Consider the following 72,089-nt stretch of genomic DNA (forward strand, 5'->3'; position numbering starts at 1 on the left):
GCTAAGGTTTGAGAGGAGATGGTGTTGTTGAAGATTGCCCTCTCCAAGATGAGAGGGTTGTTGGTGATGATGATGGCTTTGATTTCCCCCTCCGGGAGGGAAGTTCTCTCGGCGGAATCGCTCCGCCGGAGGGCAAAAGTGCTCCTGCCCAGGTTCCTGTTGGAAATATGCCCTAGAGGCAATAATAAAAGGATTATTATTATATTTCTTTATTCATGATAGTTGTCTTTTATTCATGCTATAATTGTATTATCCGGAAATCGTAATACACGTGTGAATACTTAGACCACAACATGTCCCTAGTGAGCCTCTAGTTGACTAGCTCGTTGATCAACAGATAGTCATGGTTTCCTAACTATGGACATTGGATGTCGTTGATAACGGGATCACATCATTAGGAGAATGATGTGATGGACAAGACCCAATCCTAAGCATAGCACAAAGATCGTGTAGTTCGTTTGCTAGAGCTTTTCCAATGTCAAGTATCTTTTCCTTAGACCATGGGATCGTGTAACTCCCGGATACCGTAGGAGTGCTTTGGGTGTACCAAACGTCACAACGTAACTGGGTGACTATAAAGGTGCACTACAGGTATCTCCAAAAGTGTGTGTTGGGTTGACACGGATCGAGACTGGGATTTGTCACTCCGTATTACGGAGAGGTATCACTGGGCCCACTCGGTAGTGCATCATCATAATGAGCTCAAAGTGACCAAGTGTCTGGTCACGGGATCATGCATTACGGTACGAGTAAATTGACTTGCCAGCAACGAGATTGAACGAGGTATTGGGATACCGATGATCGAATCTCGGGTAAGTAACATACCGTCTGACAAAGGGAATAGTATACGGGGTTGCTTGAATCCTCCACATCATGGTTCATCCGATGAGATCATCGAGGAGTACGTGGGAGCCAACATGGGTATCCAGATCCTGCTGTTGGTTATTGACCGGAGAGCCGTCTCGGTCATGTCTGCATGTCTCCCGAATCCGTAGGGTCTACACACTTAAGGTTCGGTGACGCTAGGGTTGTATGAATATGAGTACGCAGCAAACTGAATGTTGTTCGGAGTGCCGGATGAGATCTCGGACGTCACGAGGAGTTCCGGAATGGTCCGTATGTAAAGAATTATATATAGGAAGTGCTGTTTCGGCCATCGAGAAAGTTTCGGGGTCACCCGGTATTGTACCAGGACCACCGGAAGGGTCCCGGGGGTCCACCGGGGTGGGCCACCTATCCCGGAGTGCCCCGTGGGCTGAGGTGGGAGGGGAACCAGCCCCTAGTGGGCTGGTGCACCCGCCCCCCTTGGGTCCCATTTGCGCCTAGGGTTGGAAACCCTAGGGTGGGGGCGCACCACTTGCCTTGGGGGGCACTCCACCCCCCTAGCCGCCGCCCCCCTTGGGAGATTCCCATCTCCAGGGCCGGCGCCCCCTAGGGGGCCTATATAAAGGAGGGGGGAAGGGAGGGCAGCCGCACCCTGAGTCTTGGCGCCTCCCTCCCCCTGCTACACCTCTTCCTCCTCCCGCAGTTGCTTGGCGAAGCCCTCCCGGAGTCCTGCTGCATCCACCACCATGCCGTCGTGCTGCTGGATCTTCATCAACCTCTCCTTCCCCCTTGCTGGATCAAGATGGAGGAGACGTCACGCTGACCGTACGTGTGTTGAACGCGGAGGTGCCGTCCGTTTGGCGCTAGGATCTCCGGTGATAGGATCACAACGAGAACGACTCCCTCAACCCCGTTCTCTTGAACGCTTCCGCACGCGATCTACAAGTGGTATGTAGATGCATCTCTCTCTCTCGTTGCTGGATGAACTCATAGATTGATCTTGGTGAACGTAGGAATTTTTTTTTATTTTATGCAACGTTCCCAAACAATGGCATCATGAGCTAGGTCTATGCGTAGTTCTCTATTGCACGAGTAGAACACAAATCTGTTGTGAGCGTAGATCTTGTCAACTTGCTTGCAACTACTAGTCTTTTCTTGCTTCAGCGGTATTTTGGGATGAAGCGGCCCGGACCGACCTTACACGTACGCTTACGTGAGACAGGTTCCACTGACTGACATGCACTAGTTGCATAAGGTGGCTAGCGGGTGTCTGTCTCTCCTACTTTAGTTGGAGCGGATTCGATGAAAAGGGTCCTTATGAAGGGTAAATAGAAGTTGACAAAATCATGTTGTGGTTATTCGTAGGTAAGAAAACGTTCTTGCTAGAACCCAATTGCAGCCACGTAAAAGATGCACTAACAATTAGAGGACGTCTAACTTGTTTTAGCAGCAATTGTCATGTGATGTGATATGGCCAGAAGTTGTGATGAATGATGAATGATATATTGTGATGTATGAGATCATGTTCTTATAATAGGAATCACGACTTGCATGTCGATGAGTATGACAACCGACAGGAGCCATATGAGTTGTCTTAATTATTGTATGACCTGCGTGTCAATGATTTAACGCCATGTAATTACTTTACTTTATTGCTAAACCGTTAGCCATAGTAGTAGAAGTAATAGTTGGCAAGCAACTTCATGGAGGCACGATGATGGCGATCATGATGATGGAGATCATGGTGTCATGCCGGTGACGAAGATGATCATGGAGCCCCGAAGATGGAGATTGAATGAGCTATATGATATTGGCCATATCATGTCACTACTTTATATAATTGCATGTGATGTTTATTATGTTTTATGCATCTTGTTTACTTAGAACGGCGGTAGTAAATAAGATGATCCATTATAATAATTTCAAGAAAGTGTTCCCCCTAACTGTGCGCCGTTGCTAAAGTTTGTCGTTTCGAAGCACCACGTGATGATCGGGTGTGATAGATCCTTACGTTCACATACAACGGGTGTAAGACAGTTTTACACATGCATAAACACTTAGGGTTAACTTGACGAGCCTAGCATGTACAGACATGGCCTCGGAATACAAGAGACCGAAAGATCGAACATGAGTCGTATGGAAGATACGATCAACATGGAGATGTTCACCGATGATGACTAGTCCGTCTCACGTGATGATTGGACACGGCCTAGTCGACTCGGATCATGTAACACTTAGATGACTAGAGGGATGTCAAATCTGAGTGGGAGTTCATTAAATAATTTGATTAGATGAACTTAATTATCATGAACTTAGTCTAAAACTTTGCAAAATATGTCTTGTAGATCAAATGGCCAACGCTCATGTCAACATGAACTTCAGCGCGTCCTAGAGAAAACCAAGCTGAAAGATGATGGCAACAACTATTCGGACTGGGTCCGGAACCTGAGGATCATCCTCATAGAAGCCAAGAAAGCATATGTCCTAGAAGGACTGCTAGGTGAAGCACCCATCCCAGAGAACCAAGACGTTATGAACGCTTGGCAGTCACGTGCTGATGATTACTCCCTCATTCAGTGCGGCATGCTTTACAGCTTAGAACCGGGGCTCCAAAAGCGTTTTGAGCAACACGGAGCATATGAGATGTTCGAGGAGCTGAAAATGGTTTTTCAAGCTCATGCCCGGGTCGAGAGATATGAAGTCTCCGACAAGTTCTATAGTTGTAAGATGGAGGAAAACAGTTTTGTCAGTGAGCATATACTCAAAATGCCTGGGTTGCACAACCGCCTGTCCCAGCTAGAGATCAACCTCCCGAACGAGGCGGTCATTGACAGAATCCTTCAGTCGCTCCCACCGAGCTACAAGAGCTTTGTGATGAACTACGATATGCAGGGGATGGTGAACACCATTCCTGAAGTATTTTCAATGCTGAAGTCAGCAAAGGTTGAAATCAAGAAAGAACATCAAGTGTTGATGGTGAATAAGACCACTAAGTTCAAGAAGGGCAAGGGTAAGAAGAACTTCAAGAAGGACGGCAAAGATGTTGCCGCGCCCGGTAAGCCAGTTGCCGGGAAGAAGTCAAAGAATGGACCCAAGCGTGAGACTAAGTGCTTTTATTGCAAAGGGAAGGGTCACTGGAAGCGGAACTGCCCCAAATACTTAGCGGACAAGAAGGCCGGCAACACTAAAGGTATATGTGATATACATGTAATTGATGTGTACCTTACCAGTACTCGTAGTAACTCCTGGGTATTTGATACCGGTGCCGTTGCTCACATTTGTAACTCACAGCAGGAGCTGCGGAATAAGCGGAGACTGGCGAAGGACGAGGTGACGATGCACGTCGGGAATGGTTCCAAGGTTGATGTGATCGCCGTCGGCATGCTACCTCTACATTTACCTACGAGATTAGTTTTGAACCTCAATAATTGTTATTTAGTGCCAAGTTTGAGCATGAACATTGTATCTGGATCTCGTGTAATACGAGATGGCTACTCATTTAAATCCGAGAATAATGGTTGTTCTATTTATATGAGAGATATGTTTTACGGTCATGCCCCGATGGTCAATGGTTTATTCTTAATGAATCTCGAACGTAATGTTACACATATTCATAGTGTGAATACCAAAAGATGTAAAGTTGATAACGATAGTCCCACATATTTGTGGCACTGCCGCCTTGCTCACATTGGTGTCAAGCGCATGAAGAAGCTCCATGCTGATGGACTTTTAGAGTCTCTCGATTATGAATCATTTGACACATGCGAACCATGCCTCATGGGAAAAATGACCAAGACTCCGTTCTCCGGAACAATGGAGCGAGCAACCAACTTATTGGAAATCATACATACTGATGTGTGTGGTCCAATGAGCGTTGAGGCTCGCGGAGGATATCGTTATGTTCTCACTCTCACGAATGACTTAAGTAGATATGGGTATGTCTACTTGATGAAACACAAGTCTGAGACCTTTGAAAAGTTCAAGGAATTTCAGAATGAAGTAGAGAATCAACGTGACCGAAAGATAAAATTCTTACGATCGGATCGTGGAGGAGAATATTTAAGTCACGAATTTGGTACGCACTTAAGGAAATGTGGAATCGTTTCACAACTCACGCCGCCTGGAACACCTCAGCATAACGGTGTGTCCGAACGTCGTAATCGCACTCTATTGGATATGGTGCGATCTATGATGTCTCTTACCGATTTACTGCTATCATTTTGGGGATACACTCTAGAGACTAGGGCTGCAAACGAGTCGAGTTTGAGCGAGTTGGCCTAGGCTCAGCTCAACTCATATTAAAATTCGAGCGAGCCCAAAATCTGCGAAGCTCAAGATCGAGTTGCGGAAAGTGGCTCATTCTCAGCTTGTAACGATCTCAAGTCGATCTCGAGCTAGTTTCGAGCTAAATAAGATGATTTTTAAATCATTTTAAGGCAAATCTAAAGCTAGATTAGCCACAATAGAATAGAAAAATCACTATAAATTTGACTTATCCTGTCACAAGTGAAGAGTAGTATTTAATAACAAGAGATCATGTATAGAAAGCGGTGAAGGTGCGCCAGGTCTTAAGCTTTGACCAAAATAACAAGATATTGAACACACAGTTGGCCACGTGATGAGAATAAATTTTCTCCATGCTTAATTTCCATGTTTGCTAGTAGGTAAAGTAAAGAAAAAAAATCATATAGAACATATATGGAAATGAATGATCCTAATTCTTGGAGATTGGTATGAAGGTTATTTTATATACTTATATGATATCGAGCTATCGAGCTAAAATCGAGCGAGCCAATGCTGGCTCAAGATCGGCTCATTTCTCGATCGAGCTACATAAAGTGTTCATACTCAGCTCATTTCTTTCGAGTTGATCTCCAGTCGAGCTAAAATACGAGTCGATCTTGAGCGGCTCACGAGTCTCGAGCTTTTCTTGCAGCCCTACTAGAGACAACTACATTCACTTTAAATAGGGCACCATCTAAATCCGTTGAGACGACCCCGTATGAATTATGGTTTGGGAAGAAACCTAAGCTGTCGTTTCTAAAAGTTTGGGGATGCGATGCTTATGTCAAAAAACTTCAACCTGAAAAGCTCGAACCCAAGTCGGAAAAATGCGTCTTCATAGGATACCCCAAGGAAACCATTGGGTATACCTTCTACCTTAGATCCGAAGGCAAGATCTTTGTTGCCAAGAACGGATCCTTTCTAGAAAAAGAGTTTCTCTTGAAAGGAGTAAGTGGGAGGAAAGTAGAACTCGATGAAGTACTACCTTTTGAATTGGAAAGTAGTGTGGCTCAGGAAAATGTTCCTGTGGTGCCTACACCGACAGGAGAGGAAATTAATGATGATGATCAAGGTACTTCGGATCAAGTTGCTAATGAACTTCGTAGGTCCACAAGGACACGTTCCACACCAGAGTGGTATGGCAACCCTGTCCTAGAAATCATGTTGTTAGACAACGGTGAACCTTCGAACTATGAAGAAGCAATGGCGGGCCCAGATTCCAACAAATGGCTAGAAGCCATGCAATCCGAGATAGAATCCATGTATGAAAACAAAGTATGGACTTTGACTGACTTGCCCGATGATCGGCTAGCGATAGAAAACAAATGGATCTTTAAGAAGAAGACGGACGCGGATGGTAATGTCACCATCTATAAAGCTCGACTTGTCGCTAAGGGTTATCGGCAAGTTCAAGGGGTTGACTACGATGAGACTTTCTCTCCCGTAGCGAAGCTTAAGTCCGTCCGAATCATGTTAGCAATTGCCGCATACTATGATTATGAGATATGGCAGATGGACGTCAAAACGGCATTCCTTAACGGTTATCTTAAGGAAGAGCTGTATATGATGCAGCCGGAAGGTTTTGCCGATCCTAAGAATGCTAACAAAGTATGCAAGCTCTAGCGATCCATTTATGGGCTGGTGCAAGCATCTCGAAGTTGGAACATTCGCTTTGATGAGATGATCAAAGCATGTGGGTTTATGCAGACTTATGGAGAAGCCTGCGTTTACAAGAAAGTGAGTGGGAGCTCTGTAGCGTTTCTCATATTATATCTAGATGACATACTTTTGATGGGAAATGATATAGAATTCTTGGACAGCATTAAGGCCTACTTGAATAAGTGTTTTTCAATGAAGGACCTTGGAGAAGCTGCTTACATATTAGGCATCAAGATCTATAGGGATAGATCGAGACGCCTCATAGGTCTTTCACAAAGCACATACCTTGATAAGATTTTGAAGAAGTTCAAAATGGATCAGTCTAAGAAAGGGTTCTTGCCTGTATTGCAAGGTGTGAGATTGAGCTCGGCTCAATGCCCGACCACGACAAAAGATAAAGAAGAGATGAGTGTCATCCCCTATGCCTCAGCCATAGGATCTATTATGTATGCCATGTTGTGTACCAGACCAGATGTAAACCTTGTCGTAAGTTTGGTAGGTAGGTACCAAAGTAATCCCGGCAAGGAACACTGGACAGCGGTCAAGAGTATCCTAAAGTACCTGAAAAGGACAAAGGACATGTTTCTCGTTTATGGAGGTGATGAAGAGCTCATCGTAAAGGGTTACGTCGATGCTAGCTTCGACACAGATCTGGATGACTCTAAGTCAAAAACCGGATACGTGTATATGTTGAATCGTGGAGCAGTAAGCTGGTGCAGTTGCAAGCAGAGGGTCGTGGCGGGATCTACATGTGAAGCGGAGTACATGGCAGCATCGGAGGCAGCGCATGAAGCAATATGGATGAAGGAGTTCATCACCGACCTAGGAGTCATACCCAATGCGTCGGGGCCAATCACTCTCTTCTGTGACAACACTGAAGCTATTGCCCTTGCCAAGGAGCCCAGGTTTCACAAGAAGACCAGGCACATCAAGCGTCGTTTCAACTCCATCCATGAAAATGTTCAAGATGGAGACATAGATATTTGCAACGTACATACGGATCTAAATGTGGCAGATCCGTTGACTAAACCTCTTCCGCGAGCAAAACATGATCAACACCAGAACTCTATGGGTGTTCGATTCATCACAATGTAACTAGATTACTGACTCTAGTGCAAGTGGGAGACTTTTGGAAATATGCCCTAGAGGCAATAATAAAAGGATTATTATTATATTTCTTTGTTCATGATAGTTGTCTTTTATTCATGCTATAATTGTATTATCCGGAAATCGTAATACACGTGTGAATACTTAGACCACAACATGTCCCTAGTGAGCCTCTAGTTGACTAGCTCGTTGATCAACAGATAGTCATGGTTTCCTGACTATGGACATTGGATGTCGTTGATAACGGGATCACATCATTAGGAGAATGATGTGATGGACAAGACCCGTTCGTGTAGTTCGTTTGCTAGAGATTTTCCAATGTCAAGTATCTTTTCCTTAGACCATGAGATCGTGTAACTCCCGGATACCGTAGGAGTGCTTTGGGTGTACCAAACGTCACAACGTAACTGGGTGACTATAAAGGTGCACTACAGGTATCTCCGAAAGTGTCTGTTGGGTTGACACGGACCGAGACTGGGATTTGTGACTCCGTATTACGGAGAGGTATCACTGGGCCCACTCGGTAGTGCATCATCATAATGAGCTCAAAGTGACCAAGTGTCTGGTCATGGGATCATGCATTACGGTACGAGTAAAGTGACTTGCCGGCAACGAGATTGAATGAGGTATTGGGATACCGACGATCGAATCTCGGGCAAGTAACATACCGTCTGACAAAGGGAATAGTATACGGGGTTGCTTGAATCCTCGACATCGTGGTTCATCTGATGAGATCATCGAGGAGTATGTGGGAGCCAACAAGGGTATCCAGATCCCGTTGTTGGTTATTGACCGAAGAGCCGTCTCGGTCATGTCTGCATGTCTCCCGAACCCGTAGGGTCTACACACTTAAGGTTCGGTGACGCTAGGGTTGTATGAATATGAGTATGCAGCAAACCAAATGTTGTTTGGAGTCCCGGATGAGATCCCGGACGTCATGAGGAGTTCCGGAATGGTCCGGAGGTAAAGAATTATATATAAGAAGTGTTGTTTCGGCCATCCGGAAAGTTTCGGGGTCACCCAGTATTGTACCAGGACCACCGGAAGGGTCCCGGGGGTCCACCGGGTGGGGCCACCTATCCCGGAGGGCCCCGTGGGCTGAGGTGGGAGGGGAACCAGCCCCTAGTGGGCTGGTGCGCCCCCCCTGCGCCTAGAGTTGGAAAACCTAGGGTGGGGGCGCCGCACTTGCCTTGGGGGGCACTCCACCCCCCTAGCCGCCGCCCCCCTTGGGAGATTCCCATCTCCAGGGCCGGCGCCCCCCCAGGGGGCCTATATAAAGGAGGGGGGAGGGAGGGAAGCCTCACCCTGAGTCTTGGCGCCTCCCTCCCCCTGCTACACCTCTTCCTCCTCCCGTAGTTGCTTGGCAAAGCCCTGCCGGAGTCCTGCTGCATCCACCACCACACCGTCGTGCTGCTGGATCTTCATCAACCTCTCCTTCCCCCTTGCTGGATCAAGATGGAGGAGACATCACGCTGACCGTAAGTGTGTTGAACGCGGAGGTATCGTCCGTTCGGCGCTAGGATCTCCGGTGATAGGATCACGACGAGAACGACTCCCTCAACCCCGTTCTCTTGAACGCTTCCGCACGCGATCTACAAGTGGTATGTAGATGCATCTCTCTCTCTCGTTGCTGGATGAACTCATAGATTGATCTTGGTGAACGTAGGAAAAGTTTTATTTTATGCAACGTTCCCCAACAGTTCCGCCTCAAGATGGTGGCGCTTCATCCCGAAAGTCCTCCCCTTGTTTTTTCTAGGTCAAAATGATTTATATACCAGAAGATGGGTACCAGAGGTGGGCTGGGCTGAGCACAACCCACCAGGACGCGTCTGGGGGGCCTGGCGCGCCCTGGTATCTTGTGCTCACCAAGTGGGCCCCCTCCAGTGGTTATTTACTCCAATATTTATTAAATATTCCAAAACAATTCTCCATGAAGTTTCAGTTCATTTGAAGATGTGCATAATAGGTATCTCTGACATAGCTTTTTCAGGTCCAGAATTCTAGCTTTCGGCATTTCCCTCTTTGTGTAAATCTTGCATACTCCCTCATTCCCTTATACAAGGTCACAAACTCAGATTATAGGTACCAAGATAAAATTTAATGACTGCTTTGCAAGTCATCTTTTCTTCTCGTTAACTGGGATCATTAATACGCCATAAGCATGCAACGAATGAATGAAAAGGAAGTAGCTGAGTGTCATTATGACTACATGCATGTAAGTATTAAAAATTTGCTAGTACGAGAAAACATCATTAATTTTTGTCTTGGTTACTGTTGATGGCCTTGTATTAATGCAAAATGTATTTTTGATAGTGGCCTTGTATAAGGGAATGGAGGGATTATTACGAGAGAAAAGACATGAGAAATACTCCCAAAAGCATTATTATGCATAAAACATCATAAATAACAGTAGGAAATCATGATGCAAAATGGACGTATCATGCCCCCGGAGCCCTGGAAGCGGTGTCACGCCCAATATGCGACCCTATCCAAAAGGAACTCGAAGGTCCCACCAAGGATAGAGCCGCATATTGAAACGCTTTTGCAAGGTGGATATCATTACATCAACATTACATAATAGATGGGGATACATACATAAGGCACACAATGCCACACGAATACAACATCAATACATCATACATAAGATCAACATCTGTACTACGGATGAAACAGAAACAGAAACTCAAACGACATCCACCCTGCTAGCCCAGGCTGCCGACCTGGAACCTATCCCCTGATCGAAGAAGAAGCAGAAGGAGAACTCCAAACAAGCAAATATCGCTCTCGCGTCATGAACATCGCAGAACCTGTACCTGCAACTATTGTTGTAGTAATCTGTGAGCCACGAGGACTCAGCAATCCCATTACCATGGGTATCAAGACTAGCAAAGCTTAATGGGAAAGGAAGGGGTAAAGTGGTGAGGTTGCAGCAGCGACTAAGCATATATGGTGGCTAACATACGCAAATAAGAGCGAGAAGAGAGCAAGCGGAACGGTCGTGAAACTAGCAATGATCAAGAAGTGATCCTGAACTCCTACTTACGTCAAACATAACCCAAAACCGTGTTCACTTCCCGGACTCCGCCAAAAAGAGACCATCACGGCTACACACACGGTTGATGCGTTTTAATTCGTATCTGGTGTCAAGTTATCTACAACCGGACATTAACAAATTCCCATCTACCTATAACCGCAGGCATGGATTTCGAAAGATTATACCCTGCAGGGGTGTCCCAACTTAGCCCATGATAAGCTCTCGCGATCAACGAATGATATACCTTCTCCCAGGAAGACCCGATCAGACTTGGAATCTCGGTTTACAAGACATTTCAACAATGGTAAAACAAGACCAGCAAGACCGCCCGATGCACCGACAATCCCAATAGGAGCTGCACATATCTCGTTCTCAGGGCAACAACGGATGAACACTACGTACAACTAAAACCAGACCTCGAGTTTCCCCGAGGTGGCGCTACAAGTGGCTCTGGTTCGGACCAACACTTAGACAAGCACTGGCCCGGTGGGGGCTAAAATAAAGATGACCCTCGAGAGAGCGACTCCCAAGGGAAAAGTAGGTGGTGGTGAGGCAAATGGTAAAACCAATGTTGGGCCTTGCTGGAGGAATTTTGTTCAAAGCGAACTATCAAGGGGGTCCCATAAATCACCCGACCGCGTAAGGAACACAAAATCCGGGAACATAACACCGGTATGACGGAAACTAGGGCAGCAAGAGTGGAACAAAACACCAGGCATAAGGCCGAGCCTTCCATCCTTTACCAAATATATAGATGCATTAATAATAATATAAGAGATATTGTGATATCCCAACAAAATCCTGTCCACCATGGAGCAATCTTCAACTTCACCTGCAACTAGCAACGCTATAAGAGGGGCTGAGCAAAAGCGGTAACATAGCCAAGCAACGGTTTGCTTAGGAAGGGTGTCAAAGGTTAGAGGTTCATGGCAATTTGGGAGGCTTGAAGAGCAACAGATAGGTAACGCAGCATAGCGATAGTAACTAGCATAGCAAAGATAGTAGTGAGATCCAGGGTAGCGGTCATCTTGCCTGAAATCCCGTAAGGAATAAGAACGAGTCCATGAAGAAGACGAACGGATGAAGCCACGAAGCCGAACCAAGCGTAGACGAATGAATCCTCACGAACGCAACGAAACAGGAACTATCGAGAAGAAACACACAACATGGTAAACACACCACATATGACCAAGACATGATGCACAACAAGCATGATGCATGACAAAGCTACATGAAGCTACTCATGGCAAGAGATGATGAAAACAAGAACAACACATCAAAGCAAGTTTAAATGAGGCCGGGAACAACATATAACAATTCCGGTAAGTCCTCATATGCAAATTTCGATGTTGGTCCAGATCTGAATAAACCTTATGTTCAAGTTGTTAAAAAGCAAGTTAAGATGCACCAAGATGATCTACACGAGATTCTAGTCAAGTTACATATAAAGTTCATTTAGTTCGAAGCTACGGTCTAGAAGATATGAGCAAAACAAATTAAACATGGCATTGATGCAAAATGCACCCAAGCATCAAGCAAACACCTCAAAACAAGGATGCAACATGATAATATGAAACTACATGCAATTCTAAGAAAGTTTCATATAGAGCACACTGTTGACGCTGGCACTTGTCACACGAACACGTCGATGTGTACCCGCGGCGCCGAGGGAGATGCTCCGCAACTCACACCGCGGGAGGCCGACTTCCAGCGCGATATGCAAGACAGCAAGCCGGCGCTTTTGGGACCAGACGCCTCGCTCGCCCGGGAGGGACCCCGTCAGGGCTCGCGGCGATGATTGGCTGCTCTAGGTCGGCCTTACCGCCCCTAGAGCCTCGTGGATTCGCAGCCTCCAATCTTGAAGAACGACGAAGAACGAGAAGAAAGATACAAGGGGAGAGATAAAAATAGATGAACACGAAAAAGTATTAGATGTGTTTGTTTGATTGGTGTTGTTTAATCGGCCGTCACCCCTTAGGTATATAAGAGGCGGCTGGACTTCCCGTGCAAGGAAAAGGCTTGGATTCACGTCCAAAACCTAGTCAAATTCGGATTGGTTTGTCCGAACTTTCCAAAACTGTTCGGTTTAAACTGGCTGCACCTTGCGTGTCTTTTTTGTGGTGGTAAACGATCTCGGATGGAAACGAGCCCAAAAGCAATCTTGACCGTTTCGACGAGACGAACAACTTTTATGTTGAACATTTTTTGATCAGAGGTCATCTTGAGGGTCAAATCTGTCGCGCAAAACAGGCTATCCCTCGCGCTACCCATCAGACACGGTGTCTGGTGGGGCGCGCCAGTTTTTGCCTCCTGACAAGGCTGTATTCCGATGGCTCTAACTTTTGCATACAAACTCGGATTGGAATGATTTTTATATCAAAATCAATCATTTCGACGAGGCGAAGACAACCCGTGTAGATAATTTTTCCATTTGAGGTCGTCTTGGAGGCTTAATCAGCCAAATTGTACTCTGAATATAAGATCTTAGTACTTTGAGCATAGTTTCGGCCTTCGAGATGAAATCGGACTGCGATGACCCAAACTTCAAAGATGTTCATATCGACAATACGGAACTCTTTCATGAAGATCACTTCTCCATTTGAGGCCATCTTAAATAAGTTATTGACCGTGCCAAAATCTGGTGTCAACACATGCCCCCCTGTTGGCAAAGTTTGTGTGCCGAAAAATAACTTCCGCATAGCTTGTTCTAAGGATGATGTCAACACTCCATCGGCCATTTTGCATGTTCTTAGGACGACAAGTATATATCGGCCATTGCTTGTTTGAACCTCTTGATGCAAACTTGGGTGAAAACTTCTCAGCTTCTATAACAATCCGGTGATAAGGTTCCATAGATCAAAACCATCCTCCGAACCATATTGTTCACCCTTTCGCTAGGATTTTGCAGATAATCAAGAATGAACTTCCTCCAATCCTTACTTCTTCTGCATAAAAGTTTCATTAGTGGCCGAAGCGGTGGGCTTCGATTCAGCCTTACCTATGTTGACAAGACCTAGCATCGGCTATTGATAGAAATGCAATACACCATGGTTAACATAGTAGCCGGACGCTTGCTGTGCCAAATCTTTCGAATTGTCATGCCTAGATATATGAACAATTTCAAAGCAACCCAAGGTAAATCTTGCATCTAGACATACCAAAAGATAAAATATAAGTGATCCGTCAAAACATTGATAACCCTTGGATATTTGTTGCACTACTAATAACGAATCACCGGAAGCCTCAATATGTATAGCACCTATATCAAGGCAAAGCTCCAATCCGAATGACAATGCATATTCAGCTTTGATGATTGTGCAAAAATATTATAAGCGGCCTGAGGCTTGTTTTGGTTTCCTATTGAACTAAGGAAAATGTTAGGATACTACACCGGCCATGCATTGACATAATCTTAGGACGATGGATAAATATCGGCCATTACCATGTAAACTTCATTCAAAGCACATATAGCCGAAATAAACAAATGAAATGACAAATCAAGTATTTCGGTCCTTTGGATCAGCAACAAACTTGTAGCTAATCAAATGTATAGTGATTTGGCAATACCCTTTCATGATGTAAGGAACTATATGCATCCATGGATTAAAATAAGCCCATTGATGGTTACCAATCATACCTGATGACGAATCCCATGGCATAGGCGTTAATGGCATAGTTGAAGAATATGGATAATGTGTAGACCAAAGATGTTGAAACCTTCGGCTTGGTCCTTCGTAGTTTTCACTCTTTTCCTTCTTCACCTTTGCCGCACTTCTTGTAATGGAATCTTGCACATAATTCTTATTTTGAGCACTTCCTTTGGGAACCCATGCCACGTTCCTTTCTTCAAGTTCTTGTGCACTAAGTTTTTGTAATTTCTTCTTTTGCCAATACGATAAGCCGAGCGGGCATCTCGGCTGTGATTCTGTTTTTACCAATGGTAATTCCTTTTTGGCCTTGTGCACTCTCAAATTCTTTTCTTCAGATTTGGCACTTCGACTCTCAATAATTGGTTGCTTTGTCTCATTGCCTATAGTAGCCAATGTCAACACTTTAATTGGCTCTTTTTCATTTGAGATCAAATCTGAAATTGCACTCTTACGACCATCTCTTTTAATGCGGTAAACCTGCTTGACCACCTCTTTCTTCTTCCTTGAGCTCTGGACCGATTCCTTATGATTGAAACGGTCTTTTACGCGTGATTGTTCAAATGTTCATCTCCTTGGAGCTGCATAATATTGGTGAGATGGTCGAGAATAAGATGGAGAATGTGCCCTTGTAACATACCTATCCCATGATGAATATGTATCTATATGAGCATAGGGAGGCATCCACGGCATTGGCATTGGCGGCCCAAAATAAGGATATGAATATGTTGCATTAAAATTATCACTTTGCCAATACCAATCCTCATATTTGCGCCTTGTGGGTGATCTTGGTTTCCTTGCATGATTTGGTCGATAAGCATTCTTATCTTCACTCTTCTTTTGATATTTATCCAATAGTTCAGCGAAGGTGATTTTTGATCTCTTACACTTGCGCTTATTCCGGCCTTTGTTTTCTTTTAGTTTACTTTCATCGATCATTGGATTTGATTGCTGCCCCCCAGTCCTTGGCGTCTCCATTGTAGCTTCGATGGAACTCTCGCCCTCAAGATTATGCTTGTTATGCTCTTCAAGAACTTCTTTACTTGAAAGCCTGATCCCATCACCTGCAGCTTTTACATTCTCTTTAAATGGATCGGCTTGAAGCAGCCGATGCAAAAACTTTTTGCCATTGGGACCAATCGGAATAGACTGGTCATCTCTTGGTGTTTCAACAAACTTCAATCGTCCTTTTTCAATGGCCGATTTAACTATTTGCCGAAACATGTTGCAATCCTCAAAATTATGTTTGGACGAATCATGCAACTTATAATACATTTGTCCTTGGATTGATGGCTTAACATGGTGATCGAGAATTGTAATGTAATTTATTTTCAGCAACAAATCAAATATTTGATCACACATGCTTGAATTGAAGGTATACTTCTTGTTTTCTAGCCGATCTTGCTGTTTGAACGGCTTTGGAGATAAGCAAACGAATGTTTCAGATTTGGAATCTCCCCATTCGGCTATGCATTGTGTTTTCCACTCTATCTCCGATGTCTTTGGATAAGATATTGTATTAGCATCGGTTTTTTCAATAGAATTTAACCTTGGCTTTAAATTTCTGAAACGAAGATATTTAGAACATACATGTCTCAGTTGAGACCAAGTGCAAGCCAAGTACGAAATAAGCAAAGCTACCCAACTAGATATGAACTTTAGATAAAGCAACGGGGAAAGCGTTGGTTGTAACAATAAGTCATTATCGGTCTTTATGAATGGCGCAATGGTTTGACCGATATGTTCCATAACAATTTTATTGCTAACAAGTAAATTACCCTTCTTCACTGGTCTTTCAAAATTACTTATGAGAATATTTCTTATAGATGCATCAATAATGAAGTTGCGACCAAATCTGAAAATAGGTAAATTACTCGCTATGCATACCTCTTCAAATATGTTGGGAGAGCATGATGGTGGTGCCATTTGAAGAACATCTTGCTCCGTCTTTGGATGGCTCCCCAACACCTTGTCATCATCTTTTTCTTGAATCCGTGCATCACTACTTTGAAGATTTTTGTCGGCCGAACTTTGTTCGGCTACTTGTTCTTGTCCTTGAAGCTTGTCAATTTCTACGGCACGGAATTCATAGGGCAGGAAGTAGGTTCCATTAACTTTAGAAAAATCAAGCACCATTGTTTTTCTATGCTTGTCATGCCCTTTCTCAATAATGCTTGCCTCATTGGATTTGATGGATTCAGAATATATACTACTTGATTCGGCTTTTTCAACCGAAGCACTTTCATGTTCCGAATCATCCTTCTTTTCATTGATACTACCAATTGGCAATGCTTCTTTTATCTGAGCCAATTCTTTTTCTATTTGTTTCTGACGGCGAGCGGCAAAATTAGCTTTAAGCTTTTTCTCAATTTGAGCCCACTCCGGATATGATTGGCCCTCAATGCTTTTAGGTTCTTTCGGCAATGACACACGGGTGTTGCCGAAATTTTGTAATTGTGTAGGGGGTGTATAATATGATGTAGTACCAGGTGAAGGCATATGCATTGTTGTAAGACCATACTTTTGCTCGCCAATTTTATCAATTGGCAAAGATTCATCTTCTTGCAAAACTCGAGCTTTTATTGCGGCATAATCAGGAAATAGCCCATTTTCATGTTGTTCAAGGCAAAGAGCACTAATTCTATTATTTTGGCCTAAACTCTTTAATGCAGCCACCACTACCTCATCTTCTACAATGTTGGGCACAACCGCTCCTGTAAAATTTACATTCATTTGGCTATAACCAGGAAGGTGTGAATCCGAATTATGAGCATCTACAGTTATGTATCGTGCCGAAGAATTAGTAACATGAGGTGTAGCATATGACGGTTGAGAGTAACTGGCCGAATAGCCACTAGTAGCATGGCCAATTCTCTCATTCATCGGCATGGTTGGATTACTATATTGCACATTAGCTGCTGTTGAATAAAAGGGTGAAACACTTTCTTGTATGGCATTGGAAATTCTAACTTGGGTGTTTCAAATTGATTAATCGAACCCATCATGTTGCTCATCGGCATATGAATTTGCTGGGTTGCCGATGCATGTGAGTTGGGATACATATGGTGCATGTTACTAATATCATAAGAAGTTGAAGTATATAAATTACTTTGAATCGGCCCTTGCACATAGTTAGTTGCATGATTGAAAAAACTAGGGTTGGCCGATAGAGTATACTCATTGAACGATCTAGTAACACCATATGAATTATTTGCATCTACATAAAGGGATTGGGTATTCATATTATCTTTGTAGACTACAAACCCTAGATGACGATCTTTTCGTAGCAAGAACGGGCCAGAGACCGTTCGAAGCTTCGTCCCCAGCGGAGTCGCCAAAAAGTGTGTTGACGCTGGCACTTGTCACACGAACACGTCGATGTGTACCCGCGGCGCCGAGGGAGATGCTCCGCAACTCACACCGCGGGAGGCCGACTTCCAGCGCGATACGCAAGACAGCAAGCCGGCGCTTTTGGGACCAGACGCCTCGCTCGCCCGGGAGGGACCCCGTCAGGGCTCACAGCGACGATTGGCTGCTCGAGGTCGGCCTTACTGCCCCTAGAGCCTCGTGGATTCGCAGCCTCCAATCTTGAAGAACGACGAAGAACGAGAAGAAAGATACAAGGGGAGAGATAAAAATAGATGAACACGAAAAAGTATTAGATGTGTTTGTTCGATTGGTGTTGTTCAATCGGCCATCACCCCTTAGGCATATAAGAGACAGCTGGACTTCCCGTGCAAGGAAAAGGCTTGGATTCACGTCCAAAACCTAGTCAAATTCGGATTGATTTTGTCCGAACTTTCCAAAACTGTTCGGTTTAAACTGGCTGCACCTTGCGGGTCTTTTTTGTGGTGGTAAACGATCTCGGATGGAAACGAGCCCAAAAGCAATCTTGACCGTTTCGACGAGGCGAACAACTTTTATGTTGAACGTTTTTTGATCATAGGTCATCTTGATGGTCAAATCTGTCGCGCAAAACAGGCTATCCCTCGCGCTACCCATCAGACACGGTGTCCGGTGGGGCGCGCCAGTTTTTGCCTCCTGACAGGGCTGTATTCTGATGGCTCTAACTTTTGCATACGAATTTGGATTGGAACGATTTTTATATCAAAATCGATCGTTTCGACGAGGCGAAGACAACCCGTGTAGATAATTTTTCCATTTGAGGTTGTTTTGGGGGCTTAATCAGCCAAACTGTAATCTGAATATAAGATCTTAGTACTTTGAGCATAGTTTCGGCCTTCGAGATGAAATCGGACTGCGATGACCCAAACTTCAAAGATGTTCATATCGACAATATGAAACTCTTTCATGAAGATCACTTCTCCATTTGAGGCCATCTTAAATAAGTTATTGACCGTACCAAAATCTGGTGTCAACACACACTCAAAACGGAGCAACGGTTCAACACACACACATGAAACAAGTTATAGCAAGAATCTGTCCCAAACAGCAACTAGGCATATTGCAAGCATCAAAACAATAAGCTACAACACCTCAACATGAAAACAAAAGACATGGGCATGATGTACAGGTAAAGCATAACAAAACATGAACACTGAGTTATCTCGAGAAATCACTAGAACATGCTCAAACACACATCGCAAGATTGCAAATAATAACAGTTCAGACTTTACAGAAAATAACATCAGGTTGCAATGTTTAGAGCTATCAAACAACATGTTACAGGAACTTATCATGGAAAACAAAGGCATGGCATGAATCTACTAATTGCATAGATCAAAAGACCCTTACTGACAATAAGCCAAAAAGGATCAGAAAATATGATGGCACCCATGTAAATATAGCAAGTTATAATACAGATTCAAACATGGCAGAAACAGAATTATGAAGGCATGTTTGTGAGCTTGTACCACTCACCACAGAGCAAAGCATGGCATGGCAAGGAAACCAATAGTAAGAAGACATATTTGTGAAACTAAGCATGGCAAGAGCAAGTTCATATGGTGCATGGAACACTAACAACAATCATGATAACAACTGAACTTAATGTTAACAGGCTGACAGCAACATTATCAAGCAACTTTGATGCAAGATATGAACAAGCTACAGCAAGCTATAAATGCAACCAGGGGCATGGATGGATAGAGCATGACATGTATATTAAAACACTTTTAGTGAACATCTCCAGATTATGCATAAAATGACTAGTAGTTGCAGGTTTACATAGCATCACGAAATAACAGATTCAGCCTAGCAAAACAGCAACAGCAAGTACCCTACTTAACAAGCTAGATTCACTCACCACAAGTCATTGCATGACAAGATAAGCATAGCATCAGCAAGAAGACATGTTTATGAAACAAACCAAGGCAAGAACAAGTTCATAGCATGCAAGCATCAACTACAACAACCTTGGCAAAATTGAATAACATGTAAACAATCTGCCAGGAAACATTTTGAAGCAAAAGTAGAGCACGAAAATGACATGCTAGACTACTCCATAATTGCAAACAGGGGCATGAATGGATAGAGGATAACCATATGTTCAAAACACCCTTACTGAAGTATCTCAAAATATGCATGGATCTCTCTGTAGCATCATGTTTACATGGCATCAAAATAACAGCAGAACAAGGACTAAAATCAGTAACATCACGAAGCCTAGTTTATATGCTTGTGCTAGTCACCACATTGATCACAAAAATACATGGTAAGCACCTATGTAAAGATGGCGTGGCATAGATCAAAACACATGTAGACATCAACCTCATAGGATGCACACATCAAACATGGCAAAAATGACAAATGAGCATGTTCTGTTAACAGACAGCAGAAAACATTATGAAGCACTCTTGCAACAATGATTCAGGCATCAAGATGACCTCAAATGAACATGATGCAATGAAAGGAAATGAAGTACTCGTCGAGGCGAACAATTTGACATATTACACGCACGAAACGGAGCTACGGATGCAGAGATATGATGCAATGAACATGGCATGATAATGGGCAAATATTTCGGGACTTAGAGAGAAGACCACCTCGGGAAAAGTCAACGGCGGCGTGGATCTCGCCGGAATCCCACCGGAGTCGAGGAAGAACTGGCCGGAGATGGAGAGGAGGTGGCCGGAACTCGGGGAAGACGTCGGGGAGGCCGGGGCGGATGGATCCGGGCCGGATCTCACCGGATCCGACCGGTTCCTGGCGTGGGACGGCGCGGGGCGGCTTGCCGGTGAAGGGCGGCGGCCGGCTCCGGCGTGGCCGCCAGGCGAGGCCGGCGAAGGCGGCGGCCGGGCAGAGGCGCGCGGAGGTGGGCGCCTCGGGCAGCGGGAGGCTGGGCGCCGGGCGGCGTGGCGGTGAGGCGCGCTGGCGAGGCAGCGGGGAGGCGCCGGCGACCGGGCTCGGGTGTGGGGTCCGACGAAGGACGCGGCGGCGCGGGAGACGCGGGCCCGCACGGGCGGCGGCGGGCGGCGGCTCGGGTCTCGCGGGCCTGGCGCGGGCCTCGCGGGCCCGCGGAGGCGGGCAGCGGCGGCCGACAGGTGGCAAGCGGCGAGTGGACGGGGCGCGGCGGCGGACGCGTCCGCACGCGTCCGGTGGCGGCGGAGGGCGATTTTGCTAGGGTTAGGGTAGAATGACCCAAAAATTTCGGGGGAGGTCTAGTTTCATAGGTACAGGGAGCTAGGAAGCTCCAAATGAGGCACGGTTTTCGCCCACACGATCGTGATAGAATGACCGAGAGCATGGAGGGGAGTTTGCTGGGTTTTGGGCCAGTTTGTAAAGGTGTTGGGCTGCAAAGAGAAAGGGGGGTTTCGGGCTACGCGGTTAACCGTTGGAGTATCAAACGACCTCCAAATGGCACGAAACTTGACAGGCGGTCTACCGGTGCTATACCAAGGCCGCTTGGCAAACCTCGGGCCATTCCGAGAAAGTTTAACACCCACTCACAACAAGAGACAAAAGGGGGGACGCTGGAGGGCATAGGAGTGCCGGATCGCAAAACGGACCACGGGAAAAAGGCTCTGATGCATGAGACGAACACGTATGTAAAATGAAATGCACATGATGACATGATAAAATGCAACACGCAAGCAAATGACATGGCAACTACGGCGAATAACTGGCAGACACCTGGCGCAACGAATCCGGGGCGTTACAACACTCCTCCACTAACAAGAGATCTCGTCCCGAGATCTTAGGACCGAGACGGAAGGGAAAGAGGAAGAGGTGAAACAAGAACTCAAAAGAAGAGGCTAAGAATCGAGAGCACTCGAGAAGAAGAGAAGAACGACGAGAATGACGAGAATCGAAAGCTCGCGGAATCAGATAGACTATGAAACCACTCCGGTTAGAACGAGATAAGAAACAAATAAGACTGAAAGGATTTAGGCAGCACTCCGGTTGAACAAGGAAAGAATAGAAGATGAGCTTCACCCAAAGAGATGGCACTTGACGAGATGAACAATGCAATGCCTCCGGAAGAATTGAAAGAATTTAATGAAAAGAACTTAGCAGGAATGGATGAACAGAGTTGTTGAGAAAATCAACAACGAAAGAATAAGCTTGTTGTGGTCTTATAGATAACATCTCAAAATTATGAGGTGATAACCGGCCACAAATGGAAATGATTGAATAGCTGAGAAGAACGAAGAAATGCAAAACTCCACTTCAAAAGAATACGGAGAATTACTTGCACATCGAGATGCGAGAAGAAAAGATACTTGAACTCCACCAACAAGAATCTTGATGAACACTTGAAGAATGAATTAAATCATGAAGAATCACCATGAATAACTCCGGTGACAAAAGGATGACGAGATAGAATGAAGGAAGAAAGAATAAGATGAGCCTTGCGATGATTCAGATGGAGGTTCCGACAAAATAGCCGAGAAAATTTGAACTCCGAGAAAGAAAAGATGAAAACACTTGGAACTAGAATTTATTCCTCACGAACAAACTCCAAAGGAAGGGATTAAACACTTTGAGGAAATAAGAATAAGATTTATTGTATGCTTATCCTTCATCAAATTAAATTGATGACAAACAATGGATTTTTGCATATTACTTATTCTCCTTGGAAAAGGATTGAGAAGTAACACATCGCAAACTTGAGAAGGTCTTCATGAACCACCGGTAGAATTGAAAGAATGAATGGATTGAAATGATAATCAAAGAAAAAGAATCTGAATGAACCACCGTAAGAATTAGAAAATGATTGATGAAAGAGAATGAATCACCGGGAAGAATTAGAAGAACAAATAAGCTGGAGGGGATTTAGATGTAAAAGAACAAAGAGATCATGAGCTGATTAAAGAACACTTGAAAGAAGCACTGAGATAAATAGAGAACAATAGCTGAAATGTGAGGACGAAGAATTCTTCTTGAATGATGGCCTCCGATGAAAAGAAACGGGAATACAACTCCTGACAAACTCCGGATGGGTGAAAAAAGAATATTTGACAAATGGAATAACTGGAGAGGATAACATGAAGCTAGAACCACGAAACTTCGAGAGAACAGACAAGATTGAGAGGGAAAACTCTTCTTCGATCTTCAAATGACAATGAGAAACACTACCAAAATAACTGAGATACTCCGGGAGGATGAAAAGCGAAGGTGTTGAGCCAACAATGAAAAGGATGAGAAAGCGAACTTGGAGAAGGCATGTGACTGATGGGATCCATTCTTACGTCACACTTGAAAAGAATTGAGAATAACTCTGGGGGAATTCGAAGAGTCAGGTAAGATCCTGGGAAAAGACCCGTGGGTTAGGGCCCACTGAAGAGATAACACCGTTGGAAAGGACTGTTGAAGAGATAGATGATGCACCGGAACAATTGAAATATTTGAATGAGGTGACAACCTCGAATTAATTCGAACACAGACAAATCTCCTGAGATGACTTGAACACTCCGGAAGGATAAACTGGCGAGAGACGAACGAGCAGGGAAAACACTTGATCCAAGGGAAAGAATATGATCAACCAAAAAACTTGAATTGAATCCACCGGAAAAGAGATGAAGAATGTCAAACAAAAGAGAATTCACCGGTTGAAACAATTGACGAAAGACTGAAGGGTTCCGCACGAATGAAATGGATTGTCGAGAGAGACTCAGACTCCGGGAAGAAAAAGGGTGGGAGGGGGGAAAACAAAATCATCTTGGAAGGGGAAATCGATGAATATCTTGAAGAGAAAACACCGGTTGAAATCATTGAGGAAAGAAGGCAAGACTTTGCATGAGTAGGATGGATACTCGATTACGGACTCGGGTTCCGAGAAGAAAAAGGGTGGGCGGGTGGGAAAGAAAACAACTGAGGACAGAGAAACAACTTCGTTGAGATCGAACTGAGGATTGAACTCAATGATGAAGAGGCTCGAGTCAACTTGACGAGAAATGCACCGGATGAAAAGAGATGAGAACCAACGATCGGAAAACCAACTGCGTGATCCTAAAGAAAAATTTGAAGGGGAAGAGGAGTAATTCAAAACACCTACGTCAAGATTCCTTACCAGAGCGACGAAGGGGTTGAGGAGTAAAAAGAATTACTACTCTCCGATATAACTAGACTCCGAAAACAGTATTCTTCTAGACTCAACAACGGCCAAACTACACGATCAATCAAGGGGGCTCCTAAGGTCGGTCGAGGCTCTAATACCAACTTGTCATGCCCAATATGCGACCCTATCCAAAAGGAACTCGAAGGTCCCACCAAGGATAGACCCGCATATTGAAACGCTTTTGCAAGGTGGATATCATTACATCAACATTACATAATAGATGGGGATACATACATAAGGCACACAATGCCACACGAATACAACATCAATACATCATACATAAGATCAACATCCATACTATGGATGAAACACAAACAGAAACTCAAATGACATCCACCCTGCTAGCCCAGGCTGCCGACCTGGAACCTATCCCCTGATCGAAGAAGAAGCAGAAGGAGAACTCCAAACAAGCAAATATCGCTATCGCGTCATGAACATCGCATAACATGTACCTGCAACTGTTGTTGTAGTAATCTGTGAGCCACGAGGACTCAGCAATCCCATTACCATGGGTATCAAAACTAGCAAAGCTTAATGGGAAAGGAAGGGGTAAAGTGGTGAGGTTGCAACAGCGACTAAGCATATATGGTGGCTAACATACGCAAATAAGAGCGAGAAGAGAGCAAGCGGAACGGTCGTGAAACTAGCAATGATCAAGAAGTGATCCTGAACTCCTACTTACGTCAAACATAACCCAAAACCGTGTTCACTTCCCGGACTCCGCCGAAAAGAGACCATCACGGCTACACACACGGTTGATGCGTTTTAATTCGTATCTGGTGTCAAGTTATCTACAACCAGACATTAACAAATTCCCATCTGCCTATAACCGCAGGCATGGCTTTCGAAAGATTATACCCTACAGGGGTGTCCCAACTTAGCCCATGATAAACTCTCGCGATCAATGAAGGATATACCTTCTCCCAGGAAGACCCGATCAGACTCGGAATCCCGGTTTACAAGACATTTCGACAATGGTAAAACAAGACCAGCAAGACCGCCTGATGCGCCGACAATCCCGATAGGATCTGCACATATCTCATTCTCAGGGCAACACCGGATGAACACTACGTACAACTAAAACCAGACCTCGAGTTTCCCCGAGGTGGCGCTGCAAGTGGCTCTGGTTCGGACCAAGACTTAGACAAGCACTGGCCCGGGGGGGCTAAAATAAAGATGACCCTCGAGAGAGCGACTCCCAAGGGAAAAGTAGGTGGTGGTGAGGCAAATGGTAAAACCAATGTTGGGCCTTGCTGGAGGAGTTTTATTCAAAGTGAACTATCAAGGGGGTCCCATAAATCACCCGACCGCGTAAGGAACGCAAAATTCGGGAACATAACACCGGTATGACAGAAACTAGGGCGTCAAGAGTGGAACAAAACACCAGGCATAAGGCCGAGCCATCCACCCTTTACCAAATATATAGATGCATTAATAATAATATAAGAGATATTGTGATATCCCAACAAAATCCTGTCCACCATGGAGCAATCTTCAACTTCACCTCCAACTAGCAACGCTATAAGAGGGCTGAGCAAAAGCGGTAACATAGCCAAGCAACGGTTTGCTTAGGAAGGGTGTCTAAGGTTAGAGGTTCATGGCAATTTGGGAGGCTTGAAGAGCAACAGATAGGTAACGCAGCATAGCGATAGAATGAAGTAACTAGCATAGCAAAGATAGTAGTGAGATCCAAGGTAGCGGTCATCTTGCCTGAAATCCCGCAAGGAAGAAGAACGAGTCCATGAAGAAGACGAACGGATGAAGCCACGAAGCCGAACCAAGCGTAGACGAACGAATCCTCACGAACGCAACGAAACAGGAACTATCGAGAAGAAACACACAACATGGTAAACACACCACACATGACCAAGACATGATGCACAACAAGCATGATGCATGACAAAGCTACATGAAGCTACTCATGGCAAGAGATGATGCAAACAAGAACAACACATCAAAGCAAGTTTAAATAAGGCCAGGAACAACATATAACAATTCCGGTAAGTCCTCATATGCAAATTTCGATGTTGGTCCAGATCTGAATAAACCTTATGTTCAAGTTGTTAAACAGCAAGTTAAGATGCACCAAGATGATCTACACGAGATTCTAGTCAAGTTACATATAAAGGTTATTTAGTTCGGAGCTACGGTCTAGAAGATATGAGCAAAACAAGTTAAACATGGCATTGATGCAAAATGCACCCAAGTATCAAGCAAACACCTCAAAACAAGGATGCAACATGATAATATGAAACTACATGCAATTCTAAGCAATTTTCATATAGAGCACACTCAAAACGGAGCAACGGTTCAACACACACACATGAAACAAGTTATAGCAACAATCTGTCCCAAACAGCAACTAGGCATATTGTAAGCATCAAAACAATAAGCTACAACACCTCACCATGAAAACAAAAGACATGGGCATGATGTATAGGTAAATCATAACAAAACATAAACACTGAGCTATCTCCAGAAATCACTAAAACATGCTCAAACACACATGGCAAAATTGCAAATAATAACAGTTCAGACTTTACAGAAAATAACATCAGGTTGCAATGTTTAGAGCTATCAAACAACATGTTACAGGAACTTATCATGGCAAACAAAGGCATGGCATGAATCTACTAATTGCATAGATCAAAAGACCCTTACTGACCATAAGCCAAAAAGGATCAGAAAATATGATGGCACCCATGTAAACATAGCAAGTTATAATACAGATTCAAACATGGCAGAAACAGAATTATGAAGGCATGTTTGTGAGCTTGTACCACTCACCACAGAGCAAAGCATGGCATGGCAAGGCAACCAACAGTAAGAAGACATATTTGTGAAGCTAAGCATGGCAAGAGCAAGTTCATATGGTGCATGGAACACTAACAACAATCATGATAACAACTGAACTTAATGTTAACAGGCTGACAGCAATATTATCAAGCAACTTTGATGCAAGATATGAACAAGCTACAGCAAGCTATAAATGCAACCAGGGGCATGGATGGATAGAGCATGACATGTATATTAAAACACTTTTAGTGAGCATCTCCAGATTATGCATAAAATGACTAGTAGTTGCAGGTTTACATAGCATCACGAAATAACAGATTCAGCCTAGCAAAATAGCAACAGCAAGTACCCTACTTAACAAGCTCGATTCACTCACCACAAGTCATTGCATGACAAGATAAGCATAGCATCAGCAAGAAGACATGTTTATGAAACAAATCAAGGCAAGAACAAGTTCATAACATGCAAGGATCAACTACAACAACCTTGGCAAAATTGAATAACATGTAAACAATCTGCCAGGAAACATTTTGAAGCAAAAGTAGAGCATGAAAATGACATGCTAGACTACTCCATAATTGCAAACAGGGGCATGAATGGATAGAGGATAACCATATGTTCAAAACACCCTTACTGAAGTATCTCAAAATATGCATGGATCTCTCTATAACATCATGTTTACATGGCATCAAAATAACAGCAGAACAGGGACTAAAATCAGTAACATCACGAAGCCTAGTTTACATGCTTGTGCTAGTCGCCACATTGATCACAAAAATACATGGTAAGCGCCTATGTAAAGATGGCATGGCATAGATCAAAACACATGTAGACATCAACCTTATAGGATGCACACATCAAACATGGAAAAATGACAAATGAGCATGTTCTGTTAACAGACAGCAGAAAACATTATGAAGCACTCTTGCAACGATGATTCAGGCATCAAGATGACCTCAAATGAACATGATGCAATGGAATGAAATGAAGTACTCGTCGAAACGAACAATTTGACATATTACACGCACGAAACGGAGCTACGAATGCAGAGATATGATGCGATGAACATGGCATAATAATGTGCAAATATTTCGGGACTTAGAGAGAAAACCACCTCGGGAAAAGTCAACGGCGGCGTGGATCTCGCCAGAATCTCACCGGAGTCGAGGAAGAACTCGCTGGAGATGGAGAGGAGGTGGCCGGAGCTCGGGGAATACGTCGGGGAGGCCGGGGCAGATGGATCTGGGCCGGATCTCACCGGATCCGGCCGGTTCCTGGCATGGGACGGCGCGGGGCGGCGGCCGGCTCCAGCGTGGCCGCGGGGCGAGGCCGGCGAAGGCGGCGGCCGAACAGAGGCGCGCGGAAGCGGGCGCCTCGGGCGGCGGGAGGCAGGGCGCCGGGCGGCGCGGCGGTGAGGCGCGCCGGCGAGGCGGCGGGGAGGCGCCGGCGACCGGGCTCGGGCATGGGGTCCGGCGAAGGACGCGGCGGCGCGGGAGACACGGGCCCGCAAAGGCGGCGGCGGCTCAGGTCCCGCGGGCCTGGCGCGGGCCTCGCGGGCCGGCGGAGGCGGGCGGCGGCGGCCGACAGGTGGCAGGCGGCGAGTGGACGGGGCGCGGCAGCGGACGTGTCCGGCGCGGTGCGGACGCGTCCGGTGGCGGCGGAGGGCGATTTTGCTAGTGTTAGGGTAGAATGACCCGAAAATTTCGGGGGAGGTCTAGTTTTATAGGTAGAGGGAGCTAGGAAGCTACAAATGAGGCACGGTTTTCGCCCACACGATCGTGATCGAACGATCGAGAGCATGGAGGGGAGTTTGATGGGTTTTGGGCCAGTTTGGAAAGGTGTTGGGCTGCAAAGAGAAATGGGGGTTTCCGGCTACGCGGTTAACCGTTGGAGTATCAAACGACCTCCAAATGGCACGAAACTTGACAGGCGGTCTACCGGTGCTATACCAAGGCCGCTTGGCAAACCTCGGGCCATTCCGAGAAAGTTTAAACCCACTCACAAAAAAAGACAAAAGGGGGGACGCCAGAGGGCATAGGAGTGGCGGATCGCAAAACGGACAACGGGAAAAAGGCTCGAATGCATGCGACGAACACGTATGCAAAATGAAATGCACATGATGACATGATAAAATGCAACACGCAAGCAAATGACATGGCAACTACGGCGAATAATTGGCAGACACCTGGCGCAATGAATCCGGGGCGTTACAAGCGGCCTTGCCTCGACATTTGCGAAGGAATCACTAAGTGATCACTCCTCGCTGTCAAGGCGGCGACACCTGGTGACGCATCCACAGTGGTGACGGAGCGGTCGAGGGCCCAGGCGGCTGCAAGATCATGGTCATTGAGGACTCAGGTCGGCGCCGCGTCTGACTTGGCGAACGCAGAGCATCGAGCAGCGTTGTGTCGCTCGTAGCACGCTTGTCGGCTCGTCGTTGCCTCGCCACCCGCTCCTCCGCAGACACGACATCCCTAGATCCCCAGGGAGCACCGCCACCGCCGTCTCCAAGGTAGTGGAGGATGCGACCTCACACCTTGGTGATCGTGCCTTGGATGACCGACTTCCATAAATCTGTCCGTGAACAGCCTAGACGTGTTTGTAATCAATTTCCGTGTTCATTTTTGGTGCACAGCATGGTTAATAATACAACCAACTGTTGTCTATAAGATGTTGTCATACCATCTATAGCCAACACTTATAGTCACTCATACAACAATGTTAAATATAAGCTTGACTATAAGGTTAGTATTTTTTTCTCTTCTTCTCTTTATCTCTTTCTTCACATTTTATTGCATCTTCCTAGGAGCACACGTATTGCTAGGCTCTTTCATGAGAGCCCATCCCCTTACTTTTTCAGATATTTGTTCTTCCCATGGGCAAAATTGCCAAGTAAGCGAGCTATAAGCTTGCTATTGTACTTGCTCTTATTCATGCCACCGGCATTTCAGTTGACTGACCATTTATATGTGTCGGTTCGGTATTCTTTCTGTCGAAGCAAGCTCTCGGTAGCGAGTTAAATCCACAAGACCACCACATTCATGTCACGATTAGCGCAAAACCGTCACTTTACGAATCATGGCATTTTGCACCGTGCCAAAAAATTGATAGTGGCAAAAAAACACCGAGGGTGGATGCTAAGCATTTGGATGACGTCACTAATCGATGGGCCCACCCATCAGGCTGAGTTGGAAAGAAAAACTACCAGGTAGACACATTGACTTGTTCTTCTACCTTCTCTCCCTCTCTACTTGACATTTCATCAAACATTGTGCCTTTTGCTCACAGCCAGAGGACACTGACCTTCTCTCACTCTGTCGAAAGACGTGGCCTCCTCCTTGGCCAATAGCTGGTCGCTCACAGCAGCGACGTCGCTGGAAAAATCGCAGCTGAAGAGACGAATGGTGGCGTCGGCCAAAGGCAAAGCGGGAGATGATAGAACGAGTCAGCACCCCCGAGAATGGTGCCATGCGGCGCAACCATGGCTAGCTTCCTAAACAGTGATCGACCTTGAGTCTATGACTTGTGTGCAGGGAGCAGCCCAGCGCTTCATCTGCTCTTGCCATCCAGCGTCCTAGGAAGGAGCTCTGACTTCGCCTCCTCCTGGACTGGGAGCGCCTCTTCCCAGAGCTTCCCATGGCTACCCCGACCACCAGCTGAACCCTGCGCGCCATCGCCTCTCGGAGCACCAGGTCAGCCTTGCCGTGCCCGTTGCTCTGTTCCTTCCTTCCCTTCCCGTACCCAGCCGCGTCGTCGTCCTGCTGGTCCCCGTCGCCTGAGCTCGCCATAAATCCGTCATCTGCCTCCCCTTTCTACTACGAGCGCAAGCCGTCACCTCCCACGAGATTCACCATCGTGGTGGAGGCGAGTACGTGAGATTCACTCTCAGCACGCCGGCGTCCTCGTCTCCTCAAGCCAGCACTACCGCGTGCAAGGCGCTAGATGCCGACTTGGCGTTCTTCCTTGCGAGAAGAACGTCGGACGCGAGCACGGAGGCGGCGGTGAGGTCACTCAACCCGATGGTTGTGGCGATGCCCTCAACCCCCTGGTCCGCGACAGCCACAAAGTGAGCAGGAAGAGGGCGTCGAGGCTATCCCAGTGGTGTAGCACTTTAGGTGGATCTGGGTTGGGCAGAGCCGTTCCGGGAAGGCTCACGCCTACTGCCGGACACTGCAGCGCCCCTGCACATCTTGGTCGGGGTGGGGAGAAGTTGCGGCGTGCTGTGTGACTCGCGGCGGAAAGGGAGGAGTGGGAGGGCACCTCGCCTTGGGCACAGGAGAGGAGAGGAAGGGCGCCAGGGAAGCGGTGGCGGCTCGCTGTCCAATCATCGGCCAGTCCCCGACGGCGGCGCAAGGGATGAGGTGCATCTCCCGTGGCTTTCCCTATGCCCACACAAGGTGTTTGATAAAATGCCTTAGCACCTTCCAATGCTCCACCTTGTACAGGTGCTAAGGCTGTCACGTAGGCAAAAAATTTAATGTGGCAAGGTAATTAAGAGGAGAGAGATGAGTGTGATGACCCCAGAAAGAAACAATGCCAAGCGCGAGAACCTAGGCAAAACACTTAAATTGGAAGGATCCCACCAATGCATGAAGAATTTTAGTTACAAAATCATTAAATAAAGGATGCTTAGCACCAACAAGTTAAGCACCTAAGTTTTTATGTGCTTAGCACCTCATGTAAGTATCAATGCATTGGAACTAGCCTTAGGCCCCTCCCAATGCTCCACCTTGTACAGGTGCTAAGGTTGTCAACTAAGCAAAAAATCTGATGTGGCATGCTAGTTAAGAAGAGAGAGAGTAGTATGATGACCTGAGGAAGAAACAGTGCTAAGCACGTGTACCTAGGTGGAAGCATAATTTTGAGTCTACAACTAATTAAATGCATCAAGTTTAGCACCCAAAAGCTTAGCACTGGGGACTTGAGTTGCTAAGGCATTTAATATACTTAGCACCTCATCTAATCACCTTTGCATTGGAGGAGGTCTTAGACTACCCACAGTGAGAGTAACATAGGTAATAACATCACACATATCTAGATAAAGTAGATGATGTGGCAAGCAATAAATGAAAAAAGAGAGGAAAGTGGTAACATAGCTAGTTACTAGTAATATGAGTAACATCACACATATCAAGGCAAGATGAGTCTACAGCACAATAAATGAAGTGATGCATGTTATCACACATATGTTACTCCCGACTATAGAGGTAGTAACATAGACTAGTAACATGTGCATGTTACTAGTCTATGTTACTACCCATTGTGGCTAGTCTTAGAGAAAGGGGAGGAGGAAGTAGACCGACATCAGATCTGAGTTATTGTTCACTGACTATATCTTAGACCATTGCGATCTCTTTCTTTCACTTGGTTTTTCTTCCTTCCCTTCGGTACTCCTTAACTCGGAGATACTCCTTTGGTACTCCCCCAATCCCATTTTTTCACGGGAACCCGATGTTATTAGATTCTATTCATTCATTCTGAATCTTTTATCATATCGCTTATTACGGCTATCTTTAGAATTTCATTGACTATATATGTTTCTTTCCATATGAGCTATTCCCTTTGCTTTCAATCTAGATGTGGCGATTTTTATGCGTACGTGGCATGTATTTTTCCCAACTCAGTCTGACAGGTGGGATGGCCGATTAGTTAAATCATCCAAATATTTAGCATCTATCATGAGTAAAATACACCTATGGTACATGTACTCTTCATATAAAATCACTTTGGTCACTGTATTCTGTCAAGCACAAAATACGGTCATTATGTTTGCACTGGCTGCTCAACATATGGTCACTCGCCCCCGAACCGGCCGTATTTGGACAAATGGCATACGCTGACCCCTTTGACCGCACATGGCGATGTGATTTTTTGCATTTAAGTCCCTTTGTCATAGAGCACATCGGCCCCGTCACTTCATTTCATAATTGCAGAGAGAGTAAAGAGGAAAGGGGGAGCGGAGAGAGCGGAGGCGATCATGGTCGCGTTGCATCTCCGCTAGGGTTTCCTATCGCGGCGGCTACCATGACCAGCAGAGGTGGTCCATCGGCCGGAGCAGAAGACGCCGCCGACTCGCTAGATGTTGCGGGAAGCAGCGATGGCCAGAAGCTCTTCCTCCTTCGACCTGATCATGTGCGCACGCCGGCATATGGTGAGCACTCTCAAATCCTTCATTCTCTTCCTCGTTTTGCAGTTTTGTAATGATTTGTAAGAGTCTCTGATATGTAGGTCATCGAATTTGTCGATTTCGCAGTCATTGCTAGGGTTTTGCTTTGTTTGTCTGAAATAAAAGAGGGTTCTTTGCTCTATTTTTTGATTTTGCAGAGAAGTACAATTATGACTACCCATGCAGTCTAGGTATAAATCATGGTGGGTTTTTCGTTGGGCAAAGTAACTACAGGAGTTATTGCAATGGAAAAACTGCTTGGTATGATTATGTGTTCTCTGCAAAATTGACCATGTCTGAATTGGAAAGAATAGTTGAAGATCTAGGCTATGAGACGGTAGGTAAATTGGATGTGTATTGGTGTTTGCCAGGGTTACAAGTTAGCACTGGTGGACTTAGGAAAATGATATCTCAGGAGGCTTGTGACAATATTAGTGCTTGTGTTGTATTTGGACATAAGGAAATTCAGCTATACCTTGACCATGATGAGAGCTACAGAAGCATAGATTGGGATGATGTTGTGGTCTTTCCTGTTTCTGATTTACCTCCTGCGATCAGTCCTAGGAAAGTAAAAGAGGAGAAATTTGTAGAGAGAATGACTGAGCATAATAGGATTGAGGAGCATGGAAATGACAATGTAGATGAGGCTGTGCACTCTATGGCAAAGGAGCAAGGAAATGACAATTCAAAGGTAAATGTGCAATATGAGGATGTGCAAAACATGGAAGAGGGGCAAGCTGATGATCAATTTAGTGAGGAAGAAATTGAGCAGTATATGGCAGATGTTGAGGTTAACTATGAGGAAGTTGTTGTAGAAGAGGATGAAGAAGCAGCTATGTATGATGAAGCTGTTATGGAAGAGGAAGCATATATGGAAGAGGAAGCATATATGGAAGAGGAAGATGCTCAGTCAAATGTAGATGATGGGAGTATTTCTCATGCTGGAAGAGGAGGTAGTGATTCAGACAATGAGGATGCTTTAGTGGACAGTGACTATGTTATATCTGATGGAGATGCAGATTTTTTGGAAGATCAGATTGAAGAGGTGGAAGTAGATATAAAAGGAAAGAAAGTTGCAGATGTTGAAGCTTATTCAGATGAGGAAGATCTTCAATGCCAGATTCAGATGAAGATGAGTTGAAACACAACTTCAAGACATTCAGGCCAGAGGACATGCATGACCCCGTGGTCAAAGTTAGACAATTATTCCAGTCACCAGAGATGTTGAGGAAAGCCATTAGAGAATACATCTACAAGAACAGAGTTGATATCTCACTGCCAATAAATGATGGGAAAAGGATTTCAGCCAGGTGTCAAAATGGTTGTCCATGGTACTTATGGGCATCTCATGATAGCAGGACCAAGTGCATGATGATCAAGAAGATGAACGCTGAGCATACTTGTTGTAAGAAGTGGAAAGTAAAGGCTTTCACCTCTAGGTTTCTATCAGAGAAGTATACTGAGCATTTAAGGCCTGATGATCACATGAATATGAGGAACTTCACCAAAATTGTCCAAAAGGATTGGAACATGACACCCAGCAGAAGCAAATTACAGAGAGCTAGAAGATTAGCAATGGATGTTATACATGGAGATGAAGAACAACAGTTCAATTTGCTGTGGGACTATGCCAATGAAGTTAGAAGAAGTAATCCTGGTAGCACCTTTTATGTCTCACTTGACAATGAAGAGAGATTTAAAAGGTGCTATTTCAGTTTTGATGCTTGTAAAAGAGGATTTTTAGAAGGATGTAGACCTGTGATTTGTCTTGATGGCTGCCATATCAAGACCAGGTATGGTGGTGTTCTACTGAGTGATGTTGGCATGGACCCAAATGATTGTATCTATCCATTGGCCTTTGCTTATGTTTAAGTGGAAGACACCCACACATGGACAGGTTTCTTAGGGCTGTCAAGCAAGACCTTGCAATTGTGAACACTGACCCCTGGACAATTGTGTCTGACAGGCAAAAGGTAAATTTTCAGTCCAGTTACTATTCACTTTAAATGCATTTTCAGTTCAGTTACTGTTCACTTTCACTGTATTTTCAGTTTCGATGTGAGTGCAATTAAGGAAATGTAGTTTCAGTTAGAATCTAGTGCACTTTCAGTCAAGTTTCAGTTTACTTTCAGCTAATATGCAAACATATTTACAGGGACTAATCAATGCAGTAGAAGCCTTGTTTCCTCAATCAGCCCACATGTTTTGTTAGGCACCTATGGCAATTTCACAAGAGCTGGTCATAGAGGTGATGTGCTAAAAAAAACAGTTGTGGAAGTGTGTTAGAAGCACAACTGTTACTACTTGGGAAGAGAGCATGCAGGAGATGAAGGTTTTGAGTAAGAGGGCATATGATTGACTATATGACCTAGATCCCTACACTTGGGTGAGAGCATTTCAACCAGACCTTCCAAAGTGTGACATTCTATTGAATAACAACTGTGAGGTCTTTAATAAGTAAGTTAGCTAATCTGTGTCAATATTTATATGGCCAATGTTTACATGAGTAGTGAGCTCATGTGTCTAGCTATGCAATGTAGGTACATTCTAGAAGCAAGAGAGTTTCCAGTCCTCTCTATGATAGACAGGATTAAGGCACAACTAACCACCAGGATGGTTACAAAAAATGAAGAATTGCTGAGCTGGACTTATCCAATCTACCCAAAGATTAAGAACGGGCTTGACAAGAACACAGAATTAGCTAACACATGCTATGCTGAATTAGCTGGAGATGGCATATATTCTGTGGAGGACAGAGGCTACACTTACATCGTGGACATACATGTGGAGAGTTGCAGCTATAGAAGATGGAATTTAACTGGAATTCCATGTTGCAGGAGAGAAAGAATTTCCCCTATTGAGCTGGTGTACAAGTGTTATTCTATTGATTATTACCACAAGGCATACTCTCATTTCATTGTGCCTTGCAGAGATAGAAGAGAGTGGAAAAAAAATGAATGGATGCCCTATTGCACCACCTCTTTATGTCAAAAAAGTTGGAAACCTTGGTCATAACAGAAGGAGGGCTCCTGAAGAAATTGCAGATGGCAGAGGTGGAACCAGAATGACAAGACATGGTGTGGTTATTCACTATGGGCACTACAAACTACCAGGACACAATAGGAGTTCATGTTCCGATCTTAAAGCTGGCATACCACCATATGTTCCTCCCCCAAAGCAACAAGTGAGGATAAGGAGAAGGGCGGAACCAACTACTGAGGAAGAGCAACAGACACAGGAAAATCATGAGGAAGAGGCAGAGGCAGCAGCAAATGCTGGAGAACAAACACAGGCAAATCATGAGGAAGAGGCAGAGGCAGCAACAAATGCTGAAGAATAGACACGGGAACAAGAGTTGCAGGATTTCATTGACCAAGTTCCTCTCTCTGCTGTGTACAATCATGATATGCTCAATGAAATGATGTTGCAGGTACAACCCTTTTCTTTTCTCCTTGTTCCTCTCTTTGTAGAATTTCAACTATTTTATTAAGTACTACTGCTGCAATGTATGGTTCATCCTCTCTCTGTAGTCTTTAGCTGCTGCAATTGACATTGTGATATTTCTACAGAGACCAATGCCAAGAACAACTACTTCTGCTCCTAGGCCATTGCCAGATAGCTCTTTTATCACTGCTGCTAGAGATGCACTTGGCACAGGAAGAGCAAGCACCTCAACAGCAGTAGGGGACCTTGCTATGAAAGCTGCATCTATGAGAATTGCCAGGAGAGAAGTAGAGAAGGCCAGGAAAGAAGCAGAGAGGACAAAGAAGAGAGCAGAAGCAGTAGCAAAGAAATAAGAAGCGAAGGCAAGGAAGAGAGTAGAAGCAATAGCAAAGAAAGAAGAGAAGGCAAGAAAAGCACAACAAATGGCAGCAGAGGTAGAAGAAAGAAGGAAGGCTGCAATTGCCAGGAGGGAAGCTCTTCAACAAGCAAAGCAGAAAGAGGCAGAGGAGAAGCTGGCAGCTGCACAAGGAAAGAAGCAGGGAGCAGCAGCAAAGAGGGTTGCTTCTGCACAAGCAAAGAAGTAGGCAGCAGCAGCAAAGAAGCCCAAGAGGGTCAGCATGTTTGATGAATTTAGATGAATGTTCATTGTCCTCTTTACTTGCTTAAGTATGCTGATGTATAGAACTATGATCTATTCTCATTTTGTTGCTCAGATGGAGCATGTAGTTGCTAAACAAACTACTGGTGATCTTCATTTTGTTGCTTAGATGGAACATGTAATGCTTCTAGATTGGATATTTATATGTCATCAAGCATGTTAATCATGTTATAATGCTTATGATTATGCTCATGTGCCAAATTCTGGTCATAATGCTATAATATTGTTGTTTTTTATCGTGATGTTGTGATGCTCACATGAATGAGTTTATGAATGGCCTTGTTCAATTGTGTTGTGAGTACTCGTGTTATTGATTCATCGAGGCTCGAAGGCGAGACGGAAGATTGTTGATGATGAAGGCATCGAGCTCGAAGGTGAGACGGAAGATTGTTGATGATGAAGGCATCGAGACTCGAAGGCAAGACGGAAGATCGTTGATGATGAAGGCATCGAGGCTCGAAGGCGAGATGGGAGATTGTTGATGAAAGGCATCGAGCTCGAATGCGAGACGAAAGATTGTTGATGATGAAGGAATCAAGGCTTTGATAATTCACATGCATCTTCCCCAACACATATAATAGCAAACACAAAGATAACATCTAACTTAAATTTATTCATCACGCATAATCAACATGAAAAGCAATCTGACTTGAAATCATTCAACACTTCATAAATTGTATCATTTCATACATCTTCATTGCATACAAGATTAACAAGTGCACAACATATCAACATGAAAAGCCATCTGACTTGAAGACATTTCATTGCATAAAGAAGATCACATCTTCAAGACTGCTACTCCACACAAAACAACAAGTGCACCCACTAAAGCAACAATCATCTTCAAGACAACCACAAATCTCATTTCCTATTGCAACTATAGACCTTGTCATCTCCTTTATCCCTTCTTCTTGCACCAGAAGATGGCTATGTCCACCCTGATGGTCATGCCCCAGTCCTCCCTTATGCTCATCTCCACCCTGCTGGCCATGCCCCTGCCCTCCATGATGCTCATGCCCTCCAAGGTGGCCATGTTTCACAAAATGCAGAACATATGAGAGCTCCTAGTGCCAGAAATCACAACCCCGTTTCTTTGGCTGGTTCAAAAACAATATAAAAACCATGAACAAATGCACATGCATTTGTAGAAGAAGTTGTTTGTATGCTTCGGGGTTTGCGAGAAGAATCGCTTCACTAGCAGACCGCAGTCAGGGCACTTGATCAGAGGAAGCACAACAGTAGTAGCACCGCTTGTACCGGACGAGCTCGCGCTGGACATGCTAGCGGCGGAGGACGGGACAGAAAGCGGCGGCGGAGATATCCCGCGTGCCGGCGATGATACAGAGCGACTGCATGGCGCGGGGCACGACGAGCAGGTGCACTGTGACGACGAGACGACGGAGGCATCGCGACCTATGGGGATTGGAAGCTAGGGATTTGGGGCGGAAGGAACGGGGATCGAAAGCTAGGGATTTGGCCGGATCGTTGATCGAAAGTTTATGAAAGTTAGGGACCTAAGTGCAAAATATGGGCGCAGCGTATGCCAGCTGTTCAAATACGGCCGGTTCGGGGCGAGTGAGCATATGTTGAGCAGCCAGCACAAACATAATGACCGTATTTTGTGCTTGACAGAATACAATGACCAAAGTGATTTTATACGAAGAATACAGGTACCGTAGGTGTATTTTACTCATCTATCATCAGTGTTTTTGGTCACTGTTGATTTTTCGGTGCGGTGTAAAATGACACGATTCGTAAAGTGTGATTTTTGTCTGATCATGACATGACTAGTGATTCTGTGCATTTAACTCCTCGGGAGTTCAGCTGCGAGGCCTGGCGATAAGGCTGGTCATAGTGGGAGTAACATAGGTAGTAACATAGATGCCACATAAGCAAAAATGATGATGTGGCAAGTAATTAATGAGGAGAGAGGCAAATAGAGTAACATAATATGTTACCATCACATAGCGGTTTCCAATGCATAATGAGTCTACAAAGTAATAAATAAAGGCAACTATGTTACCACACCTATGACACTACCCACTATAAAGGTAGTAACATAGACTAGTAACATATGTATGTTACTAGTCTAAGTTACTCCCCACTATGACCAGCCTAACTCCCGTTGACTGACTGAGGGCGACCGGCGACCGACCCCGGGCAACGGTCATTTGCGCGTGTGCAGAGGGCCCTACGGCTGGCCACAAGAATAATGAAAAACAACGACTGAGGGCGAAGACGCGGGCCGTGGGCCAGTATGGACAGACAGGAATTTGTGGGGTGTAGTGCCTGTAGTTTCGGCGAGACCTGCGCGCCTTTATTACTGTTTTTTTTTTGCGCGAAACCTGCGCGCCTTTAATTCAAGTTGATGTGCACAGGGTTTGGGTAGCAGCCAAACGCCAGAGTGCCCATGTGTGCCCGGGAGAGCTGGTGATAAAGAAAGAAGTCTTTCGGTTCTAAATGAAAACAATAAAAAATCGTTGTAACATGTCTGACACGAACAGTGCGTGGCTGTGGTAGTTCTTTTTTTCTTTTTTCTTTTTTTGTGGGAGGGCTATGCTAGCTCTTGCCAATGACAAGCTGGGACGACGCTTTCTCCCATTCGACGCGGGATCGTACGAACCACCGTGCATACTATATTCACTCCTCTAAAATATAAGGGGTGTTGCATGTTAGATTTATTCTTCTTTTTTTTGCGGGAGGAATGTTAGATTTATTCGATGTCAAACTTTGTAGAATTTGACCCATTATACCAGAAAATACATTAACATTTATAATACCATCTTTCAAAAAATATGGTTAAATGCTACTTTCTCTGTTCGCAAAAATAAGATGTCCTAACTTTTTTCAAAATCAAATGTATATAGGCATGCTTTAGTATGTTTGTTCATTCATTTCAGTCTGTATAGTTCATATTGAAATGTGCAGAACATTTTATAGTGTTTGTGAACACAACTTTTTCCTGAATTGAATTTATGTAGACATGTTTTAGTTTGTCTGTTCACTCATTTCAATATTTCAGTATGTATATGGTAGTTCTTATTAAAATATCCAAGACATCGTAATTTGTAACGGAGGGACTACCATCTAGCTATTCACATCTTGTAGCAAAAAAATGGGGAAACATAGCACATGTAAATTTCAAACACTAGCAACCAAGATTCACCATCGAAAATATGTTTACATAAGGGTAAGGAAGGAATAAAATAAATTGAGAAGTACTACAACTACTCGATATGGCGAGTTGGCAACCGGCCACCATAGATTGCTTGGAACTTTGGATGAAAACCATACAGTACAAAGGAGCTAGCAAATTAACTACTCCTTGTCCTTCTTCTCCTTCTCGAGCTTGCATTTCACCTTCTCGAACACCACGGCGGCCGTCGCCAGCGAGTCGAGCTTCAGCTTGAGCTTGCAGGTACCCGCCAGCTTGTTCTTCTTCAGCTGCAGCGTGTACCGCACCTCGCCGGTGACCGCCACCTCCAGCTCGAACTCCCCGGTCTTGTTCTGCTCCCTGTACGCGGCGACGCCGGCGTTGCCCAGCGCCGCGTAGGCGCTGTCCGAGCCCGAGTCGAGGCGGTACACCCGGGTCTTCCTGGGGCCGTGCTTGTCGCCCTTGTCGGCGACCTGCACGCGCTCGAACTGCTGCCCGTCGAACTTGTACGCCGCCTCCAGCGGCTCCGTGTTCTTCATGGTCGTCGCCCAGTTGCGGTTGCGGACGACGAGCTTCAGAGAGAGGTTGTACCCGAGCGAGGTCACCGGGGAGGTCGCCAGCGCGAACCTGGTCAGCGAGGCGTCCTCGACGGTGATGGAGGGCTGGACGGCGAAGCTGTAGGCGGCGACCATGACGACGATGATGATGACAGCGACGACGGCGGCGATGCACGCTAATGCCCACTTGCAGTCGTCCCAGCACTCGCCCAAGCAGTCGCACAGCCCCATCGCCGGTGGGTTTCTTGATTCAGATCTTGGAGCCGGAGGGCGTTGGATGGGGGAGGGTGTTGGAGCTTGCTGGCATTGACTTCGTAATTTGAACTCTGGGTCTTGAGTGGGGTACTTATGGACTGGGAGGAACTAAAATACACCTAGTTGTGGTCTTTGTTCATACCCGCCTAGTCTCAGTATTTTATCCGGAAATACTCAAGAGCGGACATGGCAATCGCTCAACAGAGAAAACAAAAGAAATTGACGAAAGGCACAGACCGCCAGACTGCTCCCAGTTTCATTATCAAAATGAAGGTTATAGTTTAACAGGTTGGATGGGGGGCTCCAGCTGCACAAAACCCACTAAACTTTACCAGAGCAACTCAACGGCTACTCAGCCTTTCATTACAGATAAAGACTGTAAAATTTTCGTCTGAGAGCATGTCCAACAGGCGTGCAACGCACGGCGGCGTACAAAAAACGTTTACAGCGCCGTTTACACGAGTTTTTGCGCGCCGCGGAGCGCTGGCTTCAGCTACCGCTGCAAAATAGAGCGCGCGCAAGCCGCTCCAGCAGACGCGCTATATATTTTTTTATACTACGACTCGATACACATATAGGCATAAGTAGATCAAAACAAATAGATTATAATAAAAAACGATACATAGACAGTGTGTAGAAAGTTCATAGCCTCCTCCTACGATACATAAAACGATAGATAAAAAACTACTCATCGCACTCCTCCGACTCGGACTCCACCTTGTTGATGTCCTCCCACTAGTAAAAAAGGGGGCAATGGTTTAGGCAGGGCCAGCCCATTAGTCCCGATTCAGTCCAGAACCGGGACCAATGGGGGCACTGGACCGGTTCGTGAGCCCCGATGGCCGGCCGGGCCACGTGGGCCATTGGTCCCGGTTCGTCTGGACCTTTTGGTCCCGGTTGGTGGGACGAACCGGAACCAATGGTCCTCGCTCCTGGCCCACCACTATTGGTCCCGGTTGGAGGCTTGAACCGGGACCGAAGGCTGCCCTTTAGTCCCGGTTCGTGCTTCGAACCGGGACCAATGATATGCCTATATATACCCCTCGCCCGCGAGCAAAGCACTCCCACTGCTCTGTTTTTCGTCGCCGGCGAGGAGAGAGCTTTGTGGTGCTTTAGCTCACCTCCTATGCACACGAGGTGTTCGATAAAATGCCCGAGCCACACTACTTAAGCTTTCTCCTCTCCAAGCTTGACCTCCAAACTCCATTTTCCTCAATATTTGTCTAGGTTTAGCGGTCCGTCACGTCCCGTCCCCGTCTTCACCGCCGTTGATCGCCCGCGCCGATCTCATCGCCGACACCACCGTGGTGAGCCTCTTGTTCTTATCTTCTTTCTAAAAGGAAAAAAAATTCTTACTTGTATGTTTATATAGATACTTGTATAATTTTCTTACTTTTATTATTGCATCTTATATAGTGCGATGGTTTTGGTATCCGCCCCCGTCGGCCCTCGTCCTGTCTATGATTCGGATGTGGTATATATTATCTTTTCATAACTATTGGTTCATTTATTGTTTATGACAATTATGTCGACCAACGTGACATAGATTTTATTTATCTAGGAGGTTGTTGAACCGGAAATTCCAACCGACCCTATTGTCGAGAGGTTAAATTTAGTTGAAAAAGAAAACAATTTCTTGAAGGAAAAAATTAGAAAAATTGAGGAGGAGAAGATGATATTGGAGTTGCATGTTGCGGATGTCGTCGATGATCACAAGATCAAGATGGATGCAATGTGCTTGAAGATTAGAAAGATTAGAAAATATGCCATTCATACCGAGGCTTGGTATCATTATACCGTTGGATCAGTTGTTACATTGGTTGCGATTATGATCGCATTTGTTTTCGCATTGAAATGTTTTACATAGTTTCAGTGTATGGTTTAATTAATTTAGATGCTCTGCAGAGCTTTATGTTGTTAGATGAGAACTATGTATGTACTTTGGTTTTAATGTGATGATGAACTTCTATTAATTTGGTCACTTAATTATCTATTCATGATGTTCTGTAATGATTTTTGACACACTTAATTATATATAATGCACGCAGATGAACCGGCAATGGATGTACGGTTCAAGACACACCTCCGAGTACATTAAGGGCGTGCATGATTTTCTCGAAGTGGCTGAGGCAAACAAGCAGAATGGTTTTATGTGTTGTCCATGCCCTATATGTGGGAATACGAAGTCTTACTCTGACCGGAAAATCCTCCACACCCACCTGCTTTACAAGGGTTTCATGCCACACTATAATGTTTGGACGAGGCACGGAGAAATAGGGGTTATGATGGAAGACGGCGAAGAAGAAGAGTACAATGATAACTATGTGCCCCCTGAATACGGTGATGCTACTAAACATCAAGAGGAACCAGACGATGTGCACGATGATGCTGCAACGGGCGAAGCAGCTGAAGATCAAGAGGAACCAGACGATGTGCCCGATGATGATGATCTCCATCGGGTCATTGTCGATGCAAGGACGCAATGCGAAAGTCAAAAGGAGAAGCTGAAATTCGATCGCATGTTAGAGGACCACAAAAAAGGGTTGTACCCCAATTGCGAAGATGGCAACACAAAGCTCGGTACCGTACTGGAATTGCTGCAGTGGAAGGCAAAGAATGCTGTGCCTGACAAAGGATTTGAGAAGCTACTGAAAATATTGAAGAAGAAGCTTCCAAAGGATAACGAATTGCCCGACAGTACATACGCAGCAAAGAAGGTCGTATGCCCTCTAGGATTGGAGGTGCAGAAGATACATGCATGCCCTAATGACTGCATCCTCTACCGCGGTGCGTACAAGGATCTGAACGCATGCCTGGTATGCGGTGCATTACGGTATAAGATCGGACGAGATGACCCTGGTGATGTTGACGGCGAGCCCCCCAGGAAGAGGGTTCCTGCGAAGGTGATGGGGTATGCTCCTATAATACCATGATTGAAACGTCTGTTCAGAAACGGAGAGCATGCCAAGTTGATGCGATGGCACAGTGAGGACCGTAAGAAAGACGGGAAGTTGAGAGCACCCGCTGATGGGTCGCAGTGGAGAAAAATCGAGAGAAAGTACTGGGATGAGTTTGCAAGTGAGTCAAGGAACGTATGGTTTGCTTTAAGTGCGGATGGCATTAATCCTTTCGGGGAGCAGAGCAGCAATCACAGCACCTGGCCCATGACTCTATGTATGTATAACCTTCCTCCTTGGATGTGCATGAAGCGGAAGTTCATTATGATGCCAGTTCTCATCCAAGGCCCTAAGCAACCCGGCAACGACATTGATGTGTACCTAAGGCCATTAGTTGAAGAACTTTTACAGCTGTGGAATGGAAACGGTGTATGTACGTGGGATGAGCACAAACAGGAGGAATTTTACCTAAAGGCGTTGCTGTTCGTGACCATCAACGATTGGCTCGCTCTCAGTAACCTTTCAGGACAGACAAACAAAGGATACCACGCATGCACGCACTGTTTACTTGACACCGATAGTATATACCTGGCAAGCTGCAGGAAGAATGTGTACCTGGGCCATCGTCGATTTCTTCCGACCAACCATCAATGTCGAAAGAAAGGCAAGCATTTCAAAGGCGAGGCAGATCACCGGAAGAAGCCCGCCATGCGTACCGGTGATCACGTACTTGCTATGGTTAATGATTTACACGTAATGTTTGGAAAGGGTCCCGGCGACTAGCTGTTCCGAGTGATGCTGGGGGACACGCACCCATGTGGAAGAAGAAATCTATATTTTGGGACCTACCCTACTGGAAAGACCTAGAGGTCCGCTCTTCGATCGACGTGATGCACGTGACGAAGAACCTTTGCGTGAACCTGCTAGGCTTCTTGGGCGTGTATGGGAAGACAAAAGATACAGCTGAGGCACGGGAGGACCTGCAACGTTCGCACAAAAAAGACGGCATGCCTCCAAAGCAGTATGAAGGTCCTGCCAGCTATGCTCTTACCAAAGAAGAGAAGGAAATCTTCTTTGAATGCCTGCTTAGTATGAAGGTCCCGACTGGCTTCTCGTCGAATATAAAAGGAATAATAAATATGGCAGAGAAAAAGTTTCAGAACCTAAAGTCTCATGACTGCCACGTGATTATGACGCAACTGCTTCCGGTTGCATTGAGGGGGCTTCTACCGGAAAACGTCCGATTAGCCATTGTGAAGCTATGTGCATTCCTCAATGCAATCTCTCAGAAGGTGATCGATCCAGAAATCATACCAAGGCTAAGGAGTGATGTGGTGCAATGTCTTGTAAGTTTTGAGCTGGTGTTCCCACCATCCTTCTTCAATATCATGACGCACGTCCTAGTTCATCTAGTTGACGAGATTGTCTTTCCGGGCCCCGTGTTTCTACACAATATGTACCCCTTTGAGAGGTTCATGGGAGTCCTAAAGAAATATGTCCGTAACCGCGCTAGGCTAGAAGGAAGCATCTCCATGGGCCATCAAACAAAGGATGTCATCGGGTTTTGTGTTGACTTCATTCCTGGCCTTAAGAAGATAGGTCTCCCTCAATCGCGGTATGAGGGGAGACTGACTGGAAAAGGCACACTTGGAAGGGACTCGATAATATGCAGGGACGTATATTCTTGGTCTCAAGCACACTACACAGTTCTACAGAACTCTGCCTTGGTGACCCCGTATGTCGATGAACACAAGAACAGTCTGTGCTCCAAACACCCGGAGCAGTGCGACGACTAGATTACATGTGAACACATCAGGACTTTCAGCAGTTGGTTGGAAGCACGTCTCAAAGGTGAGAACACTGTTTGTGATGAGATGTAGTTGTTGTCCAGGGGACCATCTTCGACTGTTATGGTTTGGAAAGGATACGAGATAAATGGGAATACATTTTACACGATTGACCAAGATCAAAAGAGCACCAACCAAAATAGCGGTGTCCGCTTTGATGCAACAACCGAGAGGGGAAAGGACACATATTATGGTTACATAATGGACATATGGGAACTTGAGTACGGACATGATTTTAAGGTCCCTTTGTTTAAGTGCAAATGGGTCAATCTGTCAGGAGGCGGGGTACAAGTAGACCCACAGTACGGAATGGCAATAGTGGATCTGAAAAATCTTGGGTACACTGACGAACCATTCGTCCTAGCAAATGATGTGGCATAGGTTATCTATGTGAAGGACATGTCTACCAGACCGAGAAAAAGAAAAGATAAGGAAGCGAATACATCATACGATTAGCCAAAGCGCCACATAGTTCTTTCAGGAAAAAAGGACATCGTGGGAGTGGAGGGCAAGACAGACATGCCTGAAGATTATGAAAAGTTTCATGAAATTCCTCCCTTCAAAATCAAGGCTGACCCCAGCATCCTGATAAACGATGAAGATTATCCATGGTTACGGCGCAATAAGCAAATGACACAAGCAAAGAAAAAGTGAAGACTTTCTCCCGCAACTATTATGATGATACCATGCCAACTTTATAACAGACGAGTATGATACCATTATCCGTTTTGTACAAGCGCATGCTATGTGGGTGAATTTATGATACCATGCCAAGTTTCAACTTTTTCAGAGTTCATTTGAAATGCTTTAATGTCTTATGGTTTGGCCCTCGTAATAATTAAAAATAGCAACAATAAGTATTTTGTTGTAAGTAGAAACAAAATAAAATAAATAAAGCAAGAAAGAAAACAAAAAAACAAAAAAAGTGTTTTCAAATTTGAAAACTAATGGCACTAACAGAAAGTTTATATTTTTTCTAAAACTAAAAGCAAAAGGAATTAAAAAATAGAGCAAAAAACAAAATAAAATAAATAATGCAGAAAACAAAACAAAAAAACTGGAAAATAATTAAAAATAGCAACAATAATTATTTTGTTGTAAGTAGAAACAAAATAAAATAAATAAAGCAAGAAAGAAAACAAAAAAACAAAAAAAGTGTTTTCAAATTTGAAAACTAATGGCACTAATAGAAAGTTTATAATTTTTCTAAAACTAAAAGCAAAAAGAATTAAAAAATAAAGCGAAAAACAAAAGAAAATAAATAATGCAGAAAACAAAACAAAAAAGTGAAATAAAAATAAAAATAGCAACAATAAGTAAAGAAAACAAAAAAACAAAAAAATGCCTCCTACTGGGCCCCCACGGCCTGAATACGACTAGAAACCCTAGTATGGGCCAGGATTCAGGCCCGTAGTAAGCCCGGAAGGCCCATCAGGCAAAGCAATAGCAAGTAGGCCCGAAAGCCTGCGGTGGAGAGGAGCTCGAGAGGGGTGCGGCAGTGGGGCTTATAAACCACTGCGCGCCCCTCTCAACTAACGAGGTGGGACTAAACTTTGGCCCCGACGCGGGCAGCACAGGGGCTTTGGTCCCGGTTGGTGGCACCAACCGGGACTAAAGGGGGGGCATTGGTCCCGGTTGGTGGCACCAACCGGTACCAAAGGCCGCCGCTTCCCGCCCTTTGGGCTGCCGAAAAAGAGGGCTTTGGTCCCGGTTGGTGGCACGAACCGGGACTAAAGGGTGCATTAGTCCCGGTTGGTGCCACCAACCGGGACTAAAGACTTTGCTATATAAGCAGCACTTAGCAGTTTTGCAGAGTTCATCATCACAGTTGCCCCCCGATGACGCCGAGCACATCATCGCCGCCAGGATGCCCCGACGCCGCTCGCCGCCCCCGCCGTCGCCGTCGCCATCGCCCGCGCCCTCGCCGTCGCCCGCGCCCTCGCCAGTCGCCATCGCCGTGCGCCGTCCCTGCCCTGCGCGCCGCCCCTGCCCGGCCGCGCGCCGCTCCTGCCCCGACGCCGTCGCCGCGCCACTCCCCGCGCCCCTGCTCGCCCCGACGCTGCCCGCCGCGCGCTCCTCTCTCGGTGAGCACCGCGCCTCTGCGGCCCCGCCGCCGCCGTGCTATTTTTTATGCTATTTTTTTATATGTTTTTAGATTCATATATGTATGTATGTATTTTTTAGATATATGTATTTTTTTATGTTTGTTCATATATGTATGTATGTATTTTTTACATGTTTTTTTATGTATGTATGTATTTTTTTTCAATTGTAATGATGTTTTAAAGTATACATATATGCAAAAGTTAGATTTTTAGAAAAGTTTTATCTATATATGTTCTCTGATTTAGTACATTTTAGGTTAGTTTAATTTTTAGTAAAGTTTTATATATCTAGCTAGGAAAGGAAGAAGAAGAAAAAGAATGTGAGGAAAAAGAAAAATAAGAAGAGGAAGAAAGGAGAAGAAGAGGGGAGGAAGAAGAGGAGAAATAAATAAGAAGAAGAAAAAAGAAGAAAATGAAGAGGAGAAGAAGAAAGGAATAGAGAAGAAGAAGAAAAAAATAGAAAATTTTCTATTTTTTCTTGTTCTCCTCTATTCCTTTCTTCTTCTCCTCTTTTTTTTCTTCTTTTTTTTCTTTGATCTTCTCCTGATCTATTCCTCTCTTCTTCTCATCTTTTTTTGGTGATATTAATTATTGTAGAATATGCAGATGTATGTATATTCATATGAACAATGCATTAGGCAAAACCTTTGTTTTTTTTCGAAATTTTCTATTTGAACATTTTTTGTAAAACAAGCAATACTAAAAGAATGAGAGGAAAAAGGAAAATAAGAAGAGCAAGAAAGGAGAAGAAGAGGAGAGGAAGAAGAGGAGAAATAAATAAGAAGAGGAAAAAAGAGGAAAAAGAAGAGGAGAAGAAGAAGAAAAAATAGAAATTTTCTATTGTTCTTCTTCTCCTCTTTTTTTTCTTCTTCTTCTTCCTTCTTCCTTCTTCCTCTTTTCTTCCTTTTCCTTATTTTCCTTTCTCGAGGGAGAAGAAGAAAAAGAAGAGTAGTAGAAGAAGAAAGGAATAGAGGAGAAAGAAGAAACTTCAACACGAGGGGGGAGGGGTACCGATACCCCCTCCCCGATAACATTATTTTCCCATGTATATGTATGTCGCGTCGTTGTCGATATAACCCCCTCGAGATAACTTCGACATGAGGGGCGGTCGATATATATACCCCCTCTCGACCGTGATAACTTATATAACAGCAGCACCCCCCCCTCGGCCCTCTCGCTCGACTAAAACTCTCGAGGACACCCAAACCCTAGAGAGAAAACGATGTTGGTCTCCTACCCCCTCCCGCCGCGCCCCTACCCGACAAATTAACTCTCTCGAGGCCACCCAAATTTACCAAGTTAAAAGAGCGTTGTCGTCGAGGCCACCCCAAACCCTTGAAGCGTTGTGTCGAGGCGACCCCAAACCCTAGAGAAGCAGCGTCGAGGCCACTAACATGATTCCTTATTGTGATTAACTAGCTAGTTCTACGTTTGCCACTAATATATATATATATATATCCATCCGTACCATGTTTGAATAATAATTGACATGTTGTAAATATTTGCAGAAACTATGGAGCACTCCCGAGACGAAGAAACAAAAGCGATGTTGGGGGACATAATCGCAAATGGAAGTGATGAAGTTGCGTCATTTCTCCTCGACACCGATGGTCAGCTGGAAGGACTGGGTGAAGAAGAGGGCTATGTTCATGATGGCTTCGGCCCATTAATGTTGGTACTATAAGAGGACTATGTTCATGATGGCTCCGATGACACAATGGAGGTACAAGAAGGAGATTGTGCTGACTGCTCCGGTGACCGAACCGAGTCCGGCCAGGTATATATATATTAGTTAAGCCCGTGCTGACTAGTTAATTGATGCTTCCATTATTTTGGTATATGTACACATATTAATTACTCTCGTCTTTCTTCCTTATAATTTCTAGCCCTCCGGATCGAGCACAACTTCGGTAAGGAGATGGATATATATACCTGTGATTAACTAGCTAGTTCTACGTTTGCCACTAATATATATATATCCATCCGTACCATGTTTGAATAATAATTGACATGTTGTAAATATTTGCAGAAACTATGGAGCACTCCCGAGACGAAGAAACAGAAGCGATGTTGGGGGACATAATCGCAAATGGAAGTGATGAAGTTGCGTCATTTCTCCTCGACACCGATGGTCAGCTGGAAGGACTGGGTGAAGAAGAGGGATATGTTCATGATGGCTTCGGCCCATTAATGTCGGTACAATAAGAGGACTATGTTCATGATGGCTCCGATGACACAATGGAGGTACAAGAAGGAGATCGTGCTGACTGCTCCGGTGACCGAACTGAGTCCGGCCAGGTATATATATATTAGTTAAGCCCGTGCTGACTAGTTAATTGATGCTTCCATTATTTTGGTATATGTACACATATTAATTACTCTCGTCTTTCTTCCTTATAATTTCTAGCCCTCCGGATCGAGCACAACTTCGGTAAGGAGATGAGGCCCGAAGAAAAAGTTGAGCTCGGATGAAAAGTTTGAGATCATAGAAATCGCGCCCGACGGCAAACAGATTGAACCCATCCGGACAAGGAAGGCATTTTCTGCTTAGTGCGGGGTTCTTGTTAGGGACAAGATCCCGATCAGCATCCAGCAATGGTATAAGCCTAAGGAGGAAGACCCTGAGGTGTCTTATGTCAATGATATGCAGAAAGAAGATCTTTGGACTCAGCTGAAGGCAAATTTCACCCTACCGCCAGAGGAGGATCCGGAGAAGCCAGTTAAAGAGCAATTAATCAAGCCTTGTGCTCTTAAGAAGGTGGCAACCCTAATGAGGAGGTGGAGGAAAGAGCTGAACCAGTTTGTCGGAAAAAAAGACACCAGAATTCATCGGCAAATATGAGAAGATCAAAGATCACTGGCCCGCATTTGTGGCCCACAAGACATCAGAAAAGAGTAAGAAGATGTCGGTGACAAACAAGCAAAATGTTGCGAAGAAGAAGCTTCACCATCGCACGGGGTCAGGTGGCTACCTCAAAGCCCGGCCTAAGTGGTCCAAGGCTGAGCATGATCTGCTTGAAAAAGGGATCGAACCAGAGACAATGTACTGGCCAGACCGTTGCCGGACTTGGTTCTTCGGGGCTGGCAGAACCTTGGACCCTGTAACAGGGAAGTGCCATTGAATGGACGAGCAACTGCAAATACCAGTCAAGAACCTTCGACACTATATCGATGCAGCGCAATGAGGGACGTTCATTCCAAACAGGGAGAAGGACGAGCTCACAATGGCCCTTGGGAATCCTGAGCACCCTGGACGGACATGAGGCACGCCAGGCTCCATCCGTGGAAGGTTGGTTTTCCGGACGCAGGGGGTTACAAAACCCACGAGAGGAGGAAGAAACTGGAGCAGGGCCAACTGCAGGCGCTGCACGAAAGGGTAATGGTGCTAGAGGAACGAGAAGAGGAATGAGAAGCAGCAGATCGCAGCAAACGACCTGCCGAAGCTTCCCCCGAAGCTACCCCGCCATCTCAGCGGAGAAGTAGCGTGGCTTCCACCGAGCTCCTTCAGCCGGAGCATGTCTTGACGGCTCCTGCCAGCTATCCCATGGATGATATCACGGAGTCTTAAAATTGCCACATTATGGCGCGATGGATGAATTTGAAGGTCAAGGCGGCTGTTGGCTCTGTTTATCCTAGTGGACCCGTCACAACTTATCACTGCCAGCCGATTCCAGAAGGATATGCTAAGGTGATGGTGGATGAAATAACAGAGGGATTTGAGGACCTCCTGCTTGACCACCCTACCGGTGAAGGGGAGACTAGGCTGGGTTCTGCTCTGAAGACTCCATGCCCATGGCGGAAGGAGCTCATCAACCTTCCGAACTGGACGCCTCCACCTCCTCCTCCTCCTCCGGCGAGTCAGGGCACTCCGCCTCCTCCATCGCCTCCTCCTCCGGCGAGTGACGATCAGGGCACGCGTGGCGGCACTCCACCTCCTTCTTCGACGCGTGGCGGCACTCCGCCTCCTTCTCCGCCTGCGCCGGCGCTCCCGTGCAGCCAGTAGCCTCCTCCTTCTCCGCCTCGCCAGCAAGGGCGGAAGAAACCCGCCGCCGCCCCGGCTGCTCCGACGCGTCGTAGTCCTTCTCCTCCGCCTCGTAAGGAAGCACGAAAGAAGACAGATGCCGCAGCCGCTCCGTCTGCTCCGGCGTCTAGCAGCACAACCAGAGGCGGGAGGCAATACAGATACGGTCCACCTTTCAAGCCTCTAGAGAAGTTACCGTATGAAAGGACCGAGGAGGAAAACGATACGATCGTGCGGACCCACATGAAGGAGTTCTTTGAAGGGGTGAAAGCATGGAGACATCCACCTCCGGAGGAGAAGGTAGATCCGGTGAAAGAAAAGCACACTCTCGATGCCCTGAGGAAACCGGCAAAGTCTCCGCCGAGAACCAACTATGAGCGCATTACTGAACAGACATATCTCCAAGCGGAGCGGTCGGGAAGTACTGTCAGACATCAAAGAGCAAGAGAACGAGCAGCTGCGAAAAAAATTGACCATCTCGGCGAACAAGCAAACCAATCGTGCCCCCCCGCTCAATGTGTCTAGCGGCAACATCGTCGCTAATGTTCCAGGGATTTTGGCCGGTTATGGCAATCTACAAGATTACCTGCCTGACAATGCACTTCCTGATTTCATGGAGGTGGAGGAACACAGATACGAGTACGGGAAGCCTCTCGTCAAAGATGAAAAATCTCTAACAACGATGATGCGAAGATTCCATACTTGGTACATGAAAACCTGCAGAGAGTCTGGAGGGAGAATACTTTGTATCTGAGAATTAAAGAGGAGCACGACCTCGTTGGAAATGATCTATTGCCTGTTCCATTTGAGGAGTTCTTCAAGTTCTTCAATCAAAAGGCCCTCGATAAATTAACAGTCTTTTGCTACTGCCTGTAAGTACTATTTCTGTCATTAAGTCTCTATATATAGCTCGGCTCTTTCATTGCATGTATTTATAATTAATTATCCTCAATATATTATGCAGATTGAAGATCGTCGAGTGCAAAAAACAAGAAATTTATGATATTGGGTTCATTAACACAAATATCATAGATGTATTTCTGGTTGAAAAGCATGTCAAAGAGGTCGAGGAGAACTTGCTACAATCGTTGATAAAAAATCAAAACAAAGATACCATACTCTTTCCTTACAATGGCAAGTGAGTGTTACCGTCGTGTGCATATTCGGTTTCCATTATTACTCGAGCGAGGTTATAGTAATGTAATTGATGAGTTATGCATGCGTGCGCAAGTACCACTATATTCTTCTGGAGATTAAGCTTGAGCGTGGACTAGTAACCGTCTTAGACTCGAGACGGAAAGATCCCAAAACCTATGCGGACATGACTGAAATGCTCAGCAAGTAAGTTCAATCGATCATTATCGCACCATATCGGCAACTTTTTGTTCATTTCCTGATATATCAAGTAATAATAATTATTTTCTTTGTCTTGCAGGGTTTGGAAACAGTTCACCGCTAAAGCTCCGGGACTGCCGAAGGAGCTGCGATATACATACCCGAAAGTAAGTACTACTGGCTAGCTAGTTGCGCGCATCTCCCGTTGATTCTATAGCTATACTTCCATCAATGCCATTTATAATGCTTCATTATCAGTTTGATTGACCTCTATTTCTCGTAAAGTGCTTGTGGCAGGAACAAGGGAATGATTTTTGTGGATACTACGTGTGCGAGTTCATCCACACCGCGACTTTGAAGAACAAGCGGGGCTACTCTCAAAGACAATATGAAGTGCGTAAGCAACAATATTCAGAATTTCATTTTATTACACCATCATTTATGTTGAGTTTCATTCATATATATGTATTAATTAACCCCCTTCTTCAAATTAGACGTGGCAGATGCGGAATGAACTCCTAGAACCAGATCGCATGAAAGCAATTCAAGAGGAATTGGCGGGATTCTTTCTTGACCACGTCATCAACAAAGCCGAAGAATACCATGCGGAAGTTGATTTCAATTGCTAGGGGACTGTAATTGAGAGATCTTACATATTGTACATGTATGTAGCCAGTAGCGTCGGATACATGATACGAAGACTTGTTGTTCGACCAATCTCTCGGAGAAGGAGAGGTCGATCGATCATTTCTCTCGGTATGCATGACGAACTTCTGTACTCAATGGTTCCCTTCATTTTCTTACTAGCTAGCGTGTCGAGGGCTATATGTATATAGTATGTAGGGTCGACCAAGCACGGACATAAGAGAGGACACTTCTCTCTATTAATTAGCTAGCTAACACAATATATGAAACACCTAAATTAACCCCCCAAAACCCCCACCCCCCCCCCTTAAAAAAAACAAAAACCCCAGCCACTGGAATGCTGACGCGTGGATGCCTTTTGGTCCCTGTTGGTGCCACCAACCGGGACCAAAGGCCCCCCTTCCTGGGCTCGGCGCACCGGCCACGTGGAGGACCATCTGTCCCGGTTCGTGTTTGAACTGGGACTAATGGGTGCAGGTATTAGTAACGACCCATTAGTCTCGGTTCATGAACCGGGACTAAAGGCCCTTACGAACCGGGTCTAATAGGTGTTTTTCTATTAGTGTCCTCCGACATCACAATGAAGGCGTCAAGGAACCGATCGTCTTCGGAGTCCCAGGATGTCGCTGCTCCTAGCTCGATGTTGAACTGAACGGCCGCCTTCCTTGTACGCCGGTCCTTGCGATATGCGGCTCGCTCCGCCCTCCTCTCCTCCCTCTCTGCTCTCCTTTCCGCAATGAACTGCTGCTCGTTGATGACGTCCTGCGGGAAGCGTTCGCGCCATGACGCCATGGCTTCCTCGTCCATCTCGGCGAGGCTGAGACGGCGCTCCGGCCTCCGGTTCTCGCGACGGTCCTTGTCGGTGAGAAGCAGCGTCGGCACCTCCAAGAAGTTCATGTCCCGGCGGGGCTGCCGAAGGCGCCACGCCACCGCGTCATACGCGCGGGCGGCCTCGTCGGTGATCTCGAAGGTGCCGAGGCCGAGGTGCAGGTCGCCGGACCGAATCTCAGCGGAGAAGGCACCGGAGAGGCGCACGCGGACGACGCGGTAGCCCGAAACTCCCCGGCAGCGCGGCGGCATGGTGGTGCGATGGTGGCGCATCGGCGGCGAGGCAAGAAAGCGACAGAGGAAGAAGGGAGAGAGTGGGAGAGGACGCGTGGCGAGGTGGAGAGCGATGGGAGGGCGTGTGGCGGGCGCTGCATTTTATAGGCGCGCCGGAAGCGGCACGCCAAATCTAGTGCGTGACCGGCCGCTTTTTCCCGGACGTGCTTAATCGTTTCCCGCGCGCCTGAGTTTCCTGCCTCCGCTGGAGCACGTGAAACCGTTCAGCGTGCGCTAAAATCGCATTTTACTCCGCGCGCGTTTTTTGCATCCACTGTTGGAGATGCTCTGAGATGTATAGTTGGAGACGCTCACGTGTACGCATGCATGCATACGCTACCCTATGAACACCTCTAAGATATTAAACCGGGTAATATTAAGATTGGTGAAGTCACAACAGACATTATATAGTTGACACACACACTATACTTGTGGGAGAATAGCGTCGAAAGACCACTAATTGACATAATCTTTACCTAATAATAAAGTAAATTAGGTTTCTGGTCGTTCCTCATCTATTTTATAAAAAACCCCTCTGTTTTTCATAAATAAACCCATGGTACACGTTTAAGTCACCCCCGAACTTTTTTTGTATTTCCTCGGAAAACTCCTGATGTTTTAGGTAATCAACCCGCCGTCCATATATAAGTCGACCGAATCGTTTTTTTCGTTTTAACATAAACTGTTGGAATGCCCTAGAGGCAATAATAAAATGGTTATTATTATATTTCCTTGTTCATGATAATTTTCTATTGTTCATGCTATAATTGTATTAACTGGAAACCGTAATACATGTGTGAATACATAGACCACAACATGTCCCTAGTGAGCCTCTAGTTGACTAGCTCGTTGATCAATAGATGGTTATGGTTTCCTGACCATGGACATTGGATGTCATTGATAACGGGATCACATCATTAGGAGAATGATGTGATGGATAAGACCCAATCCTAAGCATAGCACAAGATCGTGTAGTTCGTTTGCTAAAAGCTTTTCTAATGTCAAGTATCATTTCCTTAGACCATGAGATTGTGCAACTCCCGGATACTGAAGGAATGCTTTAGGTGTGCCAAACGTCACAACGTAACTGGGTGGCTGTAAAGGTGCACTACGGGTATCTCCGAAAGTGTCTGTTGGGTTGGCACGAATCGAGACTAGGATTTGTCACTCCGTGTGACGGAGAGGTATCTTTGGGCCCACTCGGTAATGCATCATCATAACAAGCTCCATATGACTAAGTAGTTAGTCACGGGATCATGCATTACGGAACGAGTAAAGTGACTTGCCGGTAACGAGATTGAACGAGGTATTGGGATACCGACAATCGAATCTCGGGCAAGTAACGTATCGATTGACAAAGGGAATTGTATACGGGATTGCTTGAATCCTTGACATCGTGGTTCATCCGATGAGATCACCGTGAAACATGTGGGAGCCAACATGGGTATCTAGATCCCGCTATTGGTTATTGGCCAGAGATCTGTCTCGGTCATGTCTGCATGATTCCCGAACCCGTAGGGTCTACACACTTAAGGTTCGGTGACGCTAGAGTTGTGTTGGGAATTAGTGTGCAATTACCGAATGTTGTTAGGAGTCCCAAATGAGATCCCGGATGTCACGAGGAGTTCTAGAATGGTTCGGAGGTAAAGATTTATATATGGGAAGTCCTATTTTGGTCACCGGAAAATGTTTAGGATTTTTCGGTATTGTATCTGGAAGGTTCTAGAAGGTTCCGGAGTGGGGCCCACCTGCATGGGAGGACTGATAACCCACAAGTATAGGGGATCGCAATAGTTTTCGATAAGTAAGAGTGTCGAACCCAACGAGGGGCTAAAGGTAGAACAAATATTCCCTAAAGTTCTATCGACCACCGATACAACTCTACGCACGCTTGACGTTCGCTTTACCTAGAACAAGTATGAAACTAGAAGTACTTTGTAGGTGTTGTTGGATAAGCTTGCCAGAAAGTAAAGAACACGTAAATAAAAGCTAGGGGATGTTTAGATAAAGACACAACTAAATTAGTAAAAGTAAAGAGCTTGTTGTCATGAGAAAGTTATTTGTCCCTAGGCAATCGATAACTAGACCGGTAATCATTATTGCAATTTTATTTGAGGGAGAGGCATAAGCTAACATACTCTCTCTACTTGGATCATATGCACTTATGATTGGAACTCTAGCAAGCATCCACAACTACTAAAGATTCATTAAGGTAAAACCCAACCATAGCATTAAAGCATCAAGTCCCCTTTATCCCATACACAACAATCCCTCTTACTCGGGTTTGTGTTTCAGTCACTCATCAACCCACTATAAGCGAATCATGAACGTATTGGAACACCCTACAACGGGAATCCCTGACGCTTGCGCGACACGGAGGGCACCATAGGACAACACCAATAATAAAACATACAACTCAAACCAATCACGATCATCAAATAGCCATTAGGACAAAACAGATCTACTCAAACATCATAAGATAGCCATACATCATTGGGGAATAATATATAGCATTGAGCACCATGTTTAAGTAGAGATTACAGTGGGTAAGAGAGAGGTTACACCGCTGCATAGAGATGGGGGAAGGTGATGGAGATGTTGGTGAAGATGACGGCGGTGTTGGTGAAGATCACGGTGATGATGATGGCCCCCGGTGGCGTTCCGGCGCCACCGGAAGCAAGGGGGAGAGAGCCCCCCTTCTTATTCTTCTTCCTTGGCCTTCTCCCTAGATGGGAGAAGGGTTTCCCCTCTAGTCCTTGGCTCCCATGGCTTGGGAGGGGCGAGAGCCCCTCCGAGATTGGATATATCTCTCTGTTTCTGCGTTTCCTGCGTTGGCAGATTCTACCCCTTCACCGTTTCCTTTATATTCGGAGATCCGTAACTCCGATTGGGGTGAATCTTTCGCCCAGATCTTTCTCATAAAATTAGCTTTCTTGCGCCAGAAGGAGAGCATCAACCGCCTTACAGGTAGACCACGAGGGTCAGGGGCGCGCCTGGGGGGGTAGGGCGCGCCCCCCTACCTCATGCCCACCTCGGATACCGTTTCACGTTGATTTTACTTCCCAAAAATCATAAATATTCCAAAAAAAATCTCCGTCCGTTTTTTCCCCGTTTGGACTCCGTTTGATATTGGGTTTCTGCGAAACAAAAAACATGCAACAGACAGGAACTGGCACTGGGCACTGGATCAGTATGTTAGTCCCAAAAATAATATAAAAAGTTGTCAAAAAGTATATGAAAGTGAATAATATTGGCATGGAACAATCAAAAATTATAGATACGACGGAGACGTATCAGCATCCCCAAGCTTAATTCCTGCTCGTCCTCGAGTAGGTAAATGATAAAAAAGAATAATTTTTGATGTGGAATGCTACCTAGCATAATCTTGATCATATGTATAATCATGGCTTGAATGTTAAGACACGAGTGATTCAAAGCAATAGTCTATCATTTGACATAAAAACAATAATACTTTGAGCGTACCAATAAAGCAATCATGTCTTTTTAAAACAACAAGGCCAAAGTAAGCTTATCCCTACAAAATCATACAGTTTGGCCATGCTTCATTTTCGTCACACAAAATGCTCCCATCATGCATAACCCCGATGACGTGCCGAGCAATTGGTTCATACTTTTTAACGCGCTTCAGCTTTTTCAACCCTCACGCAATACATGAGCGCAAGCCATGGATATAGCACTATAGGTGGAATAGAGTATAATGATGGAGATATATGGAGAAGACAAAAAAAGGAGAAAGTCTCACATCGACGCGGCTAATCAACAGGCTATGGAGATGCCCATCAATTGATGTCAATGCAAGGAGTAGGGATTGCCATGCAACGGATGCACTAAGAGCTATAAGTGTATGAAAGCTCAACAAAAGAAACTAAGTGGGTGTGCATCCAACTTGCTTGCTCATGAAGACCTAGGGCATTTGAGGAAGCCCATCGTTGGAATATACAAGCCAAGTTCTATACTGAAAATTCCCACTAGTATATATGAAAGTGACAACATAGGAGACAATCTATATGAAGAACATGGTGCTACTTTGAAGCACAAGATATGAGACTCACTACATGAAGAACATGGTGCTACTTTGAAGCACAAGTGTGGAAAAAGAGATAGTTACATTGCCCCTTTTCTCTTTTTTTTTGGTGGGCTTCTTTGGCCCACTTTTTTATTTAGGATTCTTTGGCCTTCCCCCCTTTTTTAGGGCAATGTTCTATAATGTGACCATCACACTTTTATTTACTTACAACTCGATATTACAACTCGATACTGGAACAAATATATGACTCTATATGAATGCTTCCGGCGGTGTACCGGGATGTGCAATGATCTAGCGTAGCAATGACATCAAAAAACGAACAAGCCATAAAAACATCATGCTAGCTATCTTACAATCATGCAAAACAATATGACAATAAATGCTCAAGTCATGTATATGATGATGATGGAAGTTGCATGGCAATATATCTCGGAATGGCTATGGAAATGCCATGATAGGTAGGTATGGTGGCTGTTTTGAGGAACATATAATGAGGCTTATGTGTGACAGAGCGTATCGTATCACGGGGTTTGGATGCACCGGTGAAGTTTGCACCAACTCTCGAGGTGAGAAAGGGCAATGCACGGTACCGAAGAGGCTAGCAATGATGGAAGGGTGAGAGTGCGTATAATCCATGGACTCACATTAGTCATAAAGAACTCATATACTTATTGCAAAAGTTTATTAGCCCTTGAAGCAAAGTACTACTATGCATGCCCCTAGGGGGATAGATTGGTAGGAAAAGACCATCGCTCGTCCCCGACTGCCACTCATAAGGAAGACAATCAAAGAAACACCCCATGCTTCAAATTTGTCACACAACGGTTACCATACGTGCATGCTACGGGACTTGCAAACCTCAACACAAGTGTCTCTACAATCCACAACCACCCACTAGCATGACTCTAATATCACCATCTTTATATCGCAAAACTATTGCAAGGAATCAAACATATCATATTCAGCGATCTACAAGTTTATGTAGGATTTTATGACTAACCATGTGAATGACCAATTCCTGTAATCTCTCTAAATAGATATAAGTGAAGCAAGAGAGTTTAATTCTTTCTACAAAAGATATGCCCACACTCTAACAAATATAAGTGAAGCAAAAGAGCATTCTACAAATGGCGGTTGTCTATGTAAAGAGAAACAGGCAATCCAAACTTCAAATGATATAAGTGAAGCACGGAAAGCATTCTATAAAGCCATACTCAAAAGATTTAAGTGAAGTGCAGTGAGCATTCTATAAATCAACCAAGGACTATCTCATACCAGCATGGTGCATAAAAGAAAAAGAAAAACCTAATTGCAAAATACGCTCCAAGACTTGCACATAATGCATGAACGAAACGAATCCGAAAACATACCGATACTTGTTGAAGAAAGAGGGGACGCCTCCCCAGCATCCCCAAGCTTAGACGCTTGAGTCTCATTGAATATTTACTTGGGGTGCCTCGGGCATCCCCAAGCTTGAGCTCTTGCCTCTCTTCCTTCTTTTCACATCGAAACATCCTCGATTAGACACTACATCCACACAAAACTTCAACAGAAAACTTGATAAGATCCGTTAGTATAATAAAGCAAATCACCACTCTAAGTACTGTTGCAAACCAATTCATATTTTGTTTTTGCTTTGTGTCTACTGTAATATAGCTTTTCCATGGCTTAATCCACTGATATAAATTGATAGATTCATCAAAACAAGCAAACTATGCATCAAAAACAGAATCTGTCAAAAACAGAACAGTCTGTAGCAATATGAACATCCACTATACTTATGGTACCCCCAAAATTCTACCAAAATTAGGAACAATAAACAAGTTGTATATAAAGACAGTGCAAAAAGAATCAGAACCAATTGATGTTCCAGTTAAAAATGTAAAATCGCGCACTACAGCCAAAGTTTCTGTCCTGCACCGTACAAACCAACAAGCATTGTAAACATCCTAAAGGCAAACCTTGGCACATTATTTTTATAATATAATGGAATTGTACAAGGGGATAGTTATTTTTGATGAAAAGTTTCTGTAATTAAGATTCACAAAGTTTCGGTGAGCATGAACAAAGTTCAAGGAGCTCTCCCACTTCAACAATGCTTGTCTTTCTCACTTTCACTTTCCTTTTTTGAAAAGTTTTTAGGTTCCCCTCTTTATTTTTGTGTTTTTAAACTATATGAAAGCACTCAACAGAAATAAATGACTCTCTAAAACTTCCGGGTTGTCTCCCTGGCAGCACTTTCTTTAAAGCCATTAAGCTAGGCATTTAGTGCTCAAGTAATGGATCCACCCGGATCCCAAGGTATATCAAAGCCAATTTTAATTAACAATGATTTGCAATTTAGTAGTGAGCACAAAGTAACATATATCATGCAACAACGAAGTCTAACTCTCTTCCTATGCATAGGCATGTCATAAAAGAACAATTCATGCACACATAGTAAAGGCCAATGCATAGTATAAACAGTTTCTTGCAATCTCATAGTATTGGAAACATAAAGAGGCGGAGATGTAGTTCCTCTCTCATAATAATTGCAAGTAGGAGCAGCAAGGACATGCATATTATATTCATCAAAATCATCATGTGCAATGGTAAAAGGCAACCCATCAATATAATCCTTAATAAGCACAAACTTCTCTGATATAGTGTAGTCGGGAGAATTCAAAAAGATAATAGGACTATCATGTGTGGGTGCAATAGCAACAATTTCATGTTTAACATAAGGGACTATAGCAAGTTCATCTCCATAAGCATAATTCATATTAGCATCTTGGCCACAAGCATCATCAAAAAGGGATATTTCAAGATAATCAATGGGATCATAGCAATCATCATAGCAGTCATCCTTCGGTAAGCACGAAGGGGAATTAAACAGTGTATGAGTTGGAGGGTTACTCTCATTAGAAGGTGGGCATGAGTGATCAATCCGCTCTTCCTCCTCTTGTTCTTCGCTCTCCTCCTCATCTTTTTCATCCAATGAGCTCACAGTTTCATTAATTTCTTCTTCCATAGATTCCTGCAAAATATTAGTCTCTTCTTGGACAGCGGAGACTTTCTTAATAAGTGTATTAATTTCATAATTGTATTTATAATTCTAATATAAATATTTGAGGATAGCTAAATTTTCAGATCTATAAACAGCATCATCAAAATCCTCAAACTCTTTACACATAGCTTCAATTTCATAAGAACCCATAAAAGCAACAAATTCTTCTATTTGTTCCATATCATAGTAATCATATATACCATTAGCATAAGAAGCTAAGGTTTTATTATCATTAATTTTGCATGAAAAGGGAAGGTGCGGAGAATTCATCCTAGAGCAACAAGTATAATCATATTCCACGCATAGTTGCCAAGCATAACACTTCAATATATGAATTTGATCCCATAATAGTTTCCATTTTTGTGTTAAGCGATAATCCCTAAAGTATTCATGTTGATCCAACATTACTCCCATAACATAATTGAATGGGGTTTTCTCAGGATTGTTAAAGTAGTACATAATATCTTTCACATAACCAGCATCGAGGGTTTTAGGAGGTTCCCCATCTCCATGAGTAGCAAGTACACCTAATTTTTTTGGTATTTCGTGTTCCATATCCATAACTAAAGATAGAGAACAACTTAGAACAGCAAATAAAAATTACTTAGTGATAAAGCAAACAAGCATACACGAGAATATTCACCCCATGCTATGACTCCCCGGCAACGGCGCCAGAAAAAGGTTTTGATAACCCACAAGTATAGGGGATCACAACAGTTTTCGATAAGTAAGAGTGTCGAACCCAACGACGAGCTAAAGGTATAACAAATATTACCTAAAGTTCTATCGACCACCGATACAACTCTACGCACGCTTGACGTTCGCTTTACCTAGAACAAGTATGAAACTAGAAGTACTTTGTAGGTGTTGTTGGATAAGCTTGCAAGAAAGTAAAGAACACGTAAATAAAAGCTAGGGGCTGTTTAGATAAAGACACAACTAAATTAGTAAAATTAAAGAGCTTATTGTCACGAGAAAGTTATTTGTCCCTAGGCAATCGATAACTAGACCGGTAATCATTATTGCAATTTTATTTGAGGGAGAGGCATAAGCTAACATACTTTCTCTACTTGGATCATATGCACTTATGATTGGAACTCTAGCAAGCATCCGCAACTACTAAAGATTCATTAAGGTAAAACCCAACCAGAGCATTAAAGCATCAAGTCCCCTTTATCCCATACGCAACAATCCCTCTTACACGGGTTTGTGTTTCAGTCACTCACCAACCCACTATAAGCGAATCATGAACGTATTGCAACACCCTACAGCGGGAATCCCTCACGCTTGCGCGACATGAAGGGCACCATAGGACAGCATCAATAATAAAACAGTACAACTCAAACCAATCACGATCATCAAATAGCCATTAGGACAAAACAGATCTACTCAAACATCATAAGATAGCCATACATCATTGGGGAATAATATATAGCGTTGAGCACCATGTTTAAATAGAGATTACAGAGGGTAAGAGAGAGGTTACACCGCTGCATAGAGATGGGGGAAGGTGATGGAGATGTTGGTGAAGATGACGGCGGTGTTGGTGAAGATCGCGGTGATGATGATGGCCCCCGGTGGCGTTCCGGCGCCACCGGAAGCAAGGGGGAGAGAGCCCCCCTTCTTTTTCTTCTTCCTTGGCCTTCTCCCTAGATGGGAGAAGGGTTTCCCCTCTGGTCCTTGGCTCCCATGGCTTGGGAGGGGCGAGAGCCCCTCCAAGATTGGATATATCTCTTTGTTTCCGCATTTCCTGCGTTGGCAGATTCTACCCCTTCACCGTTTTCTTTATATCCGGAGATCCGTAACTCCGATTGGGGTGAATCTTTCGCCCAGATCTTTCTCATAAAATTAGCTTTCTTGCGCCGGAAGGAGAGCGTCAACCGCCTTACGGGTGGACCATGAGGTTCAGGGGCGCGCCCCCCTACCTTGTGCCCACCTCGGATACCGTTTCGCGTTGATTTTACTTCCCAAAACTCATAAATATTCCAAAAAAATCTCCGTCCGTTTTTTCCCGTTTGGACTCCATTTGATATTGAGTTTCTACAAAACAAAAAACATGCAACAGACAGGAACTGGCACTGGGCACTGGATCAATATGTTAGTCCCAAAAATAATATAAAAAGTTGCCAAAAAGTATATGAAAGTGAATAATATTGGCATGGAACAATCAAAAATTATAGATACGACGGAGACGTATCAGGGACCCACATGAACGTGGGTAGTGGGGGAAAGGCCCCACACCCCTGGTCAAGGCGCACCAAGATCCCCCCTTAGAAGGATTAAGATCATATCCCGAAGGGATATGATCAAGATCCCTAAAAGGGGGGATAAAATCGATGGGGAAGGAAATGATGGGATTTCTTTCCTCGCACCTTTGCCAACGCCCCAATGGACTTGGAGGGCAAGAAACCAGCCCCCTCCACCCCTATATATAGCGGGGAGGCGCATGGGAGCTTCACCCCTTGCCCCTGGCGCAGCCCTCCCCCTCTCCAACTCCACCTCCTCCTCAGTAGTGCTTGGTGAAGCCCTGCCGGAGCACTGCAAGCTCCACCACCACGCCGTCATGATGCCGGAGCTCTCCCTCAACTTATCCTCTCCCCTTGCTGGATCAAGAAGGAGGAGACGTCCCCGGGCTGTACGTGTGTTGAACGCAAAGGCGTCGTCCGTTCGGCGTTAGATCGGATCTTCTGTGATTTGAATCGCCGCCAGTACGACTCCCTCATCCGCGTTCTTGTAACGCTTTCGCATCACGATCTTCAAGGGTATGAAGATGCACTCCCCTCTCTCTTGTTGCTTGTCCCTCCATAGATTGATCTTGGTGATGCATAGAATTTTTTTAATTTCTGCAACGATCCCCAACAGTGGTATCAGAGCTAGGTTTATAGTGTAGATTCTATGCACGAGTAGAACACAAGTTGTTGTGGGCGTCGATTTTGTCAATTTACTTGTCGTTACTAGTCCTATCTTGATTCGGCGGCATCGTGGGATGAAGCGGCCCGGGCTGACCTTACACGTACGCTTACGTGAGACAGGTTCCACCGACTGACATGCACTAGTTGCAAAAGGTGGCTAGAGGGTGTCTGTCTCTCCCACTTTAGTCGGATCAGATTCAATGAAAAGGGTCCTTATGAAGGGTAAATAGCAATTGGCATATCACGTTGTGGTTTTGGCGTAGGTAAGAAACGTTCTTGCTAGAAACCTATAGCAGCCACGTAAAAACTTGCAACAACAATTAGAGGACGTCTAACTTGTTCTTGCAGCATATGCCGTGATGTGATATGGCCAAAAGGATGTGATGAATGATATATATGTGATGTATGAGATTGATCATGTTCTTGTAATAGGAATCACGACTTGCATGTCGATAAGTATGACAACCGGTAGGAGCCATAGGAGTTGTCATAATTTATTGTATGACCTGCGTGTCATTGAATAACGCCATGTAATTACTTTACTTTATTGCTAAATTGTTAGCCATAGTAGTAGAAGTGATAGTTAGCGAGACAACTTCATGAAGACACGATGATGGAGATCATGATGATGGAGATCATGGTGTCATGCCGGTGATGATGATGATCATGGCGCCCCGAAGATGGAGATCAAAAGGAGCCAAATGATATTGGCCATATCATGTCACTATTTGATTGCATGTGATGTTTATCATGTTTTTACATCTTATTTGCTTAGAACGATGGTAGCATAAATAAGGTGATCCCTCGCTAAAATTTCAAGAAAGTGTCCCCCCTAACTGTGCACCGTTGCGAAGGTTCGTTGTTTCGAAGCACCACATGATGATCGGGTGTGATAGATTCTAACGTTCGAATACAATGGGTGTAAGCCAGATTTACACAAGCAAAACACTTAGGTTGACTTGACGAGCCTAGCATATACAGACATGGCCTCGGAACACAAGAGACCGAAAGGTCGAACATGAGTCGTATAGCAGATACGATCAACATGAAGATGTTCACCGATGATGACCAGTTCCTCTCACGTGATGATCGGACACGGCCTAGTTGACTCGGATCATGTATCACTTAGATGACTAGAGGGATGTCCATCTGAGTGGGAGTTCATTAAATTAGATGAACTTAATTATCATGAACATAGTCAAAAGGTCTTTGCAAATTATGTCGTAACTTGCGCTTTAGTTCTACTGTTTTAGATATGTTCCTAGAGAAAATTTAGTTGAAACTTGATAGTAGCAATTATGCGGACTAGGTCCGTAAACTGAGGATTGTCCTCATTGCTATGCAGAAGGCTTATGTCCTTAATTCACCACTCGGTGTGCTGAACCTCGAACATCATCTATGGATGTTGCGAACATCTGACATACACGTTTTGATGACTACATGATAGTTCAGTAATGTTAAACGGTTTAGAATTGAGGCGCTGAAGACGATTTTGAAACGTCGCGGAACATATGAGATGTTCAAAGGGCTGAAATTGGGATTTCAGGCTCGTGCCCATGTCAAGAGGTATGAGACCTCTGATGAGTTTCTTAAGCCTGCAAACTAAGGGAGAAAAGCTCAATCGTTGAGCATGTGCTCGGATTGTCTGAGTACTACAATCACTTGAATCGAGTGGGAGTTAATCTTCCTTAAGAGATAGTGATGGTTCTCCAAAGTCATTGCCACCAAGCTACTAGAGCTTCGTGATGAACTATAACATATCAGGGATAGATATGATGATCCTTGAGCTATTCGCGATGTTTGACACTGCGAAAGTAGAAATCAAGAAGGAGCATCAATTTTTGATGGTTAGTGAAACCACTAGTTTCAAGAAGGGCAAGGGCAAGAAGGGATACTTCATGAAACGGCAAATCAGTTACTGCTCTAGTGAAGAAACCCAAAGTTTGAACCCAAACCCGAGACTAAGTGCTTCTGTAATGAGGGGAACAGCCACTGAAGCAGAACTACCCTAGATACTTGGTAGATGAGAAGACTGGCAAGGTCGACAGAAGTATATTGGATATACATTATATTAATGTGTACTTTACTAGTACTCCTAGTAGCACCAGGGTAATAGATACCAGTTCGGTTGCTAATTGTTAGTAACTTAAAATAAAAGGCTACGGAATAAACGGAGACTAGCTGAAGGCGAGGTGACGATATGTCTTGGAAGTATTTCCAAGGTTGATGTTATCAAACATCGCACGCTCCCTCTACCATCGGGATTGGTGTTAAACCTAAATAATTGTTATTTGGTGTTTGCGTTGAGCATAGACATGATTGGATGTTTATCACAATACGGTTGTTCATTTAAGGAGAATAATGGTTACTCTGTTTATTTGAATAATACCTTCAATGGTCTTGCACCTAAAATGAATGGTTTATTGAATCTCGATCGTAGTGATACACATGTTCATGCCAAAAGATATAAGACAGTAATGATAGTACCACCTACTTGTGGCACTGCCATTTGAGTCATATTGGTATAAAATGCATGAAGAAGCTCCATGTTGATGGATCTTTTGGACCCACCCATTTTTTGAAAAGTTTGAGACATGCGAACCATGTCTATTAGTATGTACGCATGAAGAAACTCCATGTAGATGGATCATTTGGACTCACTTGATTTTGAATCACTTGAGACATGCAAATCATACCACATGGGCAAGATGACTGAAAAGCCTCGTTTTCAGTAAGATGGAACAAGAAAGCAACTTGTTGGAAGTAATACATTTTGATGTGTGTAGTCCAATGAGTGCTGAGGCACGTAGTGGATATTGTTATGTTCTTACTTCACAGATGATTTGAGAAGATGCTGAGTATATTTACTTGATGAAACACAAGTCTGAATTATTGAAAGGTTCAAGTAATTTCAGAGTGAAGTTGAAGATCATCGTGACAAGAGGATAAAATGTCTATGATATGATCATAGAGATGAGTATCTGAGTTATGAGTTTAGTATACAATTAAGACATTGTGGAAATTGTTTCACAACTAATACCGCCTGGAACACCATAGTGTGATGGTGTGTCCGAACATCATAGCTGCACCCTATTGGATATGGTGCATACCATGATGTCTCTTATCGAATTACCACTATCGTTTATGTGTTAGGCATTAGAGACAACCGCATTCACTTCAAATAGGGCACCACGTAATTCCATTGAGATGACAGCGTATGAACTATGGTTTAGAGAAACCTAAGGTGTCATTTCTTAAAAGTTTGGGGCTGCGAAGCTTATGTGGAAAAGTTTTAGCCTGATAAGCTCAAACCCAAAGCGGATAAATGCATCTTCATAGGACACCCAAAATAGTTGGGTATACCTCCTATTTTAGATCCGGAAGCAAAAGTGATTGTTTCTAGAAACGGGTCCTTTCTCGAGGAAATGTTTCTCTTGAAAGAATTGAGTAGGAGGATGGTGGAGACTTGATGAGGTTATTGAACCATCACTTCAACCAATCTGTAGCAGGGCACAGGAAGTTGTTCCTGTGGCGCCTACACCAGTTGAAGTGGAAGCTGATGATAGTGATCATGAAACTTCGGATCAAGTCACTACCAAACCTTGTAGGTAGACAAGGACGCGTACTGCTTCGTAGTGGTACGGTAATCCTGTCTTGGAGGTCATGTTGCTAGACAACAATGAACCTACGAGCTGTGGAGAAGCGATGGTGGGCCCGGATTCCGACAAATGGCTCGAGGCCATATTTTCGAGAGAGGATCCATGTATAAAACAAAGTGTCGACTTTGAAAGAACTACTTGATGGTCGTAAGGCTGTTGGGTACAGATGGATTTTAAAAGGGAAGACGGACAATGATGGTAAGTGTCACCATTAAGGAAGCTCGACTTATCGCTAATATGTTTTCTGACAAGTTCAAGGAGTTGACTACGATGAGACTTTCTCACTCGTAGCGATGCTAAGAGTCTATTGAAATTATAATAGCAGTTCCTGCATTATTTATGAAATCTTGCAGATAGGATGTCAAAACATTGTTTCCTCAATGATTTTCTTGAGGAAAGGTTGTATGTGATACAACCAGAAGGTTTTGTCAATCCTAAAAGATGCTAACAAGTATGCAAAGCTCTAGGAATCCTTTAAGGACTGGAGTAAGCACGAAGTTGGAATATACGCTTTGATGAGATGATCAAAGATTTTGGGTTTATACAAAGTTTATGAGAAATTTGTATTTCCAAAGAAGTGAGTGGGAGCACTATAGCATTTCTGATGAGTATATGTTGTTGACATATTGTTGATCGGAAATGATGTAGAATTTCTAGAAAGCATATAGGGTTATTTGAAAAGTGTTTTTCAATGGAAAACCTAGATTAAGCTACTTGAACATTGAGCATCAAGATCTATAAGGATAGATCAAAATCGCTTGATAGTACTTTCAAATGAATATGCACCGTGACAAGATTTTGAAGGAGTTCAAAATAGATTGGCAAAGAAGGAGTTTTTGGCTGTGTTATAAGGTGTGAGTATTGAGCATCAAGAAGGAGTTTTTGGCTGTGTTATAAGAGAGAGAAAGGACGAAGGTCATCCCCTATGCTTTAGACGTAGGCTCCACAGTATGCTATGATGTGTACCGCACCTAAAGTGTGCCTTGCCATGAGTCAGTCAAGGGGTACAAGTGTGATCCAGGAATGGATCACAGGACAGCGGTCAAGGTTATCCTTAGTAACTAGTGGACTAAGGAATTTTCTCGATTATGGAGGTGGTAAAAGAGTTCGTCGTAAAGGGTTACGCCGATGCAAACTTTGACACTAATCTGGATGACTCTGAGTAGTAGACCGGATTCGTATAGTAGAGCAGTTATTTGGAATAGTTCCAGCTAGCGCGTGGTAGCTGCATCTAAAAGATGACATAGAGATTTGTAAAGCACACACAGATCTTAAAGATTCAGACCCGTTGACTAATAACCTCTCTCACAAGCGAGATATGATCAAACCCAATGGGTGTTGGATTCATTACAATCACATAGTGATGTGAACTAGATTATTGACTCTAGTGCAAGTGGGAGACTATTGGAAATATGCCCTAGAGGCAATAATAAAATGGTTATTATTGTATTTCCTTGTTCACGATAATTTTCTATTGTTCATGCTATAATTGTATTAATTGGAAACCATAATACATGTGTGAATACGTAGACCACAACATGTCCCTAGTGAGCCTCTAGTTGACTAGCTCGTTGATCAATAGATGGTTATGGTTTCCCGACCATGGACATTGGATGTCATTGATAACGGGATCACATCATTAGGAGAATGATGTGATGGACAAGACCCAATCCTAAGCATAGCACAAGATCGTGTAGTTCGTTTGCTAAAAGCTTTTCTAATGTCAAGTATCATTTCCTTAGACCATGAGATTGTGCAACTCCTGGATACCGTAGGAATGCTTTGGGTGTGCCAAACATCACAACGTAACTGGGTGGCTATATAGGTGCACTACGGGTATCTCCGAAAGTGTCTGTTGGGTTGGCACGAATCGAGACTGGGATTTGTCACTCCGTGTGACGGAGAGGTATCTCTGGGCCCACTCGGTAATGCATCATCATAATGAGCTCAATGTGACTAAGTAGTTAGTCACGGGATCATGCATTACGAAAGGAGTAAAGTGAATTGCCGGTAACGAGATTGAACGAGGTATTGGGATACCGACGATCGAATCTCGGGCAAGTAACGTAACGATTGACAAAGGGAATTGTATACGGGATTGCTTGAATCCTTGACATTGTGGTTCATCCGATGAGATCATCGTGGAACATGTGGGAGCCAACATGGGTATCCAGATCCCGCTGTTGGTTATTGGCCAGAGATCTGTCTCGGTCATGTCTGCATGATTCCCGAACCCGTAGGGTCTACACACTTAAGGTTCGGTGACGCTAGAGTTGTTATGGGAGTTAGTGTGCAGTTACCGAATGTTGTTCGGAGTCCCGGATGAGATCCCGGATGTCACGAGGAGTTCCTGAATGGTCCAGAGGTCAAGATTTATACATGGGAAGTCCTATTTTGGCCACCGGAAAATGTTCGGGATTTTTCGGTATTGTACCGAGAAGGTTCCAGAAGGTTCTGGAGTTGGGCCCACCTGCATGGGGGGACCCACATGAACGTGGGTGGTGGGGGGGGGGGGGTAAGGCCCCACACCCTTGGTCAAGACGCACCAAGATCCCTCCTTAGATCCCTCCTTAGAAGGAATAAGATCATATCCCGTAGGGATAAGATCAAGATCTCTAAAAAGGGGGGATAACAATCGATGGGGAAGGAAATGATGGGATTTCTTTCCTCCCACCTTTGCCAACACCCCAATGGACTTGGAAGGCAAGAAACCAGCCCCCTCCACCCCTATATATAGTGGGGAGGCGCATGGGAGCTTCACCCCTTGCCCCTGGTGCAGCCCTCCCCCTCTCCAACTCCTCCTCAGTAGTGCTTGGTGAAGCCCTGCCGGAGAACTACAAGCTCCACCACCACGCCGTCGTGCTGCCGGAGCTCTCCCTCAACTTCTCCTCTTACCTTGATGGATCAAGAAGGAGGAGACGTCCCCGTGCTATACGTGTGTTGAACGCGAAGGCGCCGTCCGTTCGGCGTTAGATCGGATCTTCCGCGATTTGAATCACCGTGAGTATGACTCCCTCATCCGCGTTCTTGTAACGCTTCCGCATCGCGATCTTCAAGGGTATGAAGATGCACTCCCCTCTCTCTCGTTGCTAGTCTCTCCATAGATTGGTCTTGATGATGCGTAGAAATTTTTAAATTTCTGAAATGATCCCCAACATAAACCCCCCTGACTTTTCGGTTAATCAATCCGCAGTTTATCTAAAACAAAATTATCAATATCTTTTAAACCGTAACTCTGATTTTAACATGTTATATATGAAACTTGTTGGGGATATAACTATTTGTGTAAGCCTCCCAGGAGGGGAAGGGTTACGCAAAGAGACTCATCAGAGAGAAGCCCAAGGCCAAGCATGAAGATAGCGGTTCA

At 44.6% G+C, this 72,089-nt stretch overlaps 2 protein-coding genes across 2 annotated transcripts; one reads left to right on the top strand and one right to left on the bottom strand.

Moving 5' to 3' along the window:
• The first annotated feature begins 30,273 nt into the window (after positions 1-30,273).
• LOC123136278 (uncharacterized) lies at positions 30,274-37,360 on the top strand. Its single transcript, XM_044555620.1, has 6 exons — positions 30,274-30,564; positions 32,806-33,023; positions 33,197-35,011; positions 35,194-35,495; positions 35,579-36,468; positions 36,608-37,360. The coding sequence occupies exons 2-3, from the start codon at positions 32,897-32,899 to the stop codon at positions 34,177-34,179; spliced, it is 1,110 nt and encodes a 369-aa protein (XP_044411555.1). The 5' UTR covers positions 30,274-30,564; positions 32,806-32,896; the 3' UTR covers positions 34,180-35,011; positions 35,194-35,495; positions 35,579-36,468; positions 36,608-37,360.
• A 2,913-nt stretch (positions 37,361-40,273) lies between these two features.
• On the bottom strand, positions 40,274-41,342 carry LOC123133813 (uncharacterized). The gene has a single exon (XM_044553218.1). The coding sequence runs from the start codon at positions 41,080-41,082 to the stop codon at positions 40,459-40,461; it is 624 nt and encodes a 207-aa protein (XP_044409153.1). The 5' UTR covers positions 41,083-41,342; the 3' UTR covers positions 40,274-40,458.
• Positions 41,343-72,089: the final 30,747 nt, after the last annotated feature.

The sequence above is a fragment of the Triticum aestivum genome, chromosome 6B, assembly GCF_018294505.1.
Source record: "Triticum aestivum cultivar Chinese Spring chromosome 6B, IWGSC CS RefSeq v2.1, whole genome shotgun sequence".
NCBI lineage: Eukaryota > Viridiplantae > Streptophyta > Magnoliopsida > Poales > Poaceae > Triticum > Triticum aestivum.

What these genes read in the sequence shown, in the direction of transcription:
- LOC123136278 (XM_044555620.1), top strand. Translation starts at nt 32,897, where the DNA reads ATGACCAGCAGAGGTGGTCCATCGGCCGGAGCAGAAGACGCCGCCGAC. An exon ending in TGTGCGCACGCCGGCATATG is followed by an intron (nt 33,024 to 33,196) that starts GTGAGCACTCTC and finishes TTGATTTTGCAG; the next exon opens with AGAAGTACAATTATGACTAC.
- LOC123133813 (XM_044553218.1), bottom strand. Translation starts at nt 41,082, where the DNA reads ATGGGGCTGTGCGACTGCTTGGGCGAGTGCTGGGACGACTGCAAGTGG.